This window comes from Heloderma suspectum, chromosome 4 (genome assembly GCF_057233095.1).
Source record: "Heloderma suspectum isolate Gila_16-S chromosome 4, 16-S_ref, whole genome shotgun sequence".
NCBI lineage: Eukaryota > Metazoa > Chordata > Lepidosauria > Squamata > Helodermatidae > Heloderma > Heloderma suspectum.
Genome location: NC_139461.1, coordinates 247,728,583 through 247,800,671, shown reverse-complemented (window position 1 = coordinate 247,800,671; position 72,089 = coordinate 247,728,583). Strand labels below are relative to the sequence as shown.

General features: G+C 44.1%; 2 protein-coding genes across 3 annotated transcripts in view; both read right to left on the bottom strand.

Moving 5' to 3' along the window:
- OPTC (opticin) overlaps window positions 1-16,141 on the bottom strand; it is a 19,243-nt gene extending 3,102 nt beyond the window's left edge. Inside the window, 5 exon segments of the mRNA XM_084851670.1 lie at window positions 454-623; window positions 626-652; window positions 3,264-3,422; window positions 3,821-3,876; window positions 15,948-16,141. Of these exon segments, the coding sequence (XP_084707796.1) occupies window positions 454-623; window positions 626-652; window positions 3,264-3,422; window positions 3,821-3,876; window positions 15,948-16,141 (606 nt within the window).
- An 11,053-nt stretch (window positions 16,142-27,194) lies between these two features.
- On the bottom strand, window positions 27,195-62,539 carry PRELP (proline and arginine rich end leucine rich repeat protein). Of its 2 annotated transcripts, XM_084853170.1 has the most exons (4): window positions 62,361-62,539; window positions 60,975-61,100; window positions 37,863-38,808; window positions 27,195-30,994 (listed from the first exon to the last, which is right to left on the bottom strand). In XM_084853170.1, exons 3-4 carry the CDS (start codon window positions 38,791-38,793, stop codon window positions 30,819-30,821), a joined length of 1,107 nt encoding a protein of 368 aa, XP_084709296.1. In that variant the 5' UTR covers window positions 38,794-38,808; window positions 60,975-61,100; window positions 62,361-62,539; the 3' UTR covers window positions 27,195-30,818. The 2 variants fall into 2 exon arrangements, with proteins under 2 accessions (XP_084709296.1, XP_084709295.1); XM_084853169.1 differs by lacking the exon at window positions 60,975-61,100 and having other exon boundaries at window positions 27,727-30,994.
- Between the last annotated feature and the right edge of the window lie 9,550 nt (window positions 62,540-72,089).

Genomic DNA, 72,089 nt, shown 5'->3' with positions numbered 1-72,089 from the left:
TACAATTCCTTTTGCACAGTTTTCAAGAGCCCCCCATCCAATTTGCGCAAGTTATAATTTGTGCAAATTTCAAGAGCTGAAAAGAAATGCACAAAAAATTTCCAGAATCAGAAACAAAAATCCGCTACATTCTGCCACCACTTGCCACAATGGAAACATTGCAGAATCCTATTGGGCTTAAATGGAACGGAATTCTCAGCATCGCACATCCCTATCAACAAGGCTGAACAGTCTCCAGGGCTCAAACCTGTTAAGGGGCCCATTGGACACCAGTGCCACGATCTTTGCACCCCAGGTCCCATGAGTACTTCTCACATACTCTATTTGCACTCGTTTTGGAAGCACAAAACTGATGTGGAACATTATCAGCACGGAAGGTGAACCAAGCAAAGGGGAGCAACAATTTATGGATTGGGCATTAATCTAGGCTTGACAAAACTGAGGGAAGCTCACCTTGAAGGCTTCAGGTCAAATGCCCGTACTCTGGATCATGTTAAAGCGGGCATCCAGTTGCACAATGGCACTGGGCAACTTTGGCAGGGAAGTCAACTTGTTTTCAGGGATGACAAGCTCTTGCAAGGAGGGCAGCAGCTGGAAAGAGTCTTCATTCACCCGAGAAAGAAGCTTGTCAGATCAATTCGTTTCGGTTTCACTGAGGAAAGAAGTTTGGGATGAAATCACCCATGCATTTTCAGTGATCTCTTGGAAATTAGTTGATGTGTGTTACTATCATTCACAAGTGCATTTCCTATTTTAAATGGGACCACATAACCTCTAGAGAGGGTGGGAGAAGATGGATTTGCCTACCACAGACTTGCCTACCACAAGCCATTCCATATTGACTTGAGAGTAGTCTGGGATGCAATCCCATCTTGATGTGGTTGATACCTGATAGTCTTTGTGTAAGCCCCTTTCTAGATTACCTGCCTGTATACCTCAGTGCCATTTCCTTTACCATTCTACCCCACCCCCCACTTTCCACTGGTCTCTGGTGAAACTGACCCAGTGGAAACCCTTGTCAGTTTCACAGACACTTCAGCAGTTTGTTGCTGTTTTAATTAAAACATTACTATGTACACCCACACTGGTGCACAAAAATGCTCTTCTGAAGACCACTAATGCTTAAAGAAATATGCCAGTGAAAAGCTGCTTCAGTGCATGCTAATAAAATAAATATATTTAGATTTGCAGGACATACTCCTATCTCAGCATTGGGAACTATGACTGGAATCTCGAATCTTTTTGGTTCACCTTCATTTCCAAAGAGGTTCATCTCTATCTTTTGATGCATTTTGGTTGCATTAGCTATTCTGGTACTGATGTCTCAAAAAATATTTAGCTTCATTGATTCACAGCTTGAGATTTCCACAGCCTAATGGCAGGTCTTGTGAAAAGAAAATGTTCCCCTTGTACATTGTGAGATCACATCCAAATGCCAGCCTCTTATTTTGGTATTGGTGCAAAACTTTCAAAGGTGAAAGCCAGACTGCCCTTCAGGCTTTCCACTGGCAGAGAATGATGCATTATGGGTTCTCAAATGGATGAGTTTATCAAAAAATGGTTGGGCCTTTTCATCTCCAAATCCAGGCACATTCACATGCTATTTTTTAAAACAGCTTTTGGGTCACATTTACTCAGGGTTATTAGCATGACACCATAGAAATGTGGCTAACTTTGTGCCAGACATGTGTTGGCACCTTATCACATAATAGGAAAAAAATCTGGCGTTTTCTTTTGCACACACATGTAATCAGTGTAATGAAAGATCACCATAGGATAGCAGTAAAATTAGTATCAGGCTGCACAAAAGAGGGCAATTTGGTGGTTATATAGAGCTCACTTCAGATCTTTTATTTTGTTCTGCATGACCTGAACACAAAATGGTTACACAGTTGTTAATGTCTTTGTGGAATCCAAGGGTTGCTTCAAGAAATCAAATTGGTCTGTGAATATATGGGTTGAATGCATCCAGGCTGAGTTCAGATGAGCAGAGAGAGTGGATGTGTGTGATTGCCTCACCACGTGCTCAGCTATACAATTCAACCCACAGTTATCACACACTGCAGAATCTACTTTTAGAAGCTTTGTGGTGGCCCACAATAAATGTGGATACAGTTCTAAGTAGGAAGCATGGTGAAGTAGTTACGCTACGCTCACTGGGTGCCAGATTCTACGTAGATTCATTCCATTCACATTCTCCAATACATTGAGACTCTATTACCCATTTAGCTTTTGATAGCCATAGAAAAGTATGTTGGATTCCAGCCTGTGGCATGCTAGCTGTATATGCACCCATCCACATTTGTTGGATTCAGTTTTTGACATGCCACTGGATTTGTCGCAGAATTTGTAGTGGGATGTCACAAGCTGAATCCTTTTCCCACTGCCATGCACCTCATGTTCATGAGAACAGGGTCTAATTTGTCATGTACTTGGCCTTAAATCTGGCATGACTGAATACATTGCCAATCTGCTTTCAGTCCAAAAAAAAATCCAAATTATGAAATAAGATCTGATGTGAAAACAGACTCTGGCATTCCAACATTTCTGGGTGAGAAAAATGCATGGCAGATGCATTTCCCATTGGCCCCAGGGGAGTTGAAGGAGAAGGGGAAAGCGATGCGCACAGGTGGCCTTGCTTGTAACAGGGAGGATGACTGAATGGGGAGTTTTACAAGCTGCAAGACTCTGAAAATCATCGCCAGTGTCAGGGTGGACACTGAGCCCATGGAGTCCCAGAGTAGTTCTGTTTCTGAGGAAGAGCAGTCGCTCCTGGGAGAGGAGCGCGCTCCTCTTTCCCAGGGCCAACAGCTGACGGAGATTCCTCCCACCAGCATTCCTAGCTTAGAAAGCAGTCCAGGGAGTGACCGAGCGCAGATAGCAGACTTGGTGGATGCGCGACGCCGACGCAGAGAGCGGCGCCAGATGGAGGGCGCGGAAAGGAGGCGTAGTGCCCGGTTGGCGCGCAAACAACGGCTGCGCCCAGAGGATCCAAGGGAAAAGGGGAGGGACTCTCCCTAGTCCTTAAGTTCAGGGGTCTGCCAGTAATTCCCTTTCAAATGGGGACCAACTGTTCCAACTTAGGGCATAGGTACTGTGCTGCTCAGATCTAGTTGCAAACGGTATAGTTGTTAAGTTGTAAAAGAAGAATAAAGCTTTGAAAGGAATCCCTTTGTCTGTGTCTGGACTTGGCTACTGGATTAGACTGAGAGAGGCCTCCAAGGAGCCCTTGACAGCCAGGAGGCCTAAGGAGCATAGCATACCAAGTTCAGTGAAGTCATTGGCTTGAATCCTGCTGATGCAGTTGAAGCGGGCATAGAAATATGTGGTCTCCAAGGGCAGAAGAGGGATGTGTTCTAGATTGGTGTCATCGCAGTACACAGAGGTGCTGATGCACACACAAACCAAGCAGGTGGGAAGACCTGGAAGCAGGAGAGACTGTGATACATAAGAGTTTAGCACCGGCCCTATACAGATTACCTAAGAAATAGTACAAGTTACTAAGGAAGCATGAACTCAGAACAGGTTCACACAACAATTCTTTATGTGCTCAACTTTTATTATTACATGTTATTGGGGGTGGGACTGTTGCTGAACTCACACACCCCAGCTGGCACGTCCATGACACCCTGTAACCTGAAAAATCTTGGAAATCATAATATGGTGAGCTACCATCTGTACACATATTGAAACATTTACAACTGTCTTCCCCAGCCTGGTACCCTCCAGATGTTTTGGACTTCCACGTCCATCAGCCAAACCCAGCATAGCCAGTTGTCAGGAATACTAGGAGTTGTGGTCCAAAGCATCTGAAAGGCACCTGTGAGGACCTTCTTCTGTTGTTTATCACCAAGTATCACCTTCAGAAGTACACCCCTGAGACAGGGGCAGAGCTTGGGCTAGCATGGAGGAATAACTGCCTTTTTGCCACCAGGCCCAGAAAGGTCTGATGGCATACGGCAGGTGTGGGCAGATTTCAGGCTTGTGAGATCGATTTTGTTGTTTTGGCGAGAATTCCAGTATCCACCAATCAGAGCCAAGTAGCAAATAAGTGCCTGGAGTTGGAGAAAGATACAAAATGGTGGCCTGAAGGCAGAGACAATTACTTATTGCATTCTGTGAGCTGCTGGTGCGACGTAGGGCCCATTTACACTAGCATTTTTCCTTAGTCTTGTAATATCTGGCACATGCGGGGGGCACACGATCCCAACCCATTGTCCTATCGCTACTTCTCCCTCCACATTCCATTTTTTTTCCTCAAACAACTTTTACGACAGTTTTTTGTGCTTGCGGTTTCCATGCATTACAAAGTCATGTGTGTTCTAAGCTAGTGGTATTATGGCTCTTACCAGTGGGAGTGGCTTTAAAGTTGTAGAACAGGATGGGCAACATGTGCCCTCCAGATGTTTTCACTTATCACTCCCATCAGCCCTAGCCAGCATAGCCAATGGTGAGGGATTTTGGGAGTTGTAGGCCAAAACAGCTGGAGGGCAACAAGTTGCCCACCCCTGCTGCAGAATCTATTTTGCAATATTTTCCCCTACCCTTTCCCTCCTCCCATGATAGGATCTATACTTGTTGTCCTTCTCCTTCTCCTTTCATCCCCTGCTCTTTCCTCACACTGATTTTCATGGGACTTGAAAGCAAGAAATCCACCCGTGTTGTTGTTTTGCAGCTATTTTGCACTGCGCACTTCCACAGCTGCACAGCAGTGAACAACCACACACTTTATTTTTAAACTTCCACTCCTGTGCATGCAGTTAGTGGCTTTAAAAGAAAAAGAAAAAGCGACCTCCTGCAATTGGCTTGCAGCACATGCTCGTTCTACAAACCTCAGCAATAAAATGCACATGACTATTTAAACTCCTACTTCTCACCCCATTACAACACTATGCATTTATGCATGGCACTCAGTCTCATTATAAACATGGACAATGCTGCACTGTATTCACTACTGCGTGTCCCCAGAGCAGCAACTGCATTTCGGAAGAAATACTAGTACAGCGACGCCACACAAACGAAAGAGGGCACTTTCTCTCCTGCATATGCAAATACAAATGTGCATCCTGGGCTGCTGTGGCCCCTTTAAAGTGCAGCAACGAGATTAGCATTAGCGGGGAAGGCTGGGTTTACACATTTTTTACTTGTTTGATCTTGCTAATGCTGATTTACATTGTACTTATCTATCACAGTCAGACTAGATTATTTCACTGTAATATCGAAAGTACGCCAAGTGCATCCAATGTTAGGCTAGCAGAAAAGGTGCAATAGGTGGCAGTGTTCTGCTAGCAGTTGTACCAGTGCTAGCTAGCTGGACGGCTGGTGAGTTGTCCAATGGCTCGTGCAACTGCTTATGCAAGTAGAAACGAATGACTGGGTTTTACACTCGTGCCATAATAAAAATGGGGTTCTCACAAGCAGTAGAAGCTTTGCACTCACGCAGGGGAGGGCAACCTCCAGCCTGGAAGCAAAATCTGGCTCGCTCTGGGGCCCAATTTGTCCACAGAGGGTTGAGCAACCTCCATGGGCCCCACTCCCTGCCCCCTCCTTCCCAAGCCCCGCCCCGCCCCCTGAGGCTGAGTGATGCAAAGGGAGCCCCTTTGTTATTTCCAGTCAGAGATTGGAGATAAGCTGGGGATTCCCCTTCACCGCTTCCCATACTGTTTGCACCCCAATTGGAACCCGAGTGGCACAGGATGAAGGAACCTGATTTGGCCAGGGCTTGCAGGAATTGTCTCCTGCAAGCCCCGACCAAGTCTCTTCCCAGGGCGCTCACGGGAAGGAGCGGTCTAACACCATGCATCCCTTGGCCCAGAGAAAGAATATTTTTTAAGGGTGCAAATGTCATAGAAAGGAGAGGAGCTTTGGTTGTGACACCCCACCCCCTGACCGCATCCAGCCTGTTGGCCTGGGGGGGGGTGTAATCTGGTCCTTGGACCAAACATGGTTGCCCTCCTCTGCATTAGCGGAATGACACCATTCAATACAACCCTTTGAGCGTCTCTACACCTGCCTAAAATCCTGCATTTAAAATGGGGCTTTCTGCTTCTGTTTTAAACTGCAGGGTCACGAGGGACTCCCCTTACACATGCTTCCTTTCCCCCCTCCCCTTTCCCCCTCCTTCTCCAATGAATGTGCTTCATTGATCTCGCTCCTTTTCTTATGGCTTTCCCTTTTTCATGGAGGGACCGCAAGCGGAATGCAAGCGGAACGCAAGCGGGGTAATTTGATAGCTCCGATCTATTTAAAAATGGAATACGGGTCATTCGGTGCAGGAGATGCCCTGGAGGTTCCCGCAAACTTCCACGAGTGAGCAATCTCAATAGCAGGATAAAAGCTTCATGTGAGGAAGCCCTTTGTCTTACATTCGCATTCTTTGTTATGTTTCGAGGGGAAACGAATAAAATCTGATATACTTTGATAAGGCGATGTTCATTGTGTGCTGCTTTGGTCACCGTCGACTGTACAAAAGCAGCAAATAAATATACTCAACTAATAGCACCAACTACGGGGAAAACCTCACAGCATACTGTGAGATTCAGTTTGTGTTGTGCTGACGTGGAAGACGATGCAATGTGTTAGATGGGCCTTGCTTACAAGTGAGAACTGAGTTCACTTAAAGATAAAAAGAGAAGCAAATGAGTCAATTCCAATTAAGCAATGGATCGCAAACTGCTAGTCCAAAGAGCTGCTTGAAAATGAATCAGCTTGGGCCAAATCCAATCTAGGGGGTGCAAGGCCTATTAAGCTGATGGCATTACCCCAGGGGTTTTGTTTGGCCTCTCATATTTAAAGAAACAAAACCAAAGGAAATTGAGTTATTTTTGCACTGAGAGACCATTGCTGCTGTCAACATGGGCCAACAGCCCATTGCAGAGTCAAAGCGATGGTGGCAGCATGACAAGATTCCAGGCACCAATTAAAAATGCTTGGTGGTTTTTTAAAAAATAAAATAAAACCTCTATTCGGAGGACTAAACAGACCCCAGATCTATTAGCGGAGGAGTTCAAAGCAGAAAGGCAACAATTTTGCTCAGCCTACTACTTAATTTGTCCCCGCTCAGAGTGACAGAAAATGAATAAAGATATTTATCCCTCGCTACAGGATTTTAATTGTCACTAATCTAATTGCTACTCTGTCCGATTGTCGCTGCGTCTCTGCTCATTAAAGTGTTGTTGCTTTGCTGGCGTTTCTGTTTATTTCCGAGTAGCTCCTTTCTCAAGCTCCTCTCATGTCTCCAATGAGAAGCTCGGCCATTTTTACATAAGCAGTGCACATTATGTGTCTTCCCATCTGGTAGATGGAGGGTGGGGTGGGAAGAATCCAGCATCTCTCTCAAACTTCCAACAGTGTGCGTTTGTTTATATATTTTTTAAAAAGAACAACCTGCTTTTCTATCAATTAAAATACTTGAAGTGACATGGAATTTAAAAACAAGAACATAAAGACAAAAGCTCAAGATAAAAATAAATCCGGCTAAAAGCTGGCAGCAGAAATACGATTAAGAAGATTGACATTAACAGCACCAGTCCTTTAAAAACAAGACAAAAAACAACGCCGCATTGAACAGAAATGCTTTCATTTTATGCTGAAAGGAGGATACCAAGGGAGCCAGCCTTACTTCTAGAGCAAAGGTGTAGACCATCTGGCCGTTGGGCCCCCCCAATCCTCTCTGTGGAGCCTCCTGGAGTCCCTTTAGAGGCCAGGGTTTAGCCTCCAAGCCCCGTCCCCTGGAAAAATCTCCGCGGACATCCCGCTGTTATCTTGAATCTGAGATCTAGAGGATGGGAGCCACCAATATAAAAGTCCAGCTCAGAGCTCTAACAAGCAGCACAGAATATGAAACAAAGCCTCCTTTGATGACTTCAGGCAGTGAGAAGATACACCATGCCAGCACCTGGCATACTAGGGCATTTGCTTGGGGCCCCATGCCCCAGCTGGGTCCAACAAAAGAAAGAGGACAAAAGAGGCCGGTGAGTTGCATAAGTTAATTTATATCTCTAGAAGCAGATTTAGAAATAATTATTAGAATTTAAGTGGTGCATCTCACCATAGTGTGGAAGACTGTGACCAGGTGACCTGTGTGCCTACCTGTTCAGTCTGCTGTTCAGGTGCTGGCTGTGGATGGCCTACAGTTCTTATGGTTCTTTATCATTATACCAGACATGGACTGAACATCCCTTCAAACAGAGTGCTGTCCTCTGTAAAAGAGGAGACGTGGCCACCCTAGGCCTGCAGTGTAGGCTCATGTACATGAGGAGTAGGACAGTGTCCCACTCTCCCCTCCCAAGGCTTCCTGGCGGATTTAGCAGCCATAGCCCTGTGACAAGCTGGGAGCCGGGTGAGCCCATGAGTGGGTGCACAAGGGGCAGTGAGACTGCCAGCTACAGCAGGGAAGCCCAAGTGGTGGCAGACACTGTGTGGGGAGGATCAGCACTGGGGAGCCCTTTCAGGGTAGGCTGTCCAGGGCTCCCCGAAATCTGGAACTGGGCCTTGAGGTGATGGTCCCTAAGATATGCACATCCCTGATTATTTAAGGCTTTATAGGTCAAAATCAGCACCTTGAATCAGGCCTGGAAGCTAATGGGAAGCAGACAGGACCTTTTTAAGGAGGCCCAGGAGGTGGAGGTGAATTTGAGCGGGGAGAGGGGGTACCAGCTTTGCTCTCTTCTCAGTCAGAATGTACCATTTCTCAATGATGATGTGGCCCTCTATGTGTGTGAAGCCTGGCTAAGTGTCTTTATATTCCTTTCCACCAAAAGGGCCTGAGTGTACCTAAAGGGGCTGAGATGTTCTGTGTGGTCCATTCCTCTCAAGAAGCAGGCTTTAAGAGGCAGGCAGCTGAAGCTTCCAAACAAATCATCCTCAAGAGCAGCCCCCACACCCCAGCATGGTTCATAAACACTAAAGAAGGCTTTCGAAGAGGACCCTCCCTGTTGTTGGATCTTAGCAACTCCCTGGGAATCTGTTAAAGCACATCCGAGCACTGACAAAGGGGGCAAATACACCCAAGATCCAAGCCGTACAAAAACACATGGGGCTAGAGCAGGGGTGAGCACCTTTAGGTGGGCCAGGGAACACTTGCAACCCCAGATTGCCCCATGGGCCTGCCATCACTGTGATGCCAAATTGGGGTGAGGGGGAGAGTGTTCATCAGTGAAGGCTGGTGGCTCCAACTTCGCTGGTGCTATGAATCCACTCTGGGTTTCAGTCAGAACCAGCCAGAACTCTAAAGTAGCTATCCAAGCTATTTTGAGGATTTGGCCTGCACTATAGAAAAGGGCCTTTTGAGTGGTGGCAGCAAAACTCTGGGTTTGCTTCCCTGTGGAAATTATGGAGCTCCTTTGTCCTTTCCTTATTCGCCACTTCTTTGATGCAGTCTGGGAATAACATAACTTTATCTTGTTTCCAGGAAAGGCTTCCAGCCTCCCTTGCCAAGCGCAGGATATAATTCTTTGTGGAGACTTTTGCAAATTGAACTATGATGGTGTAATCAGTCCCTTTGGCACATGAAATGCCTGCTCAATATCAAGTAAATAATCAGATGAAATAGGGAGTATCTCATGCAAAAGTTTATCCACAAAAATAGGCAATTTTACATCATTAGGCAGATTTTTAATCCCAATAATCTGTACATTGGATCTTTTCATGAAGGTGTTTATTGATGGGTTTTAAAATTTCAACAAGAGCTTAATATTTAGTGACCTGCAGTTTTTAGACTGTTATGTTTTTAACTGATATATCATTGAACACTACAATTTTATTTTTAGTTATTGTTGCACCATGTATTTTTGATTGCTTTGTTCTATGTAAGACTCACTGGGTCTTGATAACAGAAAGGCACAGTACAAATAACCACAATGAGAAGAAAACAACAACAACAACAACAACAACAACAACAACAACAGTTGTGAACCACTCAGAGAGGTTTGGCTACTGGGTGGTATAGAAATATAATAAATAAATAAATAAGCAAGCAAGCAAGCAAGCAAGCAACACATAGCAACAACATCAAAAGAAGAAGAAGCCAGTCTGTTTCCCACCTCCCAGCTGAGCACAGCAGAGCAGAGCAGAGCAGAGGAAGCTGCTCCAGCTGGTCCAGGGAGTACAGAAGCAAGCAAGCTCCCAGAGAGCGAGTGACTAGAGCAAGCAAACAGGGGGAGCAAACAGGAGTTGGCCAGGGGAGTTCGGCAGGGGAGGTCAAGGGGGAGGCCCCTAACATTTTTTTTTTAATTTTTACCAAACTTTTTTTTTCATTTATTTATCTTGTAACACACACTTCCACACCAGTGGGACTCTGTTTTTAACTTCCCGTGAGTGGAGGACCAGGCACAGGCTAGTCTAGAACAATCACAAAGCTAGACACAAAAAGGGAAAAGAGGCTATGGAAGGACAAGACTCTCTAGTTGTGGTGACCTGCAAGATGTGTGCAATGTTTGTTTTCTTGCCTGAGAACAACATGGCCTTCACCTGCAACAAGTGCAAGTTGATCATGCTGCTGGAAGAAAAAAATAAGAGGACTGGAGCGGCGACTGTCGACCCTCCGGGGAATAAGAGAACACAAAGAATGGGGGAATGGGGGAACTACAGCAACAAAGTGAAGACCAGAAGCTTGAAGAGCAACAGTGAGCTGAGGCAGAAGTGGGAAATGCTGAGGTGAGGAAAAATGGAGTAGAGGATACTCCTTGGAAAAGGGTGACTGTTAGGACAAGAAGAACTAGATGCCACTCTGCACCAGTGGAAGCAGTGGAGCTGTGGAACCGATTCCAGGTACTTGAGGATGAGACTGGAGGACAGCTTGCAGAGGAAGAATCACAGGGGAACCGACATGAGAGTGAGCAAGAGGCTGAAGGTCAGTCAAACAGAGGCGATGAAACTAGGGATGTCAGAGAATTCCGCCACAGATCTCGGTGGGGCCGAATGCCAGTGCATTCGGCCCCCCGAAATCCATGGCGGAACGGCCTGCCCCCCCGCGGATCCCCCCCAGGATGAGACTTACCTGGGGCGGATGTTCCGGACGGTGGCGGCTCCAGCAGCGGCTTCGGCGGCGGCAGCGGCGGCTGGTCTTCCAACCGGCTGCCACCGCCGCCATTTGCAGTCTGGTTGCTTCTGGTTTTTTTTTTACATAGATGTGATAGGCTACGTAAAGACTTACGTAGCCTATCATGTCTGGGTTAAAAAAAAAAAAGTACACAAATGGCGGCAGCTACGGCCACCGCCATTTGTGTTCCTTATTTTTGGCCGTCTTAGTCTATGTAAATATTTACGTAGACTAAGACAGTGAAAATAAAGGGGAACGCAAATAGCGACCGCTACGATATTTGCGTTCCCCCTTATTTTCGCCGTCTTAGTCTATATAAATATTTACGTAGACTAAGATGGCCAAAAATAAGGAACGCAAATGGCGGCGGCCGTAGCTGCCGCCATTTGCGTATGGGTTTTTTTTTTTAACCCAGATGTGATAGGCTATGTAAGCCTTTTCATAGCCTATCACAGCTGAATACAGGGACGCAAACTGCGGCAGCTACGGCAGCCGCCATTTGCATCCCTGCTAGCCAGCGGCCGGATGTCCGGCTGCTGGCGGAGCCGGCTGGCGGCTTTGCGGAATCCCCACGGAGCGGAGCTGGCTGTCGAGGATTCCTGGGGGGAGGGACGGAGCGCCTCCCCCCCCAGCGGATGCCCCAACCGGAACAGGTAAGTGATTCGTACATCCCTAGATGAAACCCAGGCCTACAACGACAAGAAGAGAAGAGTGGTAGTAGTGGGAGACTCCTTGCTGCATGGGATTGAGACCCAAGTATGTTGTGAAGACCAGTGGACTCGCCAGGTGTGGTGTCTCCCGGGAGGACAGATTAGAGACGTGACTGAAGGGTTGCCTGCACTCATAAAGCCCACAGACAGGTGTCCCTAGGGATGTACGAAAGTCACTTACCTTTCCATGGATTATGTTGATGGGGGGGGAGGCATTCTGTCCCTCCCCCCGGAATCCTCGATGGCGGAGGGAGGCGATCCGTTCCCCCCCCCGGAATCCTCCACGGCCGGCTGTGCTCCGCAGCAGCTCTGCGGAGCAGCCGGCCAGGCCCAGCCAGGTCAGAGCCGTCCGCAGCTGGATTTCTGGCCGGGGAGGGCTCTGGGGAAAAAAAACAAAAACAAACTGCGTACGCAAATGGCGGCGGCTACGGCCGCCGCCATTTGCGTTCCTTATTTTTGGCCGTCTTAATCTACGTAAATATTTACGTAGACTATGGCAGCGAAAATAAAGCGGAACGCAAATAGCGTAGCGGGCGCTATTTGCGTCCCTTTTTGTTTCACCGTTTTAGCCTACGTAAATATTTACGTAGGCTAAAACGGTGAATCAAAAAGGGATGCAAATAGCGCCCGCTACGCCTTTATTTTCACTGTCATAGTCTACGTAAATATTTACGTAGACTAAGATGGCCAAAAATAAGGAACGCAAATGGCGGCGGCCATAGCCACCGCCATTTGTGTTCATGGTTGTTGTTGTTGTTTTTTAAACCCAGCCATGATAGGCTACGTAAATCTTTACGTAGCCTATCACGTCGTTTTTGCTTGTTTGTTTGTTTGTTTTACAAGACTGCAAATGGCGGCGGCAGCAGCCGGTTGGAAGACCAGCCACCGCCACAGCTGCCGCCGGAGCCGCCGCCGCCGCCTGGAAGATCTGCCCCAGGTAAGTCTCATCCTGGGGGGGATCCGTGGGGGGGGCAGGGGCAGGCCATTCTGCCACGGAGTTCGGGGGGCCGAATACACTGGCATTTGGCCTCACCAAGATCCGTGACGGAATTCTCTGACATCCCTAGGTATCCCTTTCTTCTCATCCATGTGGGAACAAATGATACGGCCAAGCAGAGCTACAAAGAAATCACATCGGACTTTGAAGCTCTGGGGAGGAAACTCAAGAACTTTGGGGCCCAGATAGTTTTCTCATCCATCCTTCCAGTAGTTAGAAGAGGGATAGAAAGGGAACAAAAAATACTCTGGGTGAACGACTGGCTACGAAGGTGGTGCCGACGAGAGAGATTTGGATTCTGGGACCACGGAAGATGGGCTGTTGGCAAGGGACGGGTTGCACCTCACAAAGCCTGGGAAGAATGTGTTTGGCCACAGCATGAAGAACTTCATCAGGAGGGCTTTAAACTGAATCCTATGGGGAAGGGAGATGTAAAGTTGGGGGTAATAACTTAGGACGTAGGCGCATGCACTGCAACGGAGAGAACAGTTCTGATAGCGCCCAGTAATAGTCTTCAGACACATGTAGGAAGAAAGCCAGACTATGAAGCACATGGTCTTCGATGTCTATATACTAATGCCCAGAGTATGGGAAACAAACAGAACCAACTTGAACTCTTAATACAAGAGGGAAATTATGACTTGATAGGTATAACTGAGACCTGGTGGGATGACTCTCATGACTGGAATACAGAAATTGAAGGATATAACTTGTTCAAAAAGAACAGGAGGAACAGAAAGGGAGGTGGGGTTGCACTGTATGTGAAAAATACATATCTCAGCACAGAAATACAGGAGGATGAGCTTGGTAGCCCCATCAAGAGCATCTGGATCAAAATAAATGGAGCAAAGAATAAAAGGAACCTGGTGGTCGGAGTCTACTACCGGCCACCCAATCAAGGAGAAGACGAGGATGAAACTTTTGAAAAGCAAATAGCCAATGTTTCAAGGAAGCATGTTGTAGTAGTAATGGGGGACTTCAATTTCCCCAATATTTGTTGGGAGACAAATTCTGCAAAACATGGCCCCTCCAGGAAATTCCTGACTTGTGTGGCGGATAACTTCCTCCTACAGAAAGTAGAGGAAAGATCTAGAGGATCGGCTATCCTTGACTTGATCCTAACCAACAGAGATGCCTTAGTGGATAAAGTAGCAGTTACAGGAACTCTGGGGGAAAGCGACCATGTTGCACTTGAGTTCTTGGTTCTAAGGGAAGCAAAAGCCGAGTGTAGTCAAACGCGTACTCTGGATTTTAGGAAAGCTGATTTTAATAAACTCAGAACAATGATCAGTAAGGTCCCATGGCAAGCGACGCTAACGAGAAAAGGCATCCAAGATGGGTGGGAGCTTTTAAAAAATTCTCAAGGCACAATTACAAACAATTCCAACAAGAAGAAAAGGTGGAAGACAACAGAAGAAGCCAATGTGGCTTCACAAAAAGCTTAGAGATGACCTGAAAAAAAAAAAGCACACATATAGGAAGTGGAAAGAAGGCCAAGGAACAAAGGAAGAGTACAGGCAAGTAGCAAGGAATTGCAGGGATGGCATCAGGAAGGCTAAAGCTGAGAACGGGCTGAGGTTAGCAAGGGATGCTAAAAACAACAAAAAGGCTTTCTTCAGCTACGTGCATAGTAAAAGGCAGAGGAAAGAAATGGTTGTTCAGCTGGTAAAAAAAGGATGGCAAAATGATAACAGATGACAAGGAAAAGGAAGAGGTGCTCAGTTCCTACTTTGGCTCAGTCTTCTCCCAAAAGAGGGTCTATGACCCCCCCTGGCAAAGGCAAAGTACAGGCTGAAGGGGCAGGATTGCAGCTTGAGATCGATAGGCATATGGTCAAAGAACACCTAATTCCTTTGAATGAGTTCAAATCTCCAGGGCCAGATGAACTGCATCCTAGAGTAATAAAGGAACTGGCAGAAAAACTCTCAGAACCGCTGTCTATTCTCTTTGAGAAATCATGGAGGATGGGCAAAGTGCCAGATGACTGGAGGAGGGCTAATGTTGTCCCTATCTTCAAAAAGGGATAAAAGGAGGAACCTAGGAATGACAGACCAGTCAGTCTGACATCAGTCCCTGGGAAAATTCTGGAGCAGATGATAAAGCAATCCATCTGGAAGCACCTTGAAAATAATGAAGTGATTACTCGAAGCCAACATGGATTTGTCAAGAACAAATCCTGCCAGACGAATCTGATCTCATTTTTTGATCAAGTCACCTCCATTGTGAACTGTGGGAATGCTGTGGACATAATATACCTCGACTTCAGCAAAGCTTTCGACAAAGTGCCCCATGATATCCTGATGAGCAAACTAGCTCAAAGTGGGCTAGATGAAACAACGATCCGATGGATCCACAGTTGGCTACAGAATCGGACTCAAAGAGTGCTTATCGCACTCTTTGAGACTGAAAGAACTGAGAGACTGAAAGAACTGAGAGACTGAAAGAACTGGGCATGTTTAGCCTTGAGAAGAGAGGACTGAGGGGAGATATGATAGCAGTCTTCAAGTACTTGAAAGGTTGTCCCAGAGACGAAGGCCAGGATCTCTTCTCGATCATCCCAGAATGCAGGACACGGAATAATGGGCTCAAGTTACAGGAAGCCAGATTCTGGCTGAACATCAGGAAAAACTTCCTGACTGTTAGAGCAATACGACAATGGAACCAATTACCTAGGGAGGTAGTGGGCTCTCTCACACTGGAGGCATTCAAGACAAGGCTGGACAGCCATCTGTCAGGGATGCCCTGACTTGGATTCCTGCATTGAGCAGGGGGTTGGACTCGATGGCCTTGTAGGCCCCTTCCAACCCTACTATTCTATGATTCTAAGCCTGGCAAACTACTGCCCATCAGTGTAGACCAGTGGTTGGCAACCTGGTCCCTTCCAAATGTTTGGGACTATGCCTCCCATAATCCCTGACCATTGGCCATACTGGCTGGGGCTTATGGAAGTTGTAGGCCCAAACATCTGGAGGGCACTAGGTCACCTACCCCTGGTGTAGACAGTACTAAGCTAAACTGGCCAATGGTCTGTCTTGGGATAAAGCAGCTTCCTACGTTATCCTACGTTAACTCCCACCCACCACATGCCATTCTTATCCTTAGGAGTTTTTTATGTAGAACAGAGAGAATTTTGAGAGTTGGTCTTTTACTCACCCTGAACTGTTATGGACCCAAACAGACCTAGTCCCTTAGGTGTGACTGCAGCAGAGGTGGGGAGGGCTCTCCATAGTTGTCCAAGCTGTGGTCATAGTTGTCAAGATCAAGGTTTTCATAAGCGTGAGTGTCAGTTTTGTGCTTCTCCTTCTTCTTCCTCCCTTCTACTTTGGGCAGAGAAGCCAGAGCCAGTGCCAAAGTCAGGGCAGTTATTATACCCACCAAGGGTGCCGTCTGCATCCTGTGCCTGAAGAGAAGGTCGGGAGTAACAACAGTGTGCTTTCAGCATCATTTTTTTTAAAGGCAGCATGAGACAAGCTCCTGGTCTCTGACACAGACTCTCTAGTATGCCCTTTGGCATATCATTGTATCTGGGCATCAATTCTGCACCTGTAAAATGAAAATGACACAGGATTCTCTGGCTTGACTGAGTAACGGGTAAGAAGCTCCAGTAGGATGGTTAAGGGCAGAGCCCTGCAAAACCTAACATCAGGGCACAGTTTGAGCCTGAGAGCTCCAGACCAGCCTTCCTCAATCTGATGCCTTCTAGATGCTTTGGATGGCATCTTCCAGCATTCCTAACCCTTGGCCATGCTATCTGGGGATGAAGGGAATCCAAAACATCTCGAGGGAAGCTGGCTGGAGAAGAACCGCTCCAGAACCTTTTTTCAATGCATCATCATCATCATGTTCATTTGCATGCCGGCTTATGCTCGAAGCGGCTCATGAGAAGAGTAAACAAATCATCAAGATATACTGTAGGTGTAACAAAAGGGCTCACTGTACATTTTGTGGAAAGGGTCATTGCTAGAAAATGTGTAGGAGGAATAAGAAATAAGTAGTCTTTTGAGCATGAGCAGAGTGCTTTTCTCTCACCGTGGAGAAAACGCCACCACCACCACCATTACCCCTGTTCACCACAAATAGACTAGGATTTGGGCAAAAGGTTTCCATTGAGAAGATGGCTCCAAGCCCCAGCACCTCATGTTTTAGAGCTTAAACATTGCTTTTTCTGGAACAGAGGGACTCAAATTTTCTTTCCCAAGGTTAAACACAGTCTGGAGCAGAGGCAGATCTCAAGGAAGTTCCGGTCCCTTTTTTCTCCCCATTATGCTATCGTTCCTACCATCATGGGGGGTTCTCCACGACAACGGAAGGAGACAGAAGGAGAAGCCAATGGTGGCTTACCTGGATTTTTCAAGGAGCCAGCTTTGGTCCACGCAGGGCTCCATGAGCGAGTGCATCACACCAGTAAAAGTCGCTTCACAGAACATACTTCCAGGTGGGGTGGGTGGGTGGAGTGAATGTCATCTGACTGGCAGGGGCTGCTCATAAAATAAATACTGGTTTTGATAAAAATCCTGGGAGGTTTCCTCCCCTTTCTCAACAGAAATCATTCTCTTTCTCTCTCTTGTCACCAACCCCCAACACAGTGTCCCCTTTCTCCTTTTTTCCTGAAGCTCCAGATGCACCTGTATTTCAGGAACAAGCCTCATTGAGCACAATGGGAGTTACTTCTGAGTAGACAGACACTAATTGGTTTGTGCTGGGAAAGACAGGGACAGGAAACACATGGGTAGGAAACCAGCCCCCTTTCTAACCTGATGCTGCACAGGAACAAAAGTGTGAATAAGTTACTTCTGAAGGCAATAAACCAAACAATGGAGAATCGCAGCTTCAAGAATGTGCTTTTCAGCTTTAGGGAATTAGTGTTTTAAAATGTGCTATTTCAGTTGGGGGGGATCTCTGTAAATTCTGATGTGTGCATTCAGGGGACAAGCCTCATTGACCACAATGGGAGTTACTTCTGAGTAGACAGACATTAATTGGTTTGTTTTGGGCAAGACAGGGACGGGAAAGACAGGGACAGGAAACACCCCTTGACTGGGGCATGGTGAAAGGCACACTCCTGAGCAGGGCTAGCATGCTCGAGGTCAATGAGGGGGTTGGGGCACACAGCAACTATGCTGGGGAGAACCTGACTTAAGGAAAAGAATCGGACTTTAAGCAGTCTCGGGAAATCCAGTTTTTCTGTGATAAGCTTCAGGGTGGCTGCTGGTTGGCCACAATGTCATGTATTCCTAATGACCTCCAAACACAGCCAGCTTGGAGTAAATTGCTCATGGAGACAACCCCCATATCTCCATCTCTGCCTCCTCAGCAATCCGACAGCTGGCTTCCTCACACCAGCTTGTGAAGCCTCTGCATTAGCTCCTTATTATGACTACAACTTCCCTTTCCTTCAGAGACTGCCTGACCTTGCCCTGCAGCACTTTGGAAAGAATCTCCTCTGTCAGCTTCATAAAGAGACTGGCAGCGGTGGCGGGGGGGGGGGGGTGTCTCAGCAGCAGAGAACAAATGGCTGAAGCTTCTAGCCCTGAGGGGGTTATTACGCCCCTTCCCCTTCCAGTCACTTTCATGCTTCAATGCTTGCCTGTGCTGGAGAGGCCCTCCTCTGGCTCACAACTTAAAGGACGTTCCGGTTCACGGTGGCAAAGCAAGAGGCAGTTTTAGAAATAGGGAGTTACGGTTTTCACCACTGTAATGCTGCTTGTTACAGGCCATAAATGAATGCTTATTGCTTTCATGCTCACACATTCATGTATGGATGCATTAACACATGCATGCAGAAATCTGCATGTAATAGTCATCTTTTTTTCTTTTTCTTCTATATGTGCACGCACGCACACGCACGCACACTTGCATGCAAACATATTTTGCACAGATCTCTAAGGTAGTACTAATATAATGTCTTGAAGTTGCAGACTGTTACTCTGCCCAACCAAACATCAGATGTTTGGTTGGGCAGAGTAACTGCATCGCACTGCAGGAAGAACTTGCGCATTGTGTGTTAGTTTGCGCGTGCACGCATGCACACACCCCACCCCCCTAATCTACCAGATGCTTAAAACCTGGCACTTTGTCTAGCACAAAGTTGAAGGATATTCTTTGTTCAGCTCCCAACTGAGGAAGGTTTGAGCAGGAAATACAATCTCACCAATATAATTAAGGTTGCCATCTTTTCTTTCAGGCAGGGTGTCAAGGGCTCCTTGGAGGCCTCTTTCAGTCTAATCCAGTAGCCAAGTCCAGACACAGACAAAGGGATTCTTTTCAAAGCTTTATTCCTCTTTTACAACTTAACAACTATACCGTTTGCAACTAGATCTGAGCAGCAGAATACCTATGCCCTAAGTTGGAACAGTTGGTCCCCGTTTGAAAGGGAATTACTGGCAGAACCCTGAACTTAAAGACCAAGGAGAGTCCCTCCCCTTTTCCCTTGGATCCTCTGGGCACAGCCGTTGTTTGCGCACCAACTGGGCACTACGCCTCCTTTCTGCGTCCTCCATTTGGCGCCGCTCTCTGCGTCGGCGTCGCGCATCCATCAAGTCTGCTTCCCGCGCTCTGTCACTCCCAGGACTGCTATCTAAGCTAGGAATGCTGGTGGGAGGAATCTCCATCAGCTGTTGGCCCTGGGAAAAAGGAGCGCGCTCCACTCCCAGGAGCGACTGCTCTTCCTCAGAATCAGAACTACTCTGGGATTCTATGGGCTCAGTGTCCACCCTGACACAGGGCTCCTGTGTTTTCCCTGGCATAAGATGGGGAAAGTTGAACTTGATGGATTTCTGCAAGCCACATAGTTGTTAAGGTCACAGGAGCCCTACAGAACGGAAAGGGGCAAGGGACAACCTGAAACAATGTACTGTAGATCACAAAGACAAAAGAAACCCGGAAGATCTGGTTCTCAATTCCATCCCAATTCAGCAATAGTCTTAAACTGCCAGCTCTAGCAAGCAACAGAACCCAGGAGTTTAGATTCCTAACTCATCCTGATCGGCAATTAGCCTCAGCTCTGTTCTCAGTATCAGCACACAGGGATCCTTGTTCCCAGCCCACTGGTTCAGCAGACTTTCCTCTCTTTACAACTGGGGAGGGGGGAGGGCAGTTTGCTTCTGCTGCTTCCATTTCTACCAAAGCACATGTTATTCATTTTTTAATTGAACTCCCTTTAACCACTAGTTTTCTTAGGGAGTCAGTCTCTATTTCTGTAGCATGCAATTGGAGGTGCGGTTGTAATACCCCCCCCCATGCATGCACATGTGCGTGCAGAAAGAGAAACAAACACACAGCCCTCACTGCCAGCACAACCGGAGAGGACAGCCAGCTGCAAAAAATAAATAAATAAACTTTCAGGACATTAGAAAACAGTCCATAATTTTGGCTACCCAAAGGGAAGAGGTCCACAGTGGCAGAGGCATTCTGAATCTGGTACAAGCTTTGCCCTCTGTGCAATGTGAAGACAGACTGTGCAATGGAATTTAAACCTGATTCATTTTTTTTGGAAGAAGAACCTCTTTTATTCAAAAGATGCTTGTGCTTGGAGAACAGCCATATTAGGACTGGAAGATGTTTGCCAAAGCATTTATTCAGTGTGTTCATGTGTTTATGATTACTAATAGTTATTATTGTGTATATAGTACCAACAAGTCTGGATTTGCACGCACGCGTATATGGACACGCACAGAGACATAAATTTGCATATGTTCATACAGTGATGCAGCACGTATGTCCAGTTCAGAAAACAGACGCACATAAGTTTAACCACGTGAGCGTTCAATGATATTACATACACTGTACGATTTGTTTCAGGCACAATTCAAATGGTTGATTTTTAACCTTTAAAGCCCTAAATGTTTTGGGACCTGAGAATCTGAACCTTCCCAGTCTTTGAGGTCTGCAAGAGACACCCTCGCTCAGGTGCCTCTACTTTTGAAGGTAGGGCAGGTGGTGACTGAGGAGAGGGCTTTTTCAGTGGTGGCACCCCACTTGTGGGACACCCTTCCCCAGACAAGCAAGGAAAGCACCCACATTAGTCTCATTTAGATACAAGGTTGAAACCGTGTTTTTCACCACAGCTTTGAATGGCTTTAAGGGATGATTTTGATATGCTGTGGCTATACATTTTTAAACAGTCCTGGATGCTTTATTTATTGCTGCTTTCTATATTTAAATAAATACAAAGAATAAAATACACACACGTTTACATTTATATAGGTGTCCATTGCTATACTCATGTATGCACACACGGCAATATACAATTCCTACAGAAGCAGTCTTGCAAGCATATAAAGGCACATTGTCACATACAGAGATGCACATGCACGCATGCACATTCATGTACGTATTCACATATGCATGCAGAAAGCGGCATGTAACATTCATTTTTTCCTTCTCCTATATGTACATACACACACACTTGCACGCGAACATATTTTGCACAGATCTCTACAACAAACCATATTAATAAAAAGCCTTTAATGGAGGACTGTGGCCCTTACTCCCCACAGATCTTCCATAGATCAAACCGACCAGTAGGTGTGTAATTGACAAACCTTTGAGCCTCACGCTGCTACAGGACTACCCTGTGCATTGTGTATTAGCCCCAATCCCTGAGAAGCTTTCACCATAACTTCTCTGACCTGAATACGACAGATCCTGAGCTCTGCTTGTTAAGGACAAAGAGGAAAAGGAAAAAAGAGGAGCTGAAAGAGGAGCAAATGGCAGGTGCACGCACCACTTTTGTTGCTTGCCTCTCTTGAGCAAAGAGGCCAGCCCCCTCAGTGCTCCTGTAGAACCAATATGATGGGATGGAGAAGCTTATAATGAGAGTGGTGGTGGTAGGGAGGACACAATTGTGCAGAAGTGATGGATGGACCGGGAGGGTGGGGCACAGAAAGGGCAGCCAATCAGGGTGATTGCTGATCCATCTGTCACCAAGCCGCCCCCTCCCCTTTTACTCGCCATGGTCTCCCTTAGCAAAGTCCACCGGAAGTAAACTTGCTCAGCTAAACCTCTTCTCCAAGAGGCTGGCCTTCTTATTGGGATGGGGGAGGGCAAGCCTGCGAATAGCCTTTTCCCTTACCCAGACTCTGCAGCAATTATGCAAAGGTTTGGCAAGAGGGTGGGTGGGCTCTGAGGATTATTCCAATTGACAATGGACCCCATGTTTCTGGGAATCTTTTAAAACATTTCAAATGGGACTAGTGCCTGACTAGAGTTAAAATAGTCATAAGGGAATTCTTGCCATCTTTTATTTATTTATTATTTATTATTGCATTTATATCCCGCCTTTTTTCCTCTTGCAAGGAACCCAAGGCGGCTCACATTATCCTCCTCCTCTCCGTTGTATCCTCACAACAACAACCCTGTGAGGTAGGTTGGGCTGAGAGTCTGTGACTAGCCCAAAGTCACCCAGTGAGCTTCCATGGCCGAGTGGGGACTAGAACCTGGATCTCCCGGCTCCCAGTCCGTCACTCTCACCACTACACTACACTGGCTCTTTTAAAATTGCTTTTGCTTCTGTGCGAAGTTTTAACAGCAGTCAGTTCAACAGCATTGGCTTTTCCCATCACTTAGAAAAACAAAACAAAAACAACCCACCAAAAACTTGACTGCTTAATTTCTGCAAATCAGAATCCTGTTAAAGGCACAGGAGCAGAGCCAGTAAAAATATTGGCAAACCTAATTCTGATGGCTATCGCAGCTCAGTCATTTTTCTATCACCAGATATAGCAACCCTTTTTTAAAAATATGAGCAAATGATTAGAATCACTTTAAGATATGAGTATTCATGTATATTTCTATTCTGCTCTCAACCCAACAGCGTCCCCATAGTGGCTACCAGTTAATAATAAATTAAAAACAACCAAACAAATTCACAGCAAAATAATAACGGCAGACTCTGTTAAAGCAAAAGCAGCACTTTGTTAAAACACTTGTTAAAATAGCATCTAAAAGACATTTAAATGGCCTGGGCAAATAAAAAGGTCTTTTCTTGGTACAGAAAGGATATCAAAGTCAGCACCAGTCAAGCTTCCGAGGAGAGGTCATTCCAAAGAAGGGCACCACCACTGAGAAGGCCCTTAAAAACTGATCTCCTCTGTTCTCGCAGTAGGTTCTGAGACTTTAGGCCACACTTTCAAACGTATTAGAAACATTGTTTTTTTAAAAAAAATTATCACATTTTAATCTTTTTTTAACAATTCAGGGCTTGTGATTAAAATTAAATCCCTGAAGTTGACAGTGGGAAAACATTATCTTGAGCTTTACTAAATTAAAAAACATTTGGCAGCCTCTATGTTCCCTTAGGATGTCCTACAGCATGTCCCAGTTATCTTTCTTTCCCTGAAGCTGCAGTACAAAGATGCTCCAGGAGAATTTCATTCCATCCAGATTCATTAATGTGCTAATCTGTGCTGTGACATCACCTATCCCTGGCCGAGTGGTGCTTTCTGCCTTTCGTCTGGTGCGATGGGCTTTTTATTCATCAGTTGTTTTGGTTATGGTCTGTACTTATGTTTTAGTTGTTTTATTATGTTTTGGTATTTTTAATGGAAATTGTTTTTAGCTATTTTCTATTTTGTATGTTTTAATAATTCAGTTGTAAGTCACCTTGGGTCTTTTTAAAGAGAAAAGTGACTAAGAAATTCACTTGATTATGATTACGATTATGATTATTCTGTTGATATTGGGCCCAGCAATAAAATCCATAGAAAGCATAGCAAAATTAAATAGTCTAGGGTCTGCTTAAAGGCTGCAAGAGAATGGACTAAGGAGAGTTCTCACGGGAAGGAGTTCCACAAGTGTGGGGCCACCACTGAAAAGGCCTGTCTCCTGGTACACTCAAATCTGATTAATGGTGCCTACACCAACAGATGATAACAACAGATAATGGTGCCTACACCAACAGCATCTATTTTAAAAAGGAACTACATTTTTTTCTGTAGATGTATGCAGATATCATTAAATAATTCACAGATTCGCCAGTTAAAATTCATGTATCAACAGACTGATAGTTTCTTTAACTGGGTTCTGCATATCAAGCTGCTGGTAAAGGCACCGAAGTGAGGCAGTGAAACTGTTGGCGTACCTAGTCTTGGTAGCTGTTCCAGGTCAGTCATTTTCCTATCACTAGACATTCCAAGACACAGCAGAGGCTTGTCTTTTGCTGAGATAGTCATCCTGCTCTGCCCCTTCCACCTGACAAGGATGGGGTCTGCCCCAGCAACCAGATTGCAATATTTGCTGCTACAAACTTTACGAAATGATGCTACAGGAGACTGAAATATGGAACAACCTTTACTTCTTTAATCTGAAATTTACTGAAGCATTTTTGTTAATATTAGGATACAAAAAATCCCCAATCTTAACACGTACTTCATATCAGCTAAAAATATCTGTTGTCCCCGAGGTTTAAATTCTTGGCTGGTGTTCCCCAAAAACCTGCTTCCCCCCATGTACCCATCCAAGGATGGTGGTGGTTTGTTCACTATCCTGCAGTCAGCACCAATCCCTAGGGAGCTGCATCGCTTACCAGCATCAGCAATTAAGGGCCCAATCCTATGCATGCTTAGACAGGGAAAAGGCCTACAGCTCCCAGCATTCCCCAGCCAGCATGGCTGGCTGGGGAATGCTGAGAGCTGTAGGCCTTTTCTCTGTCTAAACATGCATAGGATTGCGCCCTAAACTGGATTGTGCATTTTCTGGATTTTGTTTTGATGGCACTCTGGCTGAATCTACACATAGCAGTTATACCGTTATCATAACTACTGGTGCCCATTGTACCAATAGTTATGATAACAGTATGATAATGGCATAACTGCTACGTGTCGATTCAGCCTCTGAGGAATGCGGGTGCAATGTTTTGCCGGAATTCCAGTAACCTTTTTTTTCTCCGTGCCTGTCCATCCCAGCCCAGGTTCATCATTAGTTGCTTTTTTTGTGTTAGCAGAAGGAACAGTAGTGATGGAGTGAATTCCCCTGGTCAGGCTTGGAACTGGGCTTGGAGAACCAAATCTCTCCCCCCCCCCCCCCCGCCCCGCTGCCTGCAAATTCGAACAAATAGCTTGGTTTATTCCTAGCCTAATTCTGGGCCTAACTGGACCCTCTCACACCTGTGGTGATGTCATTGGGAGTGCAACACGATCTGATGCCCCTCAACATCCCCCTCCCCCAGTCAGCCTTCAAACCCTCTCCTTCCAACCCACCTACCCATTTCCCTGGGTTGTTAGTTATTCTGGTGGTGGCAGTGCAAGGGCGGAAGGACTCTGCCTCCTTCCCAGGCCCTGGCACTCTGCTCTGGCTGCAAGTGAGGCACCAGAAGAAGTGAGGGTCCTGCTTCTGAATGCAATCTGAGCATTCCACGCTGCTAAAATGGTTATTATTATCATTATTCATTTCATGTCTATACCGCCCAATAGCTGAAGCTCTGTGGGCAGTTCACAACAATCCACAAGATAAAAATACAGCATAAAATCAATGTACAAAATTTTAAAACAATTTAAACAGCTAAAAAAAAATTCACTAAAATACTAGACCTGTTGAACAGCTGGTATAAATGCCGCATCGTATGCCATTAAATGCCTGGGAGTAGAGGACAGTTTTAATCTGATACTGAAAAGATGACCGTGTTGGTACCAGGTGGGCCTCAGGAAGGAGATCGCTCCACAATCAGGGAGCCACCACTGAGAAGACCCTCTCCCTTGTTGCCAGCTTCCGAGTCTCCCTTGCGAGTGACACTCAGAGCAAGGTCTCATATGTTGACTGTAGTGTTTGGGTAGGTTCAGGTCAGGGGAGGCTCCATCAGGTATTGCAGTTCCAAGCCATGCAAGGCTTTATAGGTTAAAACTCGCACTTTAAAGCAGGCTCGGAAACAGACAGGCAGCCAATGCAAGCAGGCCAGAATTGGTGTTATATGCTCAGACCTTCTGGTCCCAGTCATCAATCTGGCCGCTGCATTTTGCACAAGCTGCAGCTTCCCAACTGTCTTCAAAGGCAGCCCCACATAGAGTGCCTTGCAGTAATCTATCTTGGAGGTTACCAGAGCATAGACAACTGAAGCCAGGCTATCCCTGTCCAGATCGGGGCATAGCTGGGTCACCAGCCAAAGGTGGTAGAAAGTACTCGGTGCCACTGAGCCTCAAGTGACAGGGATAGGCCCCAAGCTACAAACCTGCTCCTTCAAGGGAAGTGCAACCCCATCCAGAACAGGAGGAGCACCCTCCATCCGGTCAAAAGAACCAGCCACTAACAGCATCTCAGTCATTATTCCAAGAAGGAAATATGAAATTCAGCAACATCATCAACTAACACATGCCTCAATAGGATGATAGCTGTTGCAGTCTACTTCAGACAGTCTGAACTGTTGTCAGTGATAAGTGTGAGCACCCCAGTCTCTCTCATTTGATTTTGTAATGATTCATTCTGGTTTTCTGCTCCTGTATGAGCTCATGGAATTGGTTCTATGCATTTCATAGGAGGGGGACTGAATGAATAGAATCCCTTGTAACTGGTTTGCAGACTACGAGTCTTGATACATCTTTCTGATTCAATCTTTCCAGTAATGAGAAAGGACATGGGGAAATAACACAAACCTCAATCAATCGTTATTGCAACCTTTCCCAACCTGGTGCCCTTGAGATGTTTTGGACCTCAGCTCCCACTATCTCTAGCCAGCATGGACAATGGTCAGAAATGCTGGGAGCTGTAGTTCAAAACATCTGGAGGGCACCAGGTTGGGGAAGGCTATGTTGCAGTATGCCAGTTGATATACTAGTAAATGAAACTTGCATTCTGCAAGCATAGATCTACGTTTCTGGCTGCTACTGGAAAAGCCTCTCCCCAAATCCAAGCCTGAAGGGACATTGTGACTCCCATGTCCCAATATTCCATCCCATATGCAGCTTGGCTTGATATGAGGTAAATTTCATGCCCCATGTTTCATGTTGTATTATGAGAAAGGAGAAAAATGTCTCTCTATCCACATTCTTCACACCATGCATAATTCTGTACATCTCTATCAAGTCTCCCCTTACTTTTCTAAGCTAAAAAGTCCCAAACATAACCTTACCTCATAGGGGAGTTGTTCCAGCCCCTTGTTCATTTGGGTTCTCCTTTTCTACACTTTTTCCAGCTTTACAAATATCCCTTTTCAAGTCTGGTGACCAGAACTATACCCAATATTCCAAGTGTGGTTGCACCATAGATTTCTATAAGGGCATTATGATATGTATTTTTGATTTCTTTTCTAATGATTTCCAGTATGAAATTTGCCTTCTTCACAGCAGCTGCACACTGGGTCAACGTTTTCATCAAGCTATCCAGCACAACAGCTAATCATATCAACATAAACATATCAAGTTTAAGTCTTCTAAAAGGCATTGTAACCATTGCGGGAATATACTTAGAGTCACCCATTGTACGGATAGATGTAGAAATGTCTTATTTTCATTTTTTTCTAGAGATTGGGGTGTCTTGTACTATACATTTCCAAATTGCGGTGCTCATTGGGAGTACCCAAATAATTTCAATATCCTCATGAATTAGTCCAGGAAATCCCAATATAACAGGTTATCTCTCTATGTGGGGGGTGGGGGTGGCTGGTATGTAAATTCAAAATATCCCCCCCCTAAAAGCTGCCAATAAGAGCAGAAAATAATTAGCTTGTAATAAACTAATTAATTTTGATGTATAGCGTGTGCTGTCCATGAGGGAAGTGGATGATCATACAAGCATTTTGACAATTATCCATTAAAAGGAAAAATATATAGCTTGTTAGCATTTTAACAACCTGTTTCTGTATTTTTAACATCATTCCAATGTGGAAGTGAAGATCTGGGTGGCCAGACACAAAGGGCCAGGCAGGATTTGTACACATTTAATAGTAGAGGGAATTTCAGGAAGTCTAGCTTGTCATGTAAGCTATATCTGCTGAAATTCCCTCTTCTTCTCATCTATTATTTATTTATTTATTATTTTATTTATTTATTGCATTTATATCCCACTTTTTTCCTCTTGCAAGGAACCCAAGGCGGCTTACATTATCCTCCTCCTCTCCGTTTTATCCTCACAACAACAACCCTGTGAGGTAGGTTGGGCTGAGAGTGTGTGACTGGCCCAAAGTCACCTGGTGAGCTTCCATGGCTGAGTGGGGACTAGAACCCAGATCTCCCAGCTCCCAGTCCAACATTCTTGCCACTACGCCACACTGGCTCTCAGGATATTATAGGCGCAGGAGCCCTATCCTCTCTTGCATCTGCCCGCGCTAGGAAGATTCTCCTGATATGGAGATAAAGTTATGATGAAAACTTTCCAGGCAAAATATCTGTGTGATAGGTTGCTGTGAAAGGCACAAAAAGCAGGACTAGTAAAAAGTTGCCAATTTTTAATTGTCTATAGAAAATTTCCACTCACTCATTATCCCGTTCCTGCACTCCACTTTAGCACAGACAAATATATACTGACTGTAGTCTTCATCGCACTGAAACAGAGTTGCCAACTGATTAATAAAAAATACCCTGGACTGCTTTTGTGACTTTAACAGCAGTTTGATATGCAGAAAAAGGCAGGTGACGTTTTTCATGGCATAGGGATTACAGTTATCATCTGCTAATGGACTTGGAAGAAAAGGAAGGTAGGAGACCATTGGCATGGGTGCATGTGTGTGTTAAGCAAACGAAGTTGAAACTTACACAACAGATTTAATAGGATATAAAAAGAAACCAGCAGACCATATTCCAAGTGTTACAAGCATAAATCCAGAGTAACTCAACAAATATCAGTGGGGTTATGCTAGTTTGCACTGGTCTAACAGAAGGCCAAAGGAGGCCCCAGATAGATAGATTAAATTAAAAGCAAGTTTCATGCCTGCATTACTGTTAAAATAAGTGATCCCAAGCATGCCCAACCCCAACATGGGTACCAGTGGGATATGCTGAGTTTTATCAGGGAGAGTGTCCAATGGACTGAGGTTGTTTGGTCATTAGGGGCAAAATCCAGAATCCCCTGTTGACTTGTAGGGGATTTAGATCAAAGCTCCACCCAGGGAGGGGTTTGGAAAGCGGCGGAAATTGGGATATCTAGCTAGAAGAGGATGGGTTGTATATGTTGTTAGCTGCAGAGCTCCATTTACGTCTAGAACTTCCATGCTGGTTTGGTGGAACCTAAAGCAGGAGAAAAAAGGGAAGGGTAACAAGGAAAAAAATAATGGGAGATTTTTTGAAGGAGATACTTCTGAATTTTCAAGTCAGAAGGGGATAAAGAAAGCATAAAGGCCAGGAGCATGTTGCTATAGGGACATGGAGGGAAAACGAAGGAGAGATAATGAGAGTCTTTCAAACCAGTGTGGCAAAACAGCACCAAAGAGATTTTATATCTGTATAAGTACACTTCACCTGGAAGAGAAGACACTGTTGTGTTTTTGGCCCTCTTGATTATTCTGAATGTCCACCTGATTAATGGTTGGAGACTTTCACAAAATACCCTTAATGAATGGTAAGTTTCCTGATTAGTAGAAATCTCTCTTTAGCCTTTGAAATACACAGCGCATCAAAGTCTTGGAAGCTGACATCCATAAGAAGTAATGGGAATGTCAATGAAACAGCTTCGAGGCAGTTTTGCTGTTGGAATTATGAGAGAGGATCAGGCAGATGGAACAAGCTGTGAGCTGGCTGAAGGTGCAAATTGGTTGGAGCTCTGAGCTGGTTGAAGGGGAAAAACCTTAAGGTGCAGAGGCTGTCTCTGGGAATCAAGTTCAGGTTTAGTGAATGTGCTCTAGGGGGTCTCTATTTACTTCCACGATGATCTGCTTGTATATTTGTAGCTCAAATATTATAAAGATGGCATAATTTTCCAATCCTGTGTCACCCAAAGGAAACTCAACCCTGTACTATTGCTTCACAGCTCAGGGAAGTGGGAAGCACAGAACAATCTCTTCAAATCCTAAGTGAAAGGAGAAGTGACCTTGAGAAAGGCCAATGAACTAAAATCTTCAACTTTCCTGAGGCTGTGTAGGGTTCATAAAAGCTATTGAAACCCAGGGTTGAATGTGAAATAAAATCAAACCCAGGTCTGGATATTTCCTTGAAATCATCATTTACAAGGGGACTGTCCTGTCCAAGTACGATACCCTGTCCTGCGCTAATTTCTCTCCAGTACTGCACTAGTCACAGCTGCAAAACGAAATGGAGTCAGATTGCGGGGGATGTAATGAGCAATAATTCTCCTTTGACATAGTGCTGTTGAAGTGCCATGAGCCAAGTCCTGGAGGTCACACTGCATTTGGTCATTCAGTACATTCCCACAGGATGTTGCTGCATCACCTGTACCATCCCAAAGAGCACAAACGGGAGGAACACCAGTTCTTAATTGTACCCACAATGCATCTCACAGGGCTCCACAGTATACTGCTGTGTTCTTCATGTACCTTTTAGCACTTGCTACAGGACGGAGTTCCTACTAAGTCTACACTTATAACTGTCACCTATAAATAAAATGGAATATTCCTTTCCTCTTAGCGCAGCATCATTATTCGACAAACTGTACCTATTTAAATGAAACTGAATATCCTTTCTTTCTCTGACAGTTATGACAAACCTGCCCTTAAAAAAAAGGTTGATGTTGTTGTGGGGCCAGTAACTCTATTTAAAGCTCTAAGCAGAAGGCAGTAACACCAATGTTGCATGCTAGATGCATCTATGTATCTACTGCCTTCTCTGATTTTTTCTTAAAGAATATATATATGAATTAAGGAACAGTATGGAAGAGATATTACTGTAACCTCTAGCTGTTTGGTAGATACTACACATACATATCTAAGAAGAATCTGTGCAACGCTCCTTAGGGCTCAGAGCCTCCATAAAAGAAGGATGCTATATAAAAGAAGAGCTGCACTGAGAATAGAGCTTCCCGCAGCCAAAGAAGGAGGAAGCAGAATGGAGCAGCAAAGAGAAGGCACTGGGGAGGTAAGGGCAGGGCAGCGTAGGGTAGAGATGATAAGATACATTTCCCCATGTCTAACATAGACTGGAATCAAGTCACTGCGCAAAGCCAAAGTTCCAAGGAGTGGCGATTGCTGCAAGGCTTAGAAGACAACAGACTGCAAAAGTCGGAAGCACATCATCAGGTCCAAGGGGATGGGTGGCTTCAGCTGGTTGCCATCTAGGCGCAGATAGCGGAGACGGGGCACGTTTTCAAAATCTGAAGATGGTTCATGTAAAGCCATCAAAGAAGTGGGGCATATCTGGGTCCCATTGATTTCTAAAGGGAGAAAGGAAAGCATAGTAGTAGGTTAGGAGAGTTACACTGGCCGGAGATAATTGATTTTGCATTTCTCTTCCCACCCTGTGAGTGTCCATCATTCATCATCAGAGTTATTGAAAATACAAGTATATATGACTGCAGTGGTCCCTTTTGGCCTTGAGATATACTGTATGTTTCCATCAATCAGTGTGAAAAGACTCTGCTTGTCTGCTGTGAACAAGCCTTCCCTGCTTATTTCTCAACTCCCATGTCTTTTCCCATTACATAGTACATAATCATTTAGTAATGCATCTATATAAATGACACAAGACATCCTCTGAAGGAGGCTGGCACTCTTGCTGCATCTCATAAGTAAATACAGCATTAAATGAATGTAGAAGTAAAATGTCCAAACAGTGTAAATCTAACATTCCAAGGCTGCTTAGAAAATGAATTAATATACCCCAACCTGGTATCCATCTTACAATAGCAAGACAGTTTTGTACTTCTTGGCTGCATATTCTAATCTTCTCTGAAATACCCACGTCACCTCTGTGCTATTAGACTGGCACAGAATATTGCAAGCTGTAGATTACATTATGCTCTGCTTTAAGGTATAATGAACCTTAAGGAAGGGAGAGCATGAGGATGAGCATGCTAGCCCCACCCCTGCCCCCACTGTGGTCCTTGTCGCCATCCATGTGTTGAGGGCAAATTTCTGCAGCAGGAAGCCTTCTGTATCCATGTAGGCTCCCTGCACTATTTAGAATCAAGGGTTCTAAACTGTCCAGGGATCTTACATGGATACAAAAGGCTCCTTGCTGCTGACATTTGACCTCAACACGTGGATGGTGACCACAATGTTCATTATACCCTTAAGCAGAATGCCCAAATAGGGCTGTAGAGCTAATGTAAAGATGTAGTTAAACGCTCATAGAAAAGTGCAATAGGCATATGATTTTATGTGAATGGTTAGCATTTGGATATGTAATTCCATTCAAATTTGATTACTGGTTGCCATAATGATGAGGTGTATACCTACAGGTTCTAAATCGGTACAAGAGTTGTTCATGGTGAATGACACTGATAAACCAGAGGAACTTACTTACACCCATGTAAGACATGTGGGCTAAAACTCCCATCAGCCCCAGCCAGCACGGCCCATGTTTAGGAATGCTGGGAGTTGTAGTTAAAAACATCTGGAGGGCACCAGGTTGGAGAAGGCTGCTCTAGAGAAATTCCTAAAGCTTCTCTGGCTACCCCAAGGGGGAAGGTACCAAGTAGCCACTACTGTATATCCTTTCCTTAAAGCCCCATTTGAGATATTAATTTATCTGTCACTAAGCAGACCAAACTCAGGTGCATGTCATCATTTCATGCCTTCCCTACTCATATCCTCCCTTATATCATTTCCCTGAAGACTGTCAGTTATGCATTGGCTCACATCACAGGGGAGTGGACTTCTTCCAGTTACCTATGAGGGAAGACTTTTCTTATTAAAGGGTAAAGATGTAAAATTTCCAGAAATTTTGAAGCCATGGGGGAAAAAAACCCACCTGGGATTTTTCCCATTTGTGCGGGGGGGGGGGGAGTGGAAATTTGGGAAAAATTGAAAATAAGGAATACTTATTTTTATGCACTCTTTACAGATCTAAAGTCATTTTGTTTCTTTAGGACAGCGTTCCCCAACCTGGTAACCTCCAGATATTTTGGGCTTCAGCGCCTATCAGCCTCAAGCAGGATGGCCAATGGTCGTAAAACATCCTTTATATTCCTAAAGTTATATTATGCATAACATGGTTTCTTCATAAAATTATCATTATACCTGAAAACTTTAAAAAGTGAACTCAGTAAGTTTGTAATTATTATATGAATAAACTATGCTTTTAGAATTTAATATACCAAACATGATTAATTTTATGAGCAAACCAACTTATACATAACATATTTTAGCGTCCTAGTGTATATCTGACCAGAGGGAACTCCAGCAAGTAGTCTGAAACATATGAATCATCCTAGAGTCCAGAAGAAGCAGAAAGAATTGGCAGCAGAGGAAGACAAGTCCAGAAACACAGGACTCTGTAGAACAAAACGCAAACGGTCAAGAATGTAAACTTTCTTCTGTATTGTGATATGGTGACTCAATTCTCACATTGGGAAACTGAGCATTACTTGGAGCATCCCAAAATGTCTATCAGTAAAAGATACATTAGATCAATAATTTTAATATGAAATGGAAGAAATAACTATGCTGAGAATCTCACAGAGAGGATTTAAAACATTTTCCCCCATGGCTTCATTATTTCCAGACATTTTATACCTCTTGTCTTTCTGTAAAAGTCTTCTTATTATATAGTTTTTAGAAATCATTTTTGGGGGAGTAAAGGCTGGGTAACAATATATAAACACACCTTGTTTTAAATTCTAAAGGAAAGTATTTCATAATCCAAAGCTGTTCAATTTTTCAGAAAAAAACAAAAACAGTCCTTGAGGAAAATCCCCCCCCCTTTTCCCAGGTTTTTTCCAGGCCTTCACATCTTTATTAAAGGGACTTTGGTTCCCTGAGAGACTTCAGTATGCACATCCACCATGGATTATGTGTTACTGACACTGTCATAGGATGGACTTCCTAGCTTGTGTTTCTTTTACTCTCTCAAAGGACTTGTGCCTTGGGTCATAATGGGGCTGCTGATTGGCCTTCTAGGCTTTTACTACAGCTTTGGGGAACGGGCCGAACAAAAATGCTTAACTACCCAAATATGTATAAGTCTTATCCTTTGTATCATGTTGAGACAGAGGCAGCCTGGGCGTTTCTGGTCAGATTATTTTTAGTTTAGCTTCCTTTCTTTTATGTGTGAATGCCATGTCATTCCCAATCCCATGTCAATAAACTACTTTTTGACTATGCTTGTGGGTTTAAACAAGCCTGTCAGAAAAAGGCTCATGCAAGGACACAGGTCCATATATACAACAAAGCCTGCACATGATTAATTGCTTTTTTGTTGTTATGCTACTGATAACCTGATATTTGGCCTTTTTATAACAGAAGCTGCAATATCCCCGTATGCCTAGAAAAACAGGGCCTGTGGCAGATACTATTAAGTATCTTTTTGTAGGTTTTAAAACATATTTTAAGGGAGCCAGCTGAGGCATAGAGGAGGCGGGGGGGGGGGAGCCTGCATGGCTCCAGGTTTAGCAGGAGGAAGTATTCTGAACATTACAGGTAGTGCAGCTATGCTAAACAACTACCTGATCTATAAGAATTCTTGAATCCAAATTAACATCCTGTTGCTAAATCACAAGCAATATGTACATTTGAGTCTCAGTTCATTGTATATGGTGTGTGATGGCATCAGAATGTCTTATTGTTCTGTCAATGTGAAATATTCTGCCTTGGGGTATAGATACTCCCTGCTCAAAAACAGAGTGGGAATCCAGGAAGGCCATTTACCTGCTAGTGCACCAAGAACCCATGGTAGTTTCCACAGATCCTCACTATCTCTGAATTCAATCTCCCATGAAATGGGTCATCTTGCTCAATGCCATTTGTCAGCTAACCCAACCTGACTCATTCCTGTGCGGCGTACACTATTTCACAAATTCTACTTTTTCCACCATCTGGTGCAATGTTACCCCTTGCTGAAGACCAAAATGGATTCATGGATCAAATCAACTTGACTTTACAAAACCATATATGCCACTTCTGGGCAGCCAACTCCGTATTAGTTGGATGCAAATTCTTTGTCCATGAGTTCATCTCTACAACTGATAGAACACTTAGAAGTGCCCCACTGAAATAGGAAACAAGGCAGACTTAAAGCACAAGATCAAATCATGTGGGAACAGATCCATCAAAAACAACAACAAAACAACAAGTAGATGCAAGGAAATAATAAACCGATAAACCCTCCTTCCCAGTTCTAACTGCTAATAAAACAGGCAGCAAATGGACAAGAGCTGAGAGTATCCTTGCCCCGTTATGAAGCTGTAATGAAGCTGCCTACTGATTTTCAGTGTTGTCACTGATACATTCGTTGCTATCCTGGGATATTTTGGAGTAGATAATTTTGTAGTTATTCCCCCATTTTTACAGATACCTGTAACTATACAAATATACCACCCCCACTGCCCTGATATAGATTGGCATATTTGAGGGATGAACAGGGTGATGATAGAAATTTTGTCTGTCAACAATGATTCTTAGGGCTATTTTCATATCATTTGCTCTTTTATTGTTTCTGCCATCTTGGGGCTACAAGGGGGCAGAGCTAGGATGCTACGTGATTACACTACCTCTCCCTTCATGTAGTTTCTCTTTCTGTCAAAAATGCAAGCTAGGCAGCAGAGGAAAGGGCTGTAGGCTGGCATGACAGCGTGGTGAGCCCTTTGCTGAAGTGCCTATCTCACTGAAGAGTAACTAATGAAATAATTAACACCCCTCTGACTGAAGTACTAATGAGACCCCATTATCAATCCATAAAGTATCTGCACCCACAGGTAGCATGTCCCTGCTGTGAGGAAATGCTTTGATCCTTACTGCACATATGGAATAACTGATGCTCTGAAACACAGGCATAAGTTTCAAAAGCAAATCTTCAATTCTTTAGGTCTCTTAACTTTGACAAAACTCTTGAAAAGCTTAAGAACTTTGGGGATGCCCACTGAAATGTTACCATCAAGAAAAAGGGTGGGCAGAGAGTAGATCTCCAGATGTTTTAGACTTCAATTTCCAGCATTTCTGACTAGGGGTGGGCGAAACCCCCTGATGTCCTGCGGGGGGGGGGGGTCCACTGTGGGGAAATCCAGGCTACATAGGGCCCTGCAAATTTCCCCGGAGCCCTGGCACATCCACCATAGCTCACAGGGCGGCTCTCTGGCTGTCTAAAAGGTGAGATAGGCTAATGGTGTCCGCCATTATTGTGGGAAAATCACACCCGTAAATTGTGTAGTTTATGGCATTTGTGATGGTAAAGTGCTTACTTCTATGTAAATCACAGCATTTTACACTGCAATTTATGTAGAAGGAAGTGCTTTATGGCTGCAAATGCCATAAACTACGCAATTTAAAGCCTTAATTTTCCCGCAATAGGATAATGGTGGCTGCTGTTAGCCTATCACGCCTTTTTTGACAGCCAGAGAGCTGTCCCGTGAACAATGGTGGATACACCAGGTGAAGGGGTACCAGCCTGCTGCAGATTCCAGAGGTTGGATTCTTGGGAATCTGGCCTCATTGGAGTCCACGGCATATTTCTCCAGCATCCCTATTCCTGACCAGTGGCCTTGCTGGCAGGGGCTTCTGGATGTTGAAGTCCAAAACATCTGGAGAGCTGCCTTTTGCCCACTCTTGATCTAGTCCAGTCCCCTGCTTAATGCAGTTTCTGCAATGCAGGGTGCAGCTACAGCATCCCTGACGGATGGTCACCCAGCCTCTGCTTAAATACCTCATCATGTTGAATGCTGCAGCATTAGGAAGAAAGGGACCCAAATAAATCTCAGCTTCACATTTACCCTGCCCTAGAAGTAGGTCTCTAGCCTTTGTGCTTGCAGACAAAAGATTCAAAATCTGACCTTAGGATAACCTTAGACTAGAAATGCCAATGCAAGTGTGAATCTGTTATGGATTTAAAACAAAAACTCATAATTTTAAAGCCAAGAACCATTAATCTGAGACCTGCCTGTGTGCTGTTGATCACAGGAGTTATCAATGTTGCATCAATGAGCTAGCCTAGTTGAAAAGGAATGTTTTTGCCTTGAAGCTGCCAGATGTGAATAAAGCTACTCAGAATTTAACTACAGTTTCTGTGTTTGGGGCCCATCATATAAGTAGGCTTTATTGGCCTAAACTGTTGCCCTTCCAGAGTGCCAGACATTTAAACCATTGTGAAAAATACAAGGCACTTGGGCTTATGTTAAGTGTCATGGCTTATTATTTCCTTTGCTTGTTAAGATTTTTTGGAAGGAATTCCACATTCCTGCTCCCCTGCAGATGTTTTCAATCAAAGCAGCAGGTGGTGGGAGCTCCGACAATACAAACATCTGGGGGCAGGAACTGAAGAGGCTTTGTTGTTTCCCCAACCTTGCTTGTGCATTCTGTAGGATGACACTTATTCTATGAAATGACTTGGGCTTTGCCTGAAGTGTATGAAGCAAACGTTGCTAGAATCACAGAAGAGATCTCCATCTCTCAATCCCATTCTCCATTCCCAGACCTTACCTGTACCTCATTTCCCTCTGTACATGCTTACTGTCCATTTACAAGCCATTAACTCATCTTCGTTTTAAATGTGAAGTTATAAAACACGGAACCTCTTGATGTTTTGTCTCAATACTACTCTTGACATTTTCTGTATATAATTTTTCATTAATTTTCAAAGAGGGCTGTGGCTCAGTGGTAGAGCACATGTTTTGCATTCAGAAGGTCCCAGGTTCAATTCCCAGCATCCCCAGATAGAGCTGGAAAATCCCCTGCCTAAAACCTTGGAGGGCCGCTGCCAGTCAGTGTTGACAACACTGGGACAGATGGACCAATGGTCTCACTAGGTATAAGGCAGCTTCCTAACTCCCCCCACCCCCGATTTCATTTGCAGTGTTCTCTCTCAGCATAGTAAAGACCTTTACAGTCAAATAAAAAAACATGGAACCTCAAGAACCAGAATTCTAAGGAGGAGCAAAATATCTCAATTCAAAAGATCTCAATAGGGCATGAGAATAAGATTTCTTATTCATTACATTTCTGATCATTTGAAGCCTCAGTTGTTTTGGGTTTGATTATGGAAGCTGGGCCACTCATAAGAACAGCCATATTAGCTGACTTGGTTCGGGGGCCCATCCCAAAAAAACATGTCCTTCTGCAGGCCTAACCCATTGCTGATCAGTGCTGACTCACTTTCAATTGAATTGTCATTCAAGTAGAGGTGCTCCAGCTTGGGGCTAATGTAGGGGATGTTGGTAAGGTTGTTGTGCGCCAGGTGCAAGACCAGCAAGTTAGTGAGATTGAAAGAGTTCTTGGGCAGCCCTTTGTCAGAGAGCTTATTAGCGTTAAGCCTGATGAAAGCCAAGTTGGAGAAATCTTTAAAGTAGTTGCTGGGGATGTTGTCAATTTGGTTCTCATCTAGGAAGAGCTGGTGGATGGCTTTGGGAACCCCAGGTGGCATCTTATGTAGCCTGTTGTGAGCTAAGTTGAGCTGCATGAGGTTCTTCAGCCCCTTGAAAGTATTCTTTTTAAAGGTTCCATCATTCAGCTCATTGTGATGGAGGTCTAAGAGGAGGAGGTGGTCCAGCTTGCTGAATACGTTATCGGGGATCCTCTTAATCCGGTTCCTGCTCAGTCGAAGCTGCTCCAAATTGGGAGGCAGATTGTTGGGCACTTCCCTAAGGTTATTCTTCTCCATGTACAGGAAGACAAGGCTCTCCAACTTCTCCAGCACCCGAGTGTCCACCGTGTCAATGCGGTTGTTGTCCAGGTTGATCCACCTCAGCTCTGTGGCATTCTTGAAGGACTCCTCGGAAAGCTTATCGATGAAGTTGTTCTGAAGGTAGACATAATGGATCCTGGGCGGGATGAAGGGCACTTTTCTAAGGTTGCGGCTGTCACAGTAAAGGGCTGAAGGGAAATCTGGAGGGCAGATGCATTCTCTGGGGCAGTCTGGGAAAACTGAGGGGGGTCCTTGCAGAGGTGGAGGTAACTCTGTAGGCTCCAGAGGTTCAGAAGGTGGAGGCGTTGGACGCTTCTTTGGAGGCTTGACACGCCTCTGTCCATTCACCTCACAGATAAGCACAAGAATGAGTGGGAAAATCAGTCTGGCAACCCCCTTCATGATCTAGATAGTTATCTGTTAGAAAACAAAAAGAAACCATTAAGAATAGGTCCATGACCCATATATGCTAGCTGAACTTTCAACATTATCTCAAGTCCTTCATAGAGTTAGGTTTCTCTCTGGCACTAGGTTTGTCTAACTACAGTATCTACAGTATTTTTAAAAAATCTTCAGTACTACATAGGTTAGTTGGTGCACAGCTTTTAATTGATGGGCAGAGCAATCTTATACACCAATTATGTCAGGAATTGGGAGAGACGCACTGGTGCTGCTACCCCAGTTATGTCAGGGGTGAGGAGAGATATAGAATGGCTGGTGAATCCTACTGCCCAGCCTAAGGAAGGGAAAAACACATGAGAAAGTACAAAAGCAGCATAAAAATGGCAGACACACCCACAGTGACCTTGGAAACACCACCAAAGCCTACAAATCAAGGAGTGTTCCAGTGATGATACAACATACAGAGGGAGCCTTCGGACTCATGATGATGGGGACACACCATCAGCATACATCATCACAGACAAGATGCGAAATACACCAGAGCGCTCCCACTCCACCCCAGTGGCTCAGCCAGCAATGAACCTGCTCCTGCCAGTCCCCAGGCCATCCCCATTCGTTTAAGAAGGGGTTCAGATTCCCTTATGCTGCTCACAACCACCATTTGGGGGCACAACACAGCAAGGAAAGGAAGAACAGCCTACACAACCCAGCACACATCTCACTCCCTGGGTAGGAGGCTTGCAGAGACAACCCCCATGGGACAAGGGTTCAAGACTCACGCAGGGACAATACTATTTTGGAAAGCAGCCCAAAGGAGAGGCCAGGACAGGCAGCAGGAGAGCCACAGGCACAGACGGGCAGCAGCAGCCTCCACTAGCTTACTCCATAGGGCACGAGGGGACGGGAAGCAGGCACCATCTGCATGCAAGTCACATTCGGGCACCGGAGAGCTTATCAGTGAAGTTGTTCCATAGGTGATCATAATGAAACCTGGCTGGGGCGAAGGGCATTTTTCTCAGTTCTTGCACACAGGCTGCAAGAGGAGTCCTAGTGGAATGGCTCATGATTTACATGCGAGAGGTCCCAGGTTCAAATCTAAGGTATGATCCCACACTAGGAAAGGCAGGGAGGGCCCACCTACCTAGGCATACCTGAGCCAATCAAGAGGGGTTCTGCATTGACCAATGACCTGGCCCGTACATTGGCCAACCAGCCCTTTTGCCCCCCCCTTCCCTCTGGCTACCCAAATGATCAGTCTGCACACGTACCATGTTGGCTGATCTGCATGATCTGCCAGGTAGCAGCCTAGCAGGACTCATTGGCCCTTCCCCTCCTCATCCCCCCCTTCCCTCCCATCCCCCCACTTGACTGCCTCACATTCCATGGAAGAAGGACTCACCCCACTTGTGTGCCCTGTGCGGCTCGCTCATTCACAAATCCCTATCCGCCACTCCCTAGCAGTAAAGCCACAACACATATGGCAAAGTCAAAGCCTTAATTTAAACAGTGAATCTGGAAAGACACATGTGGAGATGCCAGCCAATCATCCCAGCAGGTTTCCTGTGTCTTGGGAGTATGTGGAAGCATGATGATGTCCCTGGGTGCTAGAGGCTCCTTCCATTCTACAGCTAATTCTTTCCCCAACACTGCACTGATTCATTTTCAGATATGGGGGCGGGAGGGGGAGAAAGCCTTTCTCTACAGTGCCTGGTTCAAGAAAAAGGCCAGGTTTTGTGCTCAGTTGCTTTCTGCTGGAGCTGATATTAAATTCAGCAAAATTTCAAAATCTGCTGAACTTTCAGTTTTCAAAATTCAGATTTTCTGTGGAAACTCGTATTCTGCATAAATATGTTAAAATAACCTGTTTTGTTTGACTGAATGAATTACATCAATATACAATTTACTAACATTTGCTAAAATGTACTATTGGAAATCATCAATCAGTTACTTCCAAATACTAATTCCTACTGCATGTCACCTGTCAGATCTTGATCCACTTTGCACAAAACAACTAACTGTGGGTTAAATGACCCATCTTTTGTCAGGGCTGCACCAGAGCAAACATGCTGTCTCCTGCGTGCTGGCCACTTCCATGTTGCATTAGCTTTCTCAAATAACCCGAGAATTCCCCATTCAGAGTTTTGGGTTCAAAACGTCACATGGAACAACCCAGAAATGCCCCATTTCTTGGTAGTTTCATACAATGTCCGAACCCCAAAACTGAGGAACAAACAACCCAGAGTCTTAACCCTGCAATGAAACATGGGTTAAAACTCTTGGATTTTTTTCTCCCTCAACAACCCAAAATTCCAGATTCACATGTTACAACAAACAATCCAGGAACAGGCGTTTAACGAAGTGTCAAGGGGGGGGAGTAGGGATGTATGAGAAATTTGTTTCAGATCCTCTTTGATCAGGATTTACCCAGTTTGCACCTTCTGGAACACAGACTTGGACGCAATTTGCAGTCGAAGTCCATACATTTCCAAGCTTGCAGTGTGATTTGTGGACCAAAATTAAATGTGTTCAATAGCATGGGTACATTTGAAAAAAGCTCGTGCAAAAATGCATGCTTTTGAAAAATGTGCATAAATACACTTTAATCAGTGGGAGAAGAATGTGTGCATTTCGAAGATGTGCACAAGTGATGCATACATTTGGAAAAATCCACATGAAAATATGCATGGATTTTCATGTGAAAAAGAAAAAAAACAAAACCAGAGCTTGTGGACCTGAGTCAGAAAGAGCTTCGAGATGGAATTCGGAGAACTTTGGCAAGGCTGAGTTTTGTTGAGTCACATATCCCTAGGTGGGAGGCACTGTGCTTGCTCACTTTTGCATGGTCCCAACAAACTATGGGTTGCTTAACCCATAGTTAGTTGCTATGTGAGAAGTGGGTCACTGCCAGCTGTTGACAGCTACATGTCAGATACTGCCTGCTACTGCATGAGAAATGCATGTAAGTTGCTGTCAAATGCTGAGTACATGTCAACTGCCAGAGAACTGTCAAACATTGCAAATTCTTCATACATCAAATGTGGGTACCTACGACATCTGGTGAATATTCAAAGAATAGGCATGCAGCCAATGAACAAGAGGGGAAATATTTCACACCAAAATTAGCAAAAAATAATTTTTATGGAGTTTTTGTTTCAATTTGTCACTGTTACTTTTTGTGTAACTCTACTTTCTGCTGCTCTCTTTGCCTCTTTCATAGGGGATCAGATATGGTATTTCAGTAAATTCAACCTTCATCATCCATAAAAGCACAGGGTGCTTCAGTCCACTCTAATCTCTGGCCTGTAGCACTGTGAGGTCACAGTTCAGAGATCACAAGAGTCTCTTTAACTGACCCCACAGCTGTGAGAAAGGATATAGCCATGGCTTCCCACCTGCTGATCTTCTCACAGTCCTTTTACCCACCCTTCCCTCTTTCCTGCTGTGGGAAAGGGACACAGAGGAACAGGGCACCCACTTCCACAGCTGTGGATTTGTAAAAGAGATCTCCTGATTGCAGCCTGGCAACCTTACTTGCCCTGCATTGGATGACTGCAGGATCCATGCCAGTTGTGCAATCAGCACAGCTGGCTTCTAACCTTCAGTACAGGAATATTCCATGAAAAAAGTAACTGCATTTACCAGGGAAACCTCCAAAGCTCATGCCTATGTGCTACAGTGCACGTATTATTTGTTTCTTATCCATGCTCCTCCAGCTTGCCATTTCTTCTTCTTTTTTTACAATACAAAATGAAAGACATTTACATAACAAGCACTGCAGTTGAAAATATTTTATGCCTGTTTAGCCTGTCACATTTATATTTCTCTTTAAAAAAATATACGGCTGGCTACCCAGCTCAGCTGTAAAATAAACTGGATTCTTTTGTTCTTATCTGTTAAATTCTCTGTTATGTGAAATATTGTCACTCCAGGCAGCAAATACTGGAAGATATCTCTTGCAATACCATATCATGCTGCTAACAGAAATGTGAATATGAGTATTCTTTTTCTGAATTATGGACTGCCTTTAGTAGAAAGACTTTCATTGTTATGGATAGCTGATGCAAGAATTGAAATATTGGAACTGGATATTTTCCGCCAAAAGTATAGTATTTGAAAGCAGACCCAAATGGCAAAAATGTCTCTACTCTCCTACAGTTTTTGCAATATTTCTGATTCCCGTTTAATACATTGTAATGGCTGTTAAGTGACCATCTTTTGTATACTAGATTTCTTGTTAATGGGTAGTGATGACTAGCAGCTATTTCCACAGTGTATACTAATGGCTGAAATATGTTTTTCAATGGTGCAGGATGGTTAGTGACTATTTTCCAGTCAGGAGATATCTACCAGCCAGCATGAGGCTGAGACCAGTGTTCTGTTTGCCTAGCATGAGAAAATATTTATATATTCAATTTGTAACCCATCTCCTTCCCCTCACGAGCTCAGGCCATAATACCAAGTTCACTCCTTCCCATTTTAGCCACACAGTAGGCTAGCCTAAGAGACAGTGACAGGTTTGCATGATCACTGCGGCCCACTGTGGCATATTCATGCCATAGTGGATTGCAGCATGCGCCAGTTGCCCTTTAGAATATTTAAGCTGCAGTGGGCAGGTGCTGTGGCTTACTGTGTCATGTGAACCAGGCGAGGGTAGCTTATGTCAGGGTTAAACAAACCTTGTATAACCCATGGACTGTTGTTTAACCTTCACATAAGCCACCCTCCCATGGTTCACATGACACAATAAGCTGCAGCAACTGCCTACCATGGCTGGAATATTCAAAATAGTCACTGGCATGCACTGCAACCCTTAAATAAGCCACAGTGGGCTGCAGTGATCCTGTGAACCAGCCCACTGGCTAGCCAGTGGTCAGGCAGTGAGTTTTTCACCTGAGCACTGAGCAGGCATTTGAACATGGGCCCTCTAATCAAAGTCCAACACTCTGCCCACTACAATACTCTGCCCACTCTGGCTCCAGTTTGCAAAGAAGGAAACAAAGAAGAATAAATATGTCTAAGTTTTGCAACTGGCTGCAAAAGGAGACTTGTGGAGGGGGCTCCAAATGCATGCTGCTTTCTTCCCTTGGAGAAAACTGATGCTGCTTTGTGTACTAATGTTGTCTGAGTGTCTCTCTGCCCCTCCATTCTCAACATGTGTAGTCAGCTCCCAATCTAGCGCCATTGTGTAAATTTTAAAAATCATTTTAAAAAAATCTATGATGACGGTGACGATGATTATTACATTCTTGCAGCCTTTTAATGATTTTTCTAAAAAAAAAAACCTGAGGAAAATCACACATACCCCATATTCATCACTAGTTTCTTTCCTTCCCTTTTCAGTGTAATTATTTCAGTCCTGCCCCCCCCACATGCACGCACACACATTTTTAGAAATGCAGTACACATATACCTTGATTGCACACTTTACTGTAGCGAAGTCCTACAGCATGGATTCACTCCTCTCCATTACTTGGGGTGGGACTTTACGCTGACCAGGGCTAGCACAAACATTGCACTTAAAATCCTCTTTTTAAACAGTAATCTGGAAAGGCCCTTCTTCTCAAGAGTGTCAAACTCCATAAAGAAGAATAAGTGAGCTTTTCCTGGCTACAGCTGTGAAGAAAATGTGAACAAATAGTAGGCAATAAAACAATGTCCTTGAGAGCTGCAAAGAACCTGCAGGAGTGCCGTAGCAGCTGAGAGGTGAAGTGAACTGTGGCCTTTCACTGAAAGGCTAAGATACTGGTAAGTTAGATGTCTCTTGGTTTTTCATGGAAGAAAGAGGTATGAAGACTGCACAGCTGTACCTATGTACTGGGGATGTGACAGTATTTTTAATATTTCCACCATCTGATGGGAGGTACTTTAACTTCCCATCCAGTCCTGTCGGAATTCTGTGCAAAATAAATGCTCTCCTTCCTGCTCATCTAAATATGCATTGAGTACAAGATAATTGTTCACATGGGAAACTTAAACCAAAGAAAGAGTGCTGATATAGAAAGCCACAAGGAGAAAATGATTTTTATTTTCATGCCTTCATTTACTACCTCCTATTCTCTGCTTGTGATATACTCTAATAAGTATTTGGGACGATGCATCGAATTCTGGGCCTGTATTATTTTGTGTGGTAACGTTGTAGGATGGGATTTGTTTGCATCTGTCTTCCCTGCTTTAATGTTGCCCCAATCCCCCAAGATTGTCCTGCAAAATACTCTGGTAATCCTTTGTGATTTACAGTGTGATTCCTACCAGAGACAAGCAATCTAAATGGTTCTGAATATGTATTTAGTTCATTTATATCCCATCTTTCTTCCATCATGGCAACTCAAAGCAGCATATCTAAGATTCTAAATTAGGGCATTTCTACACCAGTCTAAAATCCTGCATTTAAAATGGGGCTTTCTGCTTCCATTTAAAATGCAGGATCACAACTGACTCCCTTTTTCACCCGCTTCCTTTCCCCGCTGCCCTTCCCCCTCTTCCCCGCCCCCTTATCTGAATCTTCCATTATCTGTCATTGATCTCGCACCTTTTCTTGCTGCTTTAACTCTTTTCATGGAGGAAACTGAACTGAACACAATGGGGGTAATTTGATAGCTCACTATCTGCGATCTATTTAAAAACAGAACAAAGGGCATTTAGTGCAGGAGGGTCACGGCAGGGTCACGGCGTCATGTAAAGAGCCCGCAAACTTCCGTGAAGGAGCAATCTCAATCGCAGGATAAAAGCCCGGTGTGAAGGAACCCTTGGTCTCCCATCTGGGTACTAACCAGACCTATCCCAGCTTAGTCTTAACATGTGGTTGCATCATGTGCCCTTGGGCTACACCCTGGGTATGCTTTGTTTTTCAAATTGTTCTCCCTCTCTTTGTTTCCATTCCAGCTATCAGACTTGCTGAAGCACTCAGCTCCCATTTAGGCATCAAAATAAGTGGCATACCAGAACACAGCACCAGTTCTTTTAATTTTTAAAGAATGTGACAACAGAGAAGGGAGGAGCGCTTTGGATCCCTAGTTCTTAAAATCCTGAAACAACAAGGCAGTTAGCTCCTAAAAGGCACAGTGATTATCCTCATGAGAACCATGCGGAGCAGCCTTGCCCAGCCTCTAGATGTGTTGGACTACAACTCCCAGCCATGGGAGTTGTAACCCAACACATCTGGAGGGCACCAGGTTGAGGAAGGCTAATGTGGAGAAAATAGGTCTCTCGTGGCCAAATGCTTTTGCAACAATTGACTTATAAAATTCTTAGCAAGGTAGAAGCAGTGCTGAAGTCCTGAGGTTGAGAATACTCTGACACAATCTGTCTGGCAAATGATAATGCAAATTGTAGGAACATATGGAGAAGAAAAGTATATTGCCTAGCTAGGGTGTGATGAGGTGGGTGAGGTTATTTTCTTGGCTTCCAAGGATCCTCCCACAGATGTTGAAAAAATTCTGATGGTTTTGAACCTCAACATTTTCACTTCATCACAAACAGATATTTTAACAGCACTGCCATCAAGTGTTTGCACTGAAGTCTGCATCACACTTTTTCTACCAGTTGTAACCATTTGCAAGCGGAGCGTAATTAACTTAGGAGCCTCAAATGGTGCCAGGGGCCTCTGGAGCCATTAGACATTCTGCCAAAACAGTTTACTGCAGCTTTGGAACACGTTCAATGGAAATATTGCCTTGGTGATCTATGTTTAATATGGAAGCTGACTCACAAGACAATGTGAGTCTAATGGGTGCTGCCAGGCTTTCAACTGCAGCAGCTAGCAAAACAGGAATAGACATTTCTTTAGGGCAAAGAAGAAAAGAGTTCAGAACCATAATCTGTCACAGTCTTCCTTGTAACCTTCAATAAGTCACTTGGTCTTTCTCTGAAAGTTTGTTCAGAGTCTCTTTGTAGAGTCACATTGAGAGTACATGGACATTCTTGGTATTTGCATAAAGTAGCCTTCACCCAACCTGGTGCCCTCCAGATGTGTTGGACTATACCTCCCAGCATGAGGTGGAAGGTGATGGTTGCTGCTGTCCAACATGTCAGGAGGGCACCTGACTGGGAAAGGCGGGCATACAGCTTATTTTGAATGCCTCGATGAGCACCTCAGGGCGAGAGACAGCTCCAGAGTTCTATCTGAGGTTTCCTGTCAGAGATATCAGATATTTGTATTTGAACAGCAGGAAAGTGGAAGGGTTATGGTGGCAAACGTCGCCTTCAACAAAAGGTAACCAACAACGCATCCGTGAATCAGGTGGGACAAATCTCATTACTGGCATGTCAGTACTGATTCCTGTTACTAGAAGTAGGGATGCTTGAGGATTTTGTTCCATCTGCATTTTTAAGCAAACTGACCAGATGTGCACTTCCCTGACTAATATGCAGAATGCAGTTATGCTTCAGTTTTCGTGCTTCTTCAAATTTTATGATACAATTCTTGGCTCAAATATCAGCCCCAGATTTGCATCGAAAGCATATTTCAGGATAAAATGTGTATTTTGTGAAAAAATACACTAAAAATAATGTGAATTTTCATGTATTTTTTAAAATTGCAGATTGATGGAGAAATGGGATGGACCTGACTTTTGAATGCAAAATTGACACAAACTGGAAATAGATGGACTAGGTTAGAGTTATTTCAGAAAGACTAGACAGGAAAAAGCAGATGAGAGTATGGCACTGTATATTTTCAGAAATAGTTTCAGCCAACTCCAGGACAAAGGTGATGAGAATTACTGTGACATTATCTGATATAGACCTGAAACAGGATTTGGTGGTGGGAGATACTTAAATTTCCCCACATGTGGGAACATCTGTTTAAAACTTGGAAATATGGATTATTATTGTTTAACTTTAAACTTTGACCTTTCTAAGCCCTAACTTAGTATCTGTTCTACCTACACTGGAAAATTGTCATGATCCATCAGTCATTGTTCTTGGCGCTTTCACCTCTGACCTTTAGCTTGACTCTGCTCTGATCTCCTGGCTCTTGATCATGTACCATCCGGGCTTTGATTCTCGATTAATCCCCAGTTTTTTAATCAGTGGTGCTATTCTGGTTTATGATGTGGCCACATGACCCTAGTTATGAATCTGGTCTGCATTGCTTACTTTGGGTTGCTTCACAAAGTGACTTGATCAACTGCATGTATATTCTATGTCTAAATATGCAGACATCTGAAAACAAATCCCATCACAAGTTTTAAGATCATGGTATCATGTTGCATGTTATATTCCCTTTTGACTAATTCCGCTAATAAATCGGCTCCTAATGTAGCCTACAGTTTGCCACACTGGTCACATTGCCTCAACTTAGAACTTACTGCAACTCTGGCAGCAACTGATACATGTATCAAACTTCCCCATAAAAATATGCAGATGGTCCTTTCAGATTGCTTGCTAAAGCCCAAACCCAGCGGAACTGAAAGAGACTGGTGTATTTCTGGCTGTTATAAGCATATATGCCTACCTACTCATTAAAGAGCATAGAGGCCTATTCCAATCATATCCAGGGGGCCAAATTGTCCTGACTCTGACCCATATGCCACACTCCTCCTCCTACCTGTTGTAACAGCCATGCACAAGACATCTCCTGCCCTATTAATTCCAGCGTGGCATAGCAATGCATAGGCTGGTCATTCTGCCCATTGTGCTGTGCATCCTACCAACAGGTTAAATTTCTCCACATCTGAGCACATTGCCTCTGCTCCCCTCTTGTGAAATGAGAAAAGACACATGTTTTAAGCTGTAGGGGATTTCAAACCAATCTAGGAAAATGGAGCCTGAGTAGCTTACCTCTTTTTTATAGTGCCCTCAAGAACAAGTGATCACTGAGGCCTGGTAGTAATGACATCGTTTTATTAGGTGTGCTGCAGAAATGCTTACAGGGCTGTCTCTCTGTCATCTTCTTCATCAGTTCTCTGGCCTGGTGCTGTATAATCAGTTCCTTATTGCTTAAGATGTTACTAGTAAACTTTGATAAAAGGAGAAGGGGACGGCAGAGGATGAGATGGCTAGATAGCATCACGGATGCAATGAATATGAACTTGAGCACGCTCCGAGAGAGAGCGCAGGACAGGAAGGCCTGGCGTGCTATGGTCCATGGGGTCACGAAGAGTCGGACACGACTGAACGACTGAACAACAACAACAACAACAACAATCCCATGCATCTGCAATTTCAGTACACCTATACAGCCCACTGGAATCACTGGGTGACCATTGCTATCAAAAGACCAATCATGCAGAAATGGAAGGTTATAGAAGCACCAACTATTGAAGCTTTAACCCTAGAAATGACCAACTTGGTGCCCCCCCCCCCCAGCTGCATATAAGCACAAAGTTAAACATATTGAAAAAATTTGGTCATGCTTCCATGAGATCTCTGTGGATTAAAAATGTTCTGAACCTGACATGTTTTGTAATGTGGTGGGAGGAATTAGATAATCACATAAACTCAGTCATTTAGGAGCTGGAAGAGGTGGGGGGAAGGTGTCCGTTCACATGAAATTAAGCTGATCCAAAAGCAAAACAATCGATAAAGTAAAGAAATTTTCAAAGTTTGGGTGTAGTTAGCGTCTCATCTAAAAGCGGGGTGGGTGGGTAATCCTGCTGCGCTTTGCATTTTTTTCTGAAGATCAGATGAAGAAGTTTCTAAATCACGAAATGGTGGAGGCGTGGCTAATCGGAAAAACATGCGATACTTCTGCTCCAGCCCCATGAACTGGAATTTGCAAACATGTTTTGTCAATTGGCTATGTTTAGTCTGTAAGATCCAGGCTAGGCCAGAGATAGCTGATTATATATATCCGTTCTTTTTCTTTCATCCTTTTCCTTTTTCTTCTTCTTTTAAAATGGATATGATATACTGTATTTAAATCTTCTGTGTGAGGGTGTACAGAAATGTGCACACTCATTGATATATTTAGAAATGATACTATCTAAAATATAGATAGTATAAAATACATTAGTGATTGTTCTTTTTTATCCTTTATAACCTCTTTCTTTTCTTTTTAATTATTAATATCAATATTATCAATATTATGATACTAGGATTAGTAAATATTTCTGGCTGGTTGTTCTTAAGCTTTATCATTATATAGTAGATAAAGGCATAACATGGCCAATGGAAATGAATTGTAAGCTTGCTTCCTTGTTATAAGCTGAAGATACAATATTGAAATTGATTACTTATGCTGTATTGACCTGTAAGATTGGTATAATTTTAAGTAGAGTGATATTTGAAATTTATGTGTAATGTAGTTTAAATTTAAGTTTGTTATGTAAACGTCTGTTTATATTTTGCTTTGTTTTCCTCTGTTTTTGTGTTTTCCTTTTTGCCCTTCTCTTTCCTTTTTATATTATCTCCTTTCTTTCTCTCTTTTTTCTCTATTTCTTTATTGATGGGTCTTCTTAAGAATACTGTAATGTTGGAAACTGTGGAAGATGATTATGTTGTTGGTGTTCTTTGGTTCATTTATAAAGATAAAAGTAGAATAAAAAGTATTAGAAAAAAAATTAATAAAAGCGGGGGTGGGTATAGCAATCTATTCCAACATATATAAGTATGATAAAATAAGTAGAATACAGCAGAGGCCCTTGCCTACCGTATAATTTATTTCACCAAATATTTAATCTGCATCCAAATATATTAGAGTTTTGTTGAGTTCTGAAAGTATACAGCAGATACAGAGAATTCCCTCTCTATGGGGGAAAAACTCCAAAAGCAAGACATCTCTCAAGAGAATGATCCCCCCCCCCAATCAATAACAAAAGAGGCATGCCCTGGAAATCAACAATTCGTGGTTATAACTACTTAGCTAGAGTGGGTAACAGGCTTGCAGTTACAAGCTGCATTTATGAAAATACCTAGGTATGGTATTGGCAATGACAATGGCATTTATGGAATTTAACAGGAAATGACCTCCTTTGAATAGAATTGTTAAGTCAACAGACTGGATTCTGTAAGTAGGGAGATTAGGTCGTAGCCATGCTTTAAATACTAAAGTCAATTCAGCAGAGCTCTGGGAGACACTTCCATAAGACTGCAGGATGGTGTGAAAGTCTGTATAACACATCTTGTTCTGTCTTAGACAAGCAGGGTGGACACTTATGCATCACCAAAAAATGAGGACAAAAGAGGAGGACACATATTTGCTTTCAAGCTTTGTATACTAATTTATATGTTTAGATGCAAATTTTGCATACTACAACTGCTTGTCATGTGTTACTGTTCTTCCTGCAGCTGTCACTGCAAACAGTGCAATGGTGTGTAAATGTTTGGTGCAATACATTAAATGAGAAATGTTCCATGCAATGCATCATAGGCTTCCTGGGGCTTATATGTGTGTGTATCATGAGCTTAATATATCATATGTGGGACAAACTACAGATAAAACTTTCTATAAGAAAGTCCTGACAACCCCCGTCTTCTTTTCAAACCACCCCCAGGAAAGATTAGTTAACAGAAGCGCTTAATCCTTCCTCTCCAAGTTGCTTTTCCCCTGAAACTTTTTCCCATCTCACACAGCTGTTGTTGTTGTTGTTGTTTTTACCCCCATGGATTCCAGATTCCTGTTTGGCTCCAAGTTGGAAGAATCAGGTTGCAAGGCATCTCTGTATTTTCTGAACCATGCTATCAAACTGAAGCATTGTCAAGTAGCTACACCAGTTTATTCTATCACATGCTATTTAGATGTTGAGCATTTCTACACAAGGCTTTTACTGTGCACTCATGATTGGTCACTCACAGTTTCTTGTGGGCCCTTTACATGATGTTGTCAACCTCCAGGGCCCCTCCCGTCCCTTCTGGTGATTATAGGGGTTTAATTCTCTATGGGGAAAATGTGATATGGGACTTCAAAGCAGAATAACTTTCTGGTGAAATTCTGGAGTCACCCTATATTGCAATGCCGTCTAGTGGCTGTATAATGAAACATATAGAATTTGCCCAGAAAAGGGGGGGGGGAAATCGATGAAGCCACATGAAAAGGAGCTGATCTTAATTCCACAAGCAATCCGGAAGCAGAAGTCCAAGTAAGGGTGCAAGATTTTAGCCTGGTGTAGAAATGCTCATTATCGCAAATGCATGGAGGCTGGGGGCAGAGTAAGCATGGCCAATTCTTTCCCCACCCCCACGAATGGGTTGAGCTTATCCCAAACATGTGAATATGCCCCAGGAATGGGATCGAGCTGGGCATTTTCAAAGGAACTTCAGTTCTGAAAATTCTGAAATCTCTGCATGTGGATAGGACTGACAGATGTCCTGTGCAGATGGTCACAAAGCACCCTCTGGCCTCAACCCTTCCCCAAGCCCAAACTCCACATGCTAGAGTTCCCATGCATGCAGGGACCTCTGCACATATATCCTAATGCATGGATGCTCTGAATGCATGATCCCTACTGTTTATTTTTAAGGTTAAAGAACGTGCACAGAGCCGATGTATGTTGGGCTGTATGTATGTAACCCTTGTGCAAATGTGACTTCCAGTATGTGAAAATTGGGTGCAACAAGGGAGCAGGTTGAGTGGACATAAGAAGCCTCTTAAAGAATAACATGATTTTTTTCAGCAACTGGAGAACTCTCTCTTTTTCATTCTATCCTGATCCTCAGCCTATTTAAGTTGTGTGCATGTCAGTTTAGTACCACCATTGTCCAGGGCATAGTCTGAAGGCACATGAGGCAGCCACCTTGCTGAAGCTAAGCAGGTCTGAGTCTGGTCAGTGCTTGGAGGGGAGACCAGCTGGGAACCACATATAGTCACCTTGAGTTCCACAATGGAAGAAAGGTGGGATATAAATGTAATAAAATAAATGAATAAATAAATTGTCAATAATATGTGAATTATAGCTGAGGATTCTTAAACCACGTGGAAGCTTCCAGGAATTAGACGCTCAAACATGGCTTGCTCTTATATGGAATAGTTTGGGCCTATGTTGTGCGGGATGATTCCCAACAGAGTTGACAAACCTCAGTGTGTTTAATGTCATTAACAGTCCAGCAAACACCTAGAAATCGACCTGCCAGTGATATCATGTGCACAGCCAGCCAGCCAGCCTCTCCATCAGACAACTGATGCCTATTAACAAACAGCACTATATGGCTGTCAAGTTCCTATTTCGTCTGTGCTGAGGAAATGTCAACAGCATTAAGCTAACAAGCAAACACCAAGGACCACAGTAGACAGAGACAGAAGTCAAGAAGGACCGTCTGAAAATCTTTCGGGAAATGGCAAGACCTGTCAGTAAGCAAACCTGGGTACACTTTCTCCAGTTACTGCAGATGGTTTGCTAGGATCCCCCCTTATTTTCATATGATGGCCTGGCAGCTTCCTAATTTGTTGTTACATCATCAAATAATCCCATTCCCACCTCCCAAATTCTCTCTCTCTCTCTCTCTCTCACACACACACACACACACACTGCAAGATCTCTGTCTGAGGCTGAAGAAGAGACTAGGGCAGGGGGAAAGAACTTTTACCACAGGACTGTTGGCATATTGCATTAGCGGAAAGCTTGGCTCCCTTTGACATATTTCGGCTGAGCCAACTTAACACATTCCTGGGCATCAGAGTAACTGACTCTCTCCATAAAGAGATTCTGTACCTTCTCCCCTCCCCTGTATTTGCTGCCATCTGCTTCATTTTACCCTAGAACTCTTTGGTTCCTGCTGCATCCAATCAAAGTGATGGCATTCGGGGGGGGGGGGGTTGAACTAATCCCAGCCAAAAATGGTTGAGTGTTGGACTCAGCAGAGACATACTAAAGTTTTGCTTTCCCCTTTATCATGTGAACTGTGTGTGTGTGTGTGAAATAGTGAACAACTCAGGGCCAAAACAGACATTAATTTACATCTCTCTCTCTCTCTTTTCTTTTTACTCTAGAGTAAATGGGGGGTGATCCAGATCAGGACCCTAGAATGTGTTGGGGGGGGGGAGCTTTTAATATCTGCAACATGGCTCCCTCCACCTACTCTAGAGTAAAAATGAATAAGACATAGCTGCTATATACGGATTTAAAGTCATGCTTATCTGGCCCCTCAGAAAACGTTTTCATCAACATGAGCCTTTCTACAAAACTTGAGTCTATTTTCTTCTATTAGTAACACCAACTTTTCATTCTAACTCTCCTTTCTTTGTTCCAGTGGATCTCTTGTTGTAAGAGTGAATTAATACAGATCTGGAACAAATAGCTGCATGCAAAATGTGAACATCTCATCCGGGGGGGGGGGGGGTCCCCTAGAGGCATTAGTCATAAAAGAGTTGCCAGTCTGTTTTGAATTAGCTTAGAACTTTATAGTTTCTGATGATGTAATCTGTGACTATGTCATTTATTTCTATATTTATGTAGTTGGGCTTTTTCAAGAATACAATACACATTTGTCTACTGATTTAACACTGAAATAACATATTGTGAGCTGAGCACGCAAATTATAAAGGACGAATGGCAAAATTAAGAGTAAGACTGCAAATAAGCAAGCTTTATATACTAAACCCATTCAAGTGAAATTCAGAGAAAGTCATATCTAAATGCCACTGCCTAAATAGGGGTGGCCGTGGCCAACAGGCAGCCCTTGTGCTAGATCCATCCCCAAGACAATTTTATATGGTCTTGGTGACCATACCAAAATTTTACCAAGGTCTGCCAAGAGGTTTGGCTGCTGCTTCAATACTAAGGAAGAATGTTGTAAGAAACCAAAAACCAAGAGAGCCGTATTGAAGAAAAATTCCAAAATCCATATAACGTAATACCTTTATTAAGCCAACTCAAAAATCACAAAATCTATGGAAACATTTTAAGGAACAAAAGTATTCTATATGTTATACAGCTTTTTGGTTTTGTATATGTATAGTTGCACTAAGTAATGTTATGCCCAATAACATATGCTCCATAACTGTGAAGCCCTTACTACAAGATGGTGAAAACTTTATTATGGAGCCTGAGTGGGTCAGCAACATATCATTCCAGCCCCCAGACCATTGTCTGGAGTGTAGACTGGCCCTTGAATATACAGAAGGTGACCATCCTTGGCCTAAATCAATGGGCTACAAGCGTTTGATTTTATTTTAATGGAAAACTTAAGCACTGGATGACTAACTTCCTAGATTCTTCCATTATCAAAAATTGTTATGTTTTTAAAATTCTCAAAGGCTTATATGTCTGACTTCGAAAAGTCAGATTTGTTTCTGTTCTAAAGATGGCCTATATATTCAAATAGCTTCTTCCATTGTATGGAGGCTTCCTTCTCAGGGGAGAACATTTGTAATGTTAGTTATGCATTTGGCTTCACCCTGGATCTGCTCTGAGTGCTGGCTCAGGAGAATAGGAATGGGAGTGGAGGGAGGACTTGTGTGGAGATGGCCTGTTCCCAACATCTGTTGTAGGCCCTGCCTATTTCACATTAATAATAGACTTTATGGAGGCTGGGTGAAACTGAATCTACAGGGTGGCTGTTGGCAGGGTGGCATCACAAAACATTCCTGTTGGCACTCCTGAAGAGCAATCTGTGTGGCTATGAGCTATGTGCGCAGACAGCCATTGCACACAAATAGCTCATTGCAAGGCAAGGCTCCCATACAATTCAATTTCAAACAGCCTCCATGCCATTTGTTGTTTGTATGAAATTTTATATGGGCCTTAGTTACAAATAAGGAGGTGTATATATTTAATTTTTCTTGACTCAGGGACACAATGTGATGGGAGACCTATTTTCAAATCCTGTCCAACTTTCATCTCTTTTTGGGTGGTTGGACAAATTGTTCTTTTTTTCTGCATCAGTTCCCCAACAGTTAAATGGGCATATTAAATTATCTCCTCATAGGGTTGTTGAGTATATAAATGAGATAATACTGTAAACACAGTTCCATCATTTTATCACTGTGCTATTGTTTGAAAATCTGTCTTAAGTGGGCTAGTATTTGTATAAATTATGAATTTACACACATTTTTAAATTCTACTTGTAATTAGGGCTGTGCAGGGACTCCCCCCCCCCCCAGATCTGACTCGGAAGCTGCTTTGCAGCTTCGGAGGCGGGCCCGATTTGGCTAAGGATGATTCGGGGGGGGGGGCTGACCCAACTCAGCCCCAAACCCAAACAGGGATTCAGATGCCGAACCCCACTTCAGGTCCCCCCCAACACCTCCGTGCACCCCCCAGCTCCTTACCTTGCCGCCGCCTTCTCCGCTGCCACCTTCTCCTCTACCACCGCTGCCACCTCCGCTGCTGCGTTCTCCTCGCCACCGCCTTCTCCGCCGCTGCCTTCTCTGCCTTCACCACCTTCTCCTTGCTGCTGCCATCTCCGCTGACACCAGCATCGCCACTGCTGCCTGGTCCTGAGGTCTGGACACACGCCGACTCTTATTGCAGGGAGTCACCATTTTTAAAATGGCAACCCCCTGGAAGTTCCTGGAAGTTGCTATTTTTAAAATGGTGACTCCCTGCAATAACAGTTGGCACATCCAGGCCTCAGGACCTGGCAGCGGCGGTGACGGCAGCAATTATGGTGGTGGCGGAGGAGGGGAAGGCGGCAGCAGCGATGACAGTGGTGGAGGCAGAGGACAAGGAGAAGGCAGCGATGGCGGTGGTGGAGAAGTCAGAGGTGGAGAAGGCAGCAGCGACGGAGGTGATGGCGGTGGGTGGCTCAGGTAAGGACCTGGAGGCTCCAGCACAGCTGGGCCGGGGGTGCCGAAGCTTTGAGTGCTTCGGAGAACCCCTGACCTGCTCCGGGTTGCTTCGTGCCCCCTCTGCTTTGCTTCGGAAGGGGTTCAAAGTGACCCGAAGCAGCCTGCTTCGACTTGGGGCTTGGGCCTCAGGCCAAAGCGGTGCTCAGCCCTAGTTGTAATCCCCTGCAGCTAGGCTAGCTGTACACCAAATAGCACTGTGAATTATAAACCATTCCCTGGGAAGAATAAAAATTTGCAAAGTGCAGAGTATCCTTTGGGTGGAGTGGGGCTTCCAGAGGCTTTTATAGTGCAATTCCCCTGCCTCATTCATGGAATTTTGCAACATTGTATTCCATTTGTAACTCTTCCGTGTTCTCCTGCTTCCTCTTCTATCTTTTTTCTTACCACAGAAAATCTGTTAAGGAGAGAATGGTGGAATAGCTGCACAACACATTCACAGTGGCAGTGCTAGCAGCCCTCCATCTTGAAGCACCCCGGGACACACTCTAGTGCACACGCCCATGCTCACTTTGTGAAGGGAGGTCCAGCCAGAGCAGAAGCAATTCAAACAAACTGAGATGAACCAGAATGCATGAACTACAATCTGGAGTTCCCGTCTCTCTCTAGCTTCCTGCACCCAGCTGGTAAACTAATAGCGGTGGGAATTACCAAGTCATATGAATGAGAAGATACTTCTTGTTCAAGTCCTCTTCTCTCTTCTCTCAATTTCAGGGTGTGTGTGTGGGGGGTATCTTCTTACTCTCAGGTCCGCTGACAAGGGGAAAAAAAGCAGCTGGGCCCCATTCTCTTGCTTGTTTTGTAGAGGTGACAGCTACAAAGTCTGAACAGGGGTGGTATGCCATATAGTACCATAATTCAAAAGAAAATATAATGTGCAAAAAAAAAATGAAAGACTGGGTGACTACAAGGCAAAAAAGAAAGTGTAGGAGATGTACAGTACTTCAGCTACAGTTCGCCTATTATAAGTGCTGATTTTGACAGGCGAATCGTACCCAGATTCTAAACCCCGTTATTCCAGTGGGATTTACTTCTATAGATGTGTTTCAGTTAAGCAGAGTTAGTGCAGTGGACCGAGTGTCGGATTAAGACCAGAGAGACCTGGGTTCACATCTCTACTCATCCATGGAGCTCACTGAGCCAGTCACTACCCTTCAGCATAGCCTACCTTGCAGGGTTGTTTTGAAGATAAAATGGGACAGTCCCCACGTACCCCACCCTGGCTCCTTGGAGGAATGTGACTAATAATGGAGGCTTAGGGCTAAACAGCATGTTATGGCACCAGACCGATGTCTTTAAGCACAGGTTTGCCCAGTTATATTAGGAGTAGGGCATGATGTAAGTGCAAATGGGGGCCCAGAACCTTCTACCTTCCACTTTTCCCCCTGTAGCCTGCACCCCCAAAATCATCTTCCTCCCAGCTGGCCTGGGGGAGTGTGGTGGCCACTTCTGCATTGCCAACAAAGACGAAATACACCACCAACGAAAGAGGACACTGATCTGAATAAAATTTGCATATGCGCTATGTATAGATGCAAATTTAGAAAAAAATTGCTTTAATTTAAACAAAAATACAATCCCTCTCACTTCACTGGGGAAGACTGTGACCTGTGTGCCTGCTGAGTCTGCTGTGCAGGTGCTAACGGTGGATGGGCACCTTCAAGGCCCCTCCCTGCTCTCCCTTCTTATGGGCCTTTATCAGACTTGAAAGGCTTTTCTTTCCAATGGAGGCTGTCTTCAAACAGAGGTGGCCCTAGCGGCCCTTCAAGAAGAGGACTGTAAAGTAGGACACATGGCTACCCTACAGGGAGGTGCTGCTCAGTGAAAGATCATAGCAGGCACGTGAAGACATGAAGCTGCTTTACACCAAGTCCATCCATCAATCTAGCTCAATATTGTCTACTGACTGCTGTTGGACAGGAGTCTTTCCTAGCCCTACCAGGAATTGCTGGGAATTGAACCTGAGACCTTCTGCATGCAAAGCATGGGCTCTGTCACTGAGCTACAGCCCCTCTGATCTTCAGCATCCACCCACCCCCGAATTGCAACCCCAGATCCCACTTTACATGTGGGAACTTAAAAACAAAAAAAGCTATATATGCTGCCACATATAGTTTGGCCCTTAGAAATTAAGACTATAGTCTGGCTAGGGCTTCTAGTAGTTGAACACTGGCGCTCATCATTCTGTCAGCACAGATTCTGGACTCTGGCCAGAACATTCAGGCCTTAGCTATCTGCTTTCATACCTCTTTTGCCTTCCAGTGTTTATATGAGTCATAATCCTTCTTTCCCAGCCTATGACAAAAACATTCATATTCTGGAGAGAGAGAGAGAGAGAGAGAGAGAACAACCACAAACCAAACATGTTGTGAAGCCAAAGTAAAGACTGTACATTCCGTGTGCTTGTCTAATACGTATAATCAATTTCCATTTGCAGAACTTTATATATTTTACTGAGTAGTCTAGACTTTCTCCCTATCAGAAGAAGCTGTCAATGTCAATTGACTACCTTGTTGTACTCCTCATCTTATAATGGCTGCAGTACAATCCACGTAGGATGTACTTGGACGTAATAGCAGCACCTTGGTAAAATAGTCTGTCAAAGGCACTTTCTCTGCCATCTCCAAAAGATATTGGAACAGTAGAGAGAGGTAATGCTGAAGACTATATCATCCCACACACTCTGCAAGGATTGAACAGTCAAGCAGGAGTGTTTGCACTGGGCTAGAGCCATCATACCATTAAGTAATCCAAGTTATTTGTGGGGTGGATAAAGGAAGAAGCCACAGCCCTTTTCTGCAGAATAGGCTTTCTGCTCATGCGTATAGATAGGGTGTTTCCTGTACAGAAAGCATCTGGAATCAACTGGCTGTTTAATTCCTGTTATATTGCAACACACACATGTGCGTGCACACACACACACACACACACAGAACCCTTTGGTAAATGCTTGATTTGTTACATATACAGTTCCAAGCCAAAGTGCACAAATATGGTGGGAAAACTCTCTTTTCTCTGTTCAGCTTCACAATATAAAATGAGAACTGGTAAAAATTCAAGTCAGCTGGGCTGTCAGTATCTCCTGCTACTTCTGTTCTGACAGACACCACAGCTTCCCCTGAGCTGATCTGATATGAGATCATATTTCTAGGTGGAAATTTCCTGCTTTCTTGGGCTGGCATTGTAGTTTAGCATACACAATTTGGGAGTGAAGGCTAAAGGCTGAAGCAATGATGGGCAATGCTGAAACAAGTTACCTGAACACCTAAATAAAAGCCAGTAGTGGTGTTGTGGTTAGAGTGTTGGACTGGGACATGGGAGATCTGAGTTCTAGTCCCCAGTTGGCCATGAAGCTCACTGGGTGACTTTGGACCAGTCACTGACTCTCGGGATAACCCACCTCACAGGGATGTTGTGAGGATAAAATGGAGAGGAGCCAGCTTGGGTTCCTTGCAAAGGGGAAGAAGGCAGGATATAAGTGCAATAATTATAGAATAAATAATGTTCCATGAGAGGTGCTGGTGAAGCTCTCAACAGCAACAAATGACAATAATAAATATTTTTATGTAGCTCATTTCAGGTGTTCAACCACAACAGCCTTGTAAGGTAGGTCAGTATTATCCCCCACCTTGCAATGGCTCAGGCTGAGGGAATAACGGCTAACAAACCTAGTGAGTTTGTGAATGAGATGAGATTTAGAACAGCTCACACCGTGAACCTGCTCCTTTTGATATTTGGCTGTCCCCATATACATCTTAGTCTTGCCACAGACATTGCACCACAGATATCTTTGGAATTTGCTTGGTTCCATTTCTTGGGTCACTCTTTGCTAGTTGCAAAGAACAGAGGAGGCTTTCCAGAGCGCTAGCTGTCCAGGTCCTGTACTTCTGATATGTTTGCACTGTCTATAATTCAGCCCTGCTGCTTGATCTCTCCCCTCTCCCGCAGAGGATGAGTGCCTGCACAATATTATCTCATGATTGCTTATGTTCTTCTCATCTATTCTCCCCCTTTTCATGGTGGAAGAAACGGCTCCAGACCTCCCCCTTCTGTATACCTAATTTCTGACCAAATCACATGAGTTGGATTCTATTCCAGTAGGAAGGGCAATGTAAAAAGTACACATGCAGCATGAAAACAGATCTCCCCCACCCCTGGCAGGCACATGACTTTCTAAACACATCAAAAATGGAGATGCTGTTGATTGCGGTCATGGGGTGGGGGGGTTGTCTCATAAGCCTACTTCAGTGGGCTTTTCTTTCAGTGCAATGGGCAAACATTGAATAAAGTGGATTGGTTGCTCTAATTCCTAAGGAAATCTCTGGGATTCAATGGGAGGATATCGCAGTCACACACACCCCCCAACCTATTTATTCAGGGAGGGTTCTAAAGAAATATATATATCAAAAGTATATATGCAATGAGCCCAGGGGATTCAAACTGAGTTGTCCATTCAGTTCTCTCCCTCCTCACCCCCTCATCTCCACAAGAAAAGATAGTAATGAATAGCATATGTACCTGAGGCATCTGAAATGGGCTGTCAGATAGATCCCTTTGACCCCTTTGATCAATCACATCAAATACATGCCTCTGTGTTGATTCAGGGATGTGTTCCCTAAGGAACTGTGAATTCAGTCCTTATATCTGAAACCGAATCATATAAAGACTTAAGACTGCAACCCTATGTCTACAAACCTGGGAATAAGCTCCATTGAACTGAATGGGACTTACTCTTCAGTAGAGAAGTATGGGATTACGCTGTAAGTAACTTTCCTCAAGTTTACGTTGGGAAGTTGGTGATGACGCAGACCAAGGTTCGAGGCAGTCTTTCTACAGACCATTACTTGGAAGTAAAATGTATTGAAATCAATGAGACTTGCTTCCAAGTATGTTAATGTTGATGTGTAACAGTGTGATCCTATGCATGAAGTAAGCCCCATTGAGTTCAATGGGACTTACTCCCACATAATATGTACAGGATTGAAGCCTACGTTTTTTAAGTCCTATCAGTCACCATATGTGTTCCCACCTTTAAGAGTATAAAAACTTTTGGGGACTGGAACTGGGAATATAGCCTCTGAGTATATGAATGTTTGATTCTTCCCTTCTGAAATTCAGCCAGTTGGGACAACAGCAGCGAATGCAGCACACTCCTTCACCATAGACTTAAATCTTCCACCTCCCAGAATGAAAAGAATGTGTATTCCTTCCCTCTAGAGGAAATGAACACCACAAGATGTTCTCAGATATCAGAGTGTGACAAAGAATGGAATCATCATTACTAAATATTTAGGGACTCTAAAACTCTTTCCCGCCCCAAAACCGTTTAGAACTGTGATACAAAACAGCAAATGAATGCTTTACATAGAGCGCAAGTAGAATGAATAAATGCTGCTAAGAAGAAGAAAGATATATATTCCTTTCTTAATAGTAAAACCCACATCCTTGGAATCTGTCTCCCCCTCCCCACACCCCTCTTTAAAGTTCTGATTGTGTCTGTTCAATGAATCTGTATTACTGCTGGTGAGACATCTGAAATGCTCATCGTGTTCTTCCTTGTGTCGGCTGTAAGCCTAAGAGATGTATGTGGGTGTGTGCGACACATGGGAGAAAAGGGGGTTCCCTAAATTCTGCTGCCATGGAAACAGCTTCAGCATTTTAACCACTACTACTGCCACATGCAGTGACTCCCCCTCCCGCTTTGTATGACAGAACTCTTGTGACCACCCAAAATAAAAGCAGCCTTTGAAGAACCAGATATGAAATACCTGTTGAATGACATGAAAGAGAAGATAGATAGTAAAAGGTCCCATCTGACCACTGACCACTGGTTAAAAAAAAGGTGCCTTCTAGATTTTTGTTAGGTGAGGCCATTCCCAAGTAGGACACCTGCCCAGAGCTTACCTGTTGCAACCTGCCCTTCCTCCTGCCTGTGTGTGTTTTAACTTCCAGGACTCTTCCTTCCCCTCTTCCTCTTCTTCTTCCTCCTCCTCCTCCTCCTCACTCCAGTCCGGTTCTGACACAAATGAGCCTCCTCCAAGCTGTGTGTGTTTTCTCTGGTTCTGTTCCTCAGAGAATCTCTCAGAGAGGGTGGGTGGGAGCGAGGGAAGGAGGAGAAAGTCACAACAATAACGTCTTTCTCTGGCAGCCAAACTCCTCAGCTTTTAATACACACACACACACACACACACACACACACATCCTTCTGCATGCCTGCCTGCTGAAAGACTCATGTGTAATAACATTTCCTTCTGCCTGGGAAGAGAGCACCTCGCCAGTGTTATTAAACAAATCACATTTAAACAAAAAACTTCTGGAGCTTTCACTCTCTATAAGCATGATGTCGTCTCCCAACATTACAGTAAATCAGTGTTCCTAGGTTTTGATTTCAAAGCAGCCAGAAGGAAATGTCAGCCAAGATCAATAAATAGTATTCTTCTGTTTTAAAATGAATGGCAGTAGTGCATACACCTTCCAAATGTAATTGCTTACTTTACCGTTTTGTCATTAATATTGACAATGTCAGGATTTGCCTGCTCAGCTATTAAAAGCTGGGGGGTTTTCCTGGGGGGTTTTTAGAGCAGGGAAAATGGGGTATTATTTCTGAAAGCAAAATAACTACTTTTGTATTTGCACAAGTCCACTATAGTACAGCGCCACAGCAATAAAACTGATAACCCAGTAGTAAAATAATTTAAGAGCAGCTTAACACCTTAGCTCACTCAAGGACCATTTGAAATAAAAGCAGGTCTTGACTAGCTTTCTTCGAAAGACCAAGAGGAAGAGGTCTGGCAAGCTGTCCAGGGGAGGGAGTTCCAATAAATGGGTCCCACTAAAGGACATGTTTGATCTAGATGAAGGAGTATGCATGGAAATAGAAGTTTCTGATCACAGTGAGGCATCTGTCCATTTCTGGAGTGGAGAGGGAAGGGAAATCAACAGTGGAAGACCTGAAGGGATCTTGTTGCACTGCCACAGAAGTCAACACCTGTGAAGGTTAGAAACATCGTCAATGATGGATTTTGGCTGCTGCCAAAAGGAAAAACAAATAACATCAATAGGGAATGAAGATCCTATTTTTCAGGATGAATCTTTTAACTGCTTCAGTTATATAAATGTCAGTGGGCAACAGAGTAATTAGGGCAAATTACCCCACTACATTGCTAACTGATTCTCTGTGCATGATACTGTCCACGTAAAAGTAAAATAAAGTAAAACCATCAGGCAAAATTCTTCTTGTTTTTACACCGTGACTGGTTCTACCATAAGAACTGAAGCTCACATCAGTTTCCAGTAACACTAGATACCCATGACCAGAGATCTGCCATATTTTAGAAATTATTTCAATGGAATTAATTTGGAATTAATTATAGCTCCCCCCTCACACACATTAGAATATCATAACATGACATAAAAATGGGTATCATGCACTCCAAAATTAGGACTGACATTTTGATAATCAATTTGGGGACATATGCAAGAATGTGATGCACTAATGTTTGCTTTGCATAGTCACTTATTAGAACAAAAGTAGGACAATTCAGGACTTTGTTCGTGATACTGACTCAAATTCCACTTCTCCCAAAGTTTTAAATACATGGCCTGGGAAGCACCCAAACTGATTGCTTTGCAAATCTTTTTTTCATGACTACAAGAAATATTTATAGCCATGTCCTGAATGATACATCTTGGCGCATGATCCAATTTAAGTTAAATATTTTGGAGTCTCACTGATTTGCAGTGGGAGAGCACCCATGGCTCAATCAAGTTGCCAAGAAAGTGTCGCAATAATTGCAGCTGTGATTCACACGGGCAGGCAATGTGTTGTTGCTCTTAAGACATCCATTTTGTACATACTGCCAAAGGTGAATCATTTTCTGGACTCGGCCTACTTTAGAAGGAACAGTCATTGGGACACCCTGAACTCAGATGCAACAATGTATTGGCCCTTTTGCCATTTTCATACAGTCCAGCATTTCACTGGAGATCTCAACGGAGCTCATAAATATGAAGGGAAGAGGGACAAGACTGAAGATAGGGAAGCTGGAGTGCCGGTATCCATCTTTCTCCTCTGGTCTCACGCTATGGCTCTTTGCTCCAGCACTCCCATAGCAAATATTCCTTCTTTATAGTGTAAATAGCCCTTAATAATTGGAGTGGGGGAACATGGACTGGCTGGTAGTGCAGAACAGCTGGCTCCCTGAGAGAAGGGCTTGCTTTGGCAGGGCGCTTTCTCTCCTTTTCTTGTATGCATCGTTTTCAAATCTAGCTCCCTGCCCTCGATGAGCTCTTTGGCGCTTTCTCTTCAAGGAAACTGAAAGACATTCCTGTGGGATTGTCCATGCAGATTTATATAACTGGTGCCCCATTGGCTTTGATGATTTTCCCAAAGCACTGGCATGATCTCCTTCTGTCGGCTTCTTTCCCCTCCTCCCCTTCAGGGCTAATTTCCTTACTAGGCAAGCTGCTGTAGGAGGCAGCCCTTGCCTACCATTGGATATGTTTCTTTCTTTCCATTCAAGCTTGTGCAAGCTAATGAACTATCCGGTTCATGTTAAGCCCCGCTCAAAAGAGACACTAGCTCATAGAAATCCTTCTAATTAGTGCAGGGATGGCAAACTCAGAGACACCATTATGGAGGTGAAGGCGAATGTGTCCCCCTCCCCCCGCAAATCTCTTTGATCCCCTGCACTGAAATCTGAAATAGTGCATGCCACCAAGCAGGAAAAACATTCCAGTTACGGAGCACATAACTGTGGACCTAGAACAGGCTGGCATTACATAAAAATCCAAAAGCAAGATAGGGCATTATAGATGCCACATGCCTTGTTCTCTCATGCAGCTTTAAAAAACATCCTTACAAATGAAATGGTGAGCAAAATTTTTATTATACTTTGATTGAAACTGAATACGGCTAGAAGATGGCCTGATAAAACTTCTTTGTGGGTCAGATTCAGCCAGTGGGCTACCAGTGGGCTATCACTGGTCTGTGAAAATTACCACTGGTCACATTTATCAGTGTGGAATTAAAGAATGTAGGGTGCTTGTCATTTGCTTCCATTGGACCATAAATCATTCCTTTCTCTGCCACCTAAAACCAAAATAGACAGTGCACATGGGACAAACTGGAATCATGTGGATGTGGGCTGGGTGGATTTAGCATGCATAGAGAGTCATTCAAGCATTTGCTGAGGATACATGAAGGGAGGCACAGAACTGTGCATGCCAGCCCTGCCCCCCAGTGACTTTGTCCCCACTGGCTGCAGCCTCAGACGTTAGCACACTGAGCTGAGTGCACTGATTCTGATTTGGCTAAATGCACTTAGAATCCTCAATGTGATCAGGGACCCCAGTCATGCAGTTTCCCCAGCCACGTAGAGGCTCCTATGTGCGTTCAGGTGAACATGTGAAGATTTCCCCCCTCAGTCCTTCCATTCAATGTGCACAAGTCTGAGGCTGCAGCTGGCAAGGGTGAGGATGTTGGGGGTGATCTAGAGCAGCAGTAGGCAACCTTTTGGGGCCATTGGTACATTTGGCCAATTGAGAAACTAGTCTGAGCACCACCACAAAATGGCTGCCATGGGAGGCATGGCAAATGCAAGTAACAGGCCCAAAAGACTGAGTCCAAGGCAGAGGTGAGATCTGTGCCCCAACACACTAAACAATTCATTTGAACCCCAAGTTTTCAGCACCAACAGTAACCTATTGCACAGCAATCCCAGCTGCCACTAAGAAAATGTGTTTGTTTGTTTTTTTTAAGTGGGAGGGGTAAGACACCTTGGTGGACACCAAGGAAGATGTTTGCAGGTGCATCGGTGCCCACAGGCACCATGTTTCCTACCCCAGGGCTAGGGAACGTTGCTATGCTCCTCCTTCCACACATTCTGAGAATGCACAGAGGCACATGGAGCATGTGTCCATCTCCATTTAGCAAGCCACTGCCTCTAACACCATTGCTGCTTTGCAGTAGCACAGTAAATGTGAACTGATTTGCAAGCCGAGCAGGGATGAAACCATCACCTTCAATTTTTTAGTTTTTCCCAGATGCTTCACATAATCCAAGTTTGCACAGCACAGCAAACTGAGAGCTCAGCTTAGAATACATTCAGCTTCCAGTGATTCAGACCATGCATGCCCCGTTCAATGCATGTACTCAAGACTGACCCAAGACATTTTGCTGTCTGAGGCAGACCAACACATGCCCTTCCCCCACCAGTGCACTGCACTCCAGATAATTTTCCAACCAAAAATACGATTGTAGGTAGGGATGTCAGACAATTCCTCAATGGATTCAAATGAGTTCAGGGGGCCATCTAAATGGAGACGCTTTCCAACACAATTCTGTTTTTAACTGGATTTGCTCCTTCCACAGCAGATGCAGCAAATTACTGCAGACATCCCCCAACAAAAGGACCCCCTTTGCATTGCAGACATGCCTCATGGCATCAACAAGCTCCCCTCCTCTTCTCTCAAACTCTTAAGTGCAGTGCAAGGCTTTCTTCACAAGGCGCTTTTATCCTGCGATTGAGATTGCTCCTTCATGGAAGTTTGCGGGCTTTTTACATGACGCCTGACCCTCCAAGGTGTCTCCTGCACTAAATGCCCTTTGTTCTGTTTTTAAATAGGTCACAGATAGTGAGCTATCAAATTACCCCCTTGTGTTCCGCTTCAGTTCCCTCAGTGAAAAGAGGGAAAGTGGTAAGAAGAGGAGTGAGATCAATGAAAGATAATGGAAGATTCAGATATGGGGAGAAGGAGGGGGAAAGGGGAGGGGGGAAAGGAAGCATGTGAAAAGGGGAGTCGTCATGATCCTGCATTTAAAATGGAAGCAGAAAGCCCCGTTTTAAATGCAGGATTGTAGGCTGGTGTAGAGATGCCCACAGTCAGTGCCCAGATTGAGGGAGAGGAGTGTGTGCGTGCATGCGTGTGCGTGGGTGCGTGTGCGCACCTCCAGGTACCTTCCTCTCTCCAGCGTCCCCAAGCAGTGTGCTCACCAGGAGCAGCCAGGCCATGCGGGCTGAAAAAGCAGATGGTGCAATGGAGAACCCGCAGCGCCTCTCTCTCCCAAGTCAGTGGCACCCCAGGTTCCACAGAGGCCCTTCCCTGGAAGGAGGAGGAGGATTCAGCAGCCCCCCCAGCCCAGCCCTTTTCTTTTTATTTCCTCACCACCTCGCCTTCACAATTCTGTGGCTCTGAAGGGGTGGAACCTCAGTGGAAGTCAATGGGAATTATTTCTGAGTCAACATGTTTACTGGGCTGTCCTCTGAGCAGAAGAGGAGATTTCCAAAGAACAGAAGTCATCCCAAAGCGCAGGCTCATTTGGGGAAAAACAAAGCCCCTTTTAAACCTTTTAACCTTTTAGAGAAGCTCCCATCTCCGGATAGGCACAGATTCAGAACAGTAGCCTTCCTCATCCCTCTCGGCTCTGTGCGGAGTAAGTGCAGTACAAGTCCATGAGAATTACTTCTGAGTAGACATTTTAGCCAGCTGTTTCAGGGCAGAAGTGGAGATTTCAAAGGAACAACAGTCTCCCCAAAGCACAGGCTCATTTGGGGAAAAGCAAAGCATTAACATCCGTGCAGCTGTGAATGAGCGAGGCAGGGAAAAAACAAAAGCAAAGGGGCATCCCACAGCAGTGCCGTAAGATGAGGGATGTTGGAGAAATTCAAGACGGACTAAAATCAGCTCGGATTTCTAAGAATCCAACCTGCAGAATCTGCTGCGGAGTGACCCCCCAGGCCGCACAGAGTCCGTGGACTTTGGGGTGTTTTTTTTTATTTTCCCGAAACACTTGCCACATACTGAGGAACAGCTCACAAAACCAGTGCACTGAAAATATCATACGAGCAATAAAGTCACTGGGCAATGCACGCACATGTACTGCATATGATGTACTGTTTAACACCGAGTTTGCACATCAATGCACATATATGTCTGATCCCCATGGACCTTCTACCTCTTCTTCAAAGTGGTAGGTCTTCTCAGGCATCTGTGACACATATGGCTTTTCCATTTGTTGACTGTGAAGTGATGCTTGACCTAAAATGGGCTTTTGTTGTTGTTGTTCACACCCATCATTTTTTCCTGCCTCCCCCAGACCATCAGGGGGTTTCTTTTCTTATCATCAGCTAAATTGCCTTGAACCAAACATTCTGAATTCAAATAGCTCTGAAAAGTCCCCCAGGCAGTCCATTAGCTGCCTTTGGCACCATGCACTTCAGCCTAGAAAAGGATATTGTGTCTAGTTACCAGACACACAATGCTATTCCAATATAAATGATACATCTCAAGAATATAGATGCCTCACCAAAACTGAATGTTGGCTCTTGGAATGATATGGATTTTAGCTTGTACCTAGTTCTCGGTTTCCCCCCAATAAGCTGCTGGCTGGAGGAACTATGAAGTGCAAAACCACACAAAAGGTGTTTTAAAGTGTTGCTGTGTCCTCAGTCACATGTGTATGCACACACACGTACTTCACCAACACAGAAATACGAGGATCTTGGGCAGTGGCAGGCTCATGTGTGGCAGATTGGACGCTTTGCTAGATACAGTGGGGAACTGATTCAAAATCACAGACACAGCTTGAACACAAAGAATACATGTTTTATTATACCAACAGTAATTAAAGAACTGATTAGCTAGATCACCATCTTTATCCGTAGACCAGTAGCTTATTCCCCTATGATTCTTAATAACAGTGATAGAGCAAGAGAAGATGGAAGTTGGGAGCTATGGTTTGCCAAATAAAGAATAGGGAGGGCAGCAGGGCAATATGGCAGGGCAGTATTTGGAGGGGCGTGAGGTGTCTGAAGGTAGTAGCCCTTCTGTGATTGGCCCTTATTACATTTCAGGGCTTGAGCTATGCTAAGATGACTTATGTGGAGTTGCTTGATGGTTGCTAATGACCATTAATGGCTTTTCCAGGGGTAGGGATGCTTCAGGAATGGAGGAGCCATTTTTCCCACCATGGCTTTAGATTGTTCAATTTAGGTGGCCTGACTAAGGTGATGGCTTGCCTATTAGGAAGGTGGATGCATATCCAGAGTTTCCATGGTTTGCACGCTTGCATGAGGGTGACCTCTGTTAATTTAATTGCAGTAGAGGACACATAAGTTATGAACTTTGATGACATGAGATGCATTAGGTAAGAGTCGCTTGCACACTACTATCTAGAACTCTGTTTCTGGCTGCCTCCAAGCCTCTTGCTTACACAGCCTCCAGAACAAATAGATATTTAAGACAAGGTGCTAGGAGGGTGCCCACAAATAGCCCATGGAAGCCAGAATGGCTGAGCTTCTCAGGAACAAAAGTTTCATATTTTTGCGTAAATGCCTTGCCTATTGCTCAATCCACTAATGTGTGTTAGGGACTGGTGTCCCTAAAATCTGGGGTACACAGAAGTTTCTCCAAGACTTCTCAGTAAATACTGTTTTGCTTGCAAACAGTCCAATATGGAAAGTCACAGTTTTACCTTTCCAAACAAAACAGTGCCTCCTCCAAAATATTCAGGTATATAGTGAACTACTATAATTCAGAAGAAATTAATTCTGAATGGAAAGATCAAATGGGTAGCCACCAAATAATGTACGTATAGCCTGCAGTTACTAAGATCTCATAAGATATATACATGAACTTGAGCACACTCCGGGAGAGAGCGGAGGACAGGAAGGCCTGGCGTGCTATGGTCCATGGGGTCACGAAGAGTCGGACACGACTTAACCACTGAACAACAACAATATAAGGTATATAACACATTAGAATCTGGCTTTGCTTGACTGTCACCTGCCTAACTTTGAGATCCTAACCCCTCCCACCCAAGGGTATTGATTGAGCTGCCATGATGTCATGGAATGCTGCTTTGCATGTGCCCCATAGAAAAGCTAGATACAAATATAATGGAATAAATAAAATATCCATGAACATTCTGATTGCTCAAGCTGAAAATGTCAGCAATAGATGATCAGTGCAGCTCTTTTGAAGGAAGTGAGACCACAGTTTGGCTTGAGAAATCTCACAGAGGTCCTAAAGACAGACAGCTAGGCAAGAAAAAACTGGACAGGAAAAGGAGATTTGGATGCCAGGGGACTGGGCCAAGAATTCAAGGCAGGAAAACCAAAAGTGGTAGTTAAGAGATCTGAATTTCCATCTTGAACTAACAAGAGTAATCTTTGGCTGCAGTTTTCTGGTGTCATAAAATTCATTAACAGTGCAAAACTGCCCAATTTATCACTATTACTACCTAAATATATACCAAATAAACACAAAAGAAAGCTGCGGAAACTGTGGACCTTTCCACAATTTGAATCAAATGATGTGAGAACACAGAACATCTTGTAATTGTACAAACGGCATGAGGCATCTAAATAGAAACATGTATTTAGAAAATAAACATTCTGAAAGGGAAAATAGAAGACTGCAATACAGAGTTTAATATAAACTCATTATGTGCAGCCAGGATTGGTTTGTCTGCTAATTGGAAAAATAATAAACCTCCCACTGTTGATGGGGGTGTTTTTTGGAAAGAAAATAAGGAAAATAGCTGAGATGATGAAGCAGTCTAATTATATCAGAACTGAAGTAAATAGATGAGCGCTTTGCAATAGAAGGAATTGCAGGTGCATTTCCCCCCCACATCTGGATCAGGACCATAGAAGGGAGGGGAAGGGTCAAACACCCCCCCCCCCATGTTAGGGTTCCAATATAGATCAGGCTGCCTGTGCCTACTCTAGAGAAAGAAAGAAAGAAAGAAAGAAAGAAAGAAAGAAAACTATGTCTTTTGAGTAATGTTTTGGCCCTTAGAGAAGACAGCAAACATATTTTGGAAAATTGGATTTTATTTTAATAGAATGAGAAACATAATGATAATATTCAGCCATTTTTGTTTTCATTGTTATAAATTTGCTTTCTCCTCCTGTATGATTCTGACCTATATCTGATGATGATGATAGTAGTAGTAGTAGTAATAGTAGTAGTAGTAGTAATAATAATAATAGATATGTATTGATATATACATGATATCCTGAGCAAATCACCTAACTTCACTTGAGACAAGCCCTCTGAAATGAAGCAATGCATTTCCAGTCTCCTCTAAATCTCCTGACACCACGAGATAGAGGGTGCATCCCTTCCTACTGTGTGATCTTGTACTAGCTAATTAGAAATGGCCACACGTTTCATGCAGATGCTCTTGAAATGGCCACATCTTCTTCACACAGCTGTCTTACCAGATATCATAGCTTGTCACATGATTCATCCCAATTGTATGGAATACTTTCACACCGGCAGGGTACTTTTATGGTGCTGGTGCTGACATGACAATGTGAGAGAATTGTGTCAGGCTGACCCAAGACGTTTTGCTGCTTGACGAAAAGGACAAGATGGTGCCCGCCCACCCCACTACTAATTCCATCTACAGAAGTGAATTGGACTGGCAGCTGAATCTCACTTCGGCACTGGTGAGCATATAGTGTCCTCCGCCACTCCTGAGGGCAGCAAGCTCGCTTATGGGGTACAGGACAGCCCATGTGGCACACACATTCTCCAAGCAGGGGAGGGGGGCTCAGGAAGAACAGCTGGGGGTTGCGGCCATGGTATCCTGAGAGGATTGCCTCACTGCCTAATGGTAGGGCC

Excerpts from the sequence above, each read along its gene's own strand:
- PRELP (XM_084853170.1), bottom strand. The coding sequence starts at position 38,793 with ATGAAGGGGGTTGCCAGACTGATTTTCCCACTCATTCTTGTGCTTATC. Across the intron at positions 30,995-37,862 it reads GAATGACAATTCAATTGAAA|AAATCAATGGGACCCAGATA; the intron begins GTGAGTCAGCAC and ends TTCTCCCTTTAG.